Consider the following 72,089-nt stretch of genomic DNA (forward strand, 5'->3'; position numbering starts at 1 on the left):
AAGTGAAACATTCCAAACTTTTCAGCAAAGTTCTTCTTCCCTAATGCAAGTAGATGTTTGACTCTAACTCAAATAGCTTTCGTGCTGTGTATTATTTCCGGTGATAAAGGCAACAATTCTGGAAAGCAGCACTGCATTCCAGGTTTGCTAAAAAGCAGTGTAGGAAGAAGATAGAATATTAAAGAAACAGTGCTTAGGTTGTGCTCCCCTTGGCTCTATATGTTTAGACGTGATGATGAAAACCTAACACAAGTACTGGTATCTCAGGAGCTGAGAGAGAATTCAGAATGTGAGGACCACCAGAATCCAATATCAGTTATTCCCCTAAACAAGGATCTATGTCATTAAAATAATTTACATGTATTAATAAAACTCACATGTGGATAGACACTTTTTCCCAGCAGCGTTCCTCTTTCCTAGTATGTCTAAGTTTAATTTCAAATTATAATGTCTCAAGCCCTAGAGTAAGTACCTCACCAATTATTTTTAAATTTTATTTATTTATTTTTGGCTGCGTTGGGTCTTCGTTGCTGCGTGCGGGCTTTCTCTAGTTGCAGCGAGCGGGGGCTACTCTTCATTGTGGTGTGCGGGCTTCTCACTGCAGTGGCTTCTCTTGTTGCAGAGCACGGGCTCTAGGCACGCGGGCTTCAGTAGTTGTGGCACACGGGCTCAGTAGTTGTGGCTCGCAGGCTCTAGAGTGCAGCCTCAGTAGCTGTGGTGCACGGGCTTAGTTGTTCTGTGGCATGTGGGATCTCCCTGCACCAGGGCTCGAACCTGTGTCCCCTGCATTGGCAGGCGGATTCTGAACCACTGCTCCACCAGGGAAGCCCCACCAATTGTTTTTTATTCAGGTTCCACAATAAAATGGTAAGATGAATAATATCCTGTTTTACAGATGAGAAAAAAATGAGGCTTAGGGTTTTAAAATGAACTACCCAAGGTCACCCAACTGGCAGTCAGAAGAACTAGAATTTTATGTCAGGTCTGCTGGACTCTGGGATATGGTTCTTGATATCTAACCATGGATCCTGAAGTCTTACTCATGCAGCAGTGGTCATCTGAGGAAAGGGTGAGGTGGTAGACAAATCAAGATGAAACAAAGTTCAGCTCGCTTTTCATTCAATCATTAATTCTTTCATTTGCCCTTTCATCATGTATATTTAGCTTCACTTTGTAATTGTCTTTGAGCAGTTGGTCACAGACACATATATTAATCATAGTTCATGGCTTCAAATAACTCAGAAATGCATCCTTTGAATCGCTGGCGTTTTGCTTTTACAGTTCTCTCTCCTTCGCCTCCTCAATTTCTTTATGGCTATTCCTGTTCTTTGCTCCCTGGACTGGACCACTTGCCTCCCTTCTCCGCTAATGATTAACCTCCAGCTGGAGTTCAAGCCTCATCTCCTCCAGAAACCCTGCCCTGAGCACACCTGTCCTCCCCAGATACTTAACAAGAGATGCAGTCCAATGATTAACTGTTCCCGAAATATTCTGTTTGTTTGATTTTTCCAAATGATGTGGACAACAAGATCTATGGATAAAACATTTTTCTCTGTTATTAAAAACAATACTGGACCCATAATAAGTGCTAAATAAATTCAGAGTAATTTTCAGGTAGATGTATTTCTTGAAATTTAGCAGTACCTTATTGGGGCATCACTTAAATTGACCCCTCTCAAGACTAATCCTTTGTTCAAAAAACGGATATAATTGGGCTTCCCTGGTGGCACAGTGGTTGAGAGTCCGCCTGCCGATGCAGGGGACACGGGATCGTGCCCCGGTCCGGGAAGATCCCACATGCCGCGGAGCGGCTGGGCCCATGAGCCATGGCCGCTGAGCCTGCGCGTCCGGAGCCTGTGCTCCGCAACGGGAGAGGCCACAACAGTGAGAGGCCTGCATACCGCAAAAAAAAAAAAAAAAAAAAGGATATAATTGGCCTCCTCCCAGCTATATGGGTCCTCCCTTACCTCCTGGTAAACATCTGGTCTCCAATTTCGTCCAGCACCTCCTAATACCCGATGGAAGGATTCCATTAATTTGCAATCACATTTGTTCCCCATAATAATGAGAATGAACTCCGAAATTCCACTAGAAAACAGGTAGCTAATCGTCTAAACAGTTTTCATTCACGACCACGTAATTTTTCACCTGGATTTTTTAAAATTATAAAACATGATACTCGCCACACAAAACTGTCAATGTACATTTTTTGTTTGTTTGTTTAATTTTGTCAAATGGACGGGGCTCAGCTTTGGAAGAGAATTCCATTTTTTCCATCAGCCAAGATTTTTTTTTCATTGCTAACACTCTGGAACCTTGTATCTTGTTGAGACTTGATGGTGACCTCACAGGTACCTTATTAATAATAAACCAGAAGGGCTCAGCAGAGCTTGGGTTTGGTGTAATAAATCATACTGTAGGTAAGTGCCATGTTTGTAGTTTTGGATTTTAGCGGCATGTCATAACTGAGATTGAGGGGCTGGCAAGTGGTGAGAGTGACTAGGGGTGGGGGCTGGCCTCTCATGGGTCTGACACGTGCTTGTGGTTATTAATTACTTTCACATTTTACACGGCTAATTGCCGTTATTCTTTCCAGTTACAACGTAATTGAATTTTTTAAAAAAATGAAGCCTCAAATGTCAGGTCCAGATATTACGCTGTGCCTCTGCCCAAGGAAGTATATACACAGTTTAGGTTGCTTGAAATGATGGATAATAAGGCAAACTTCAAGGAGACTAATGAGACCCAAGGAAGCAAATATGCAGCATGGGAAATTCAGGAGGGTGTAGAGAAGAAATAAGATAATGGAAAGTTAACATGTGGATTTTTGCTACTCAATTAACCAGCATGAAATTCAGTTCTGTTTATTGGACAACTTCTTTAAGTCACTAAGGAGGATAACTAGCATATTTCCAAGTCTATATGTTTTTAAAGCACCATCTATTTTCCTTGCATTGTGTGCCTAGCACCTTGCTAGCAGATGAAGGTGATGGCATCAGTTTAACACATTTTTAGTCACATAAACATCATTATCTGGGCCACTTAGCATAGTTCAGTGTTTCCTAATAACTTGGATGCAGACCTCTTGAAAAGTCTAAGGGAAATGTGGAATCCTTTCTCATCATATGCATATAAGCATATGTACACTAGAACTTGTGAACAAATTGGAGAGGGGATGTAGGGGATCCTTGGGTCTCTGCTCTGATGGATCCCAGAATAGGAATGCCTGGTGCAGGGGCAAGCTGACTAGTGATGCAACTGCATCACCACCCACCACAGTTGTGGATGTTCGTAATAATGATCCCTAGTCAGTAAGCAAGATTAAACCATGTCTTTTGTCCTTTCTTAAGACAGCATGTACATAGATGGGTGATTCAATGTTTAGTTAAATTTTTCAACCAAAATAACTGTTCTTAATTAAGCTTTATAGAGCAAGCTTTAATAGTAAAAATGCTTTTTATTATAAGGATAGTTCATTCCTTGGTAGTGAGTTGAATAAGGAACTTCTGTAAATGAAAAGACCACCTGCCCAGGATTCCCTTCTGCACTTGGGAGGCTTAGAGCAGGGAGCTCTTCTGCTACCTCTACCAGCTCCTCTGGTCAAGTTAGTAAGCTCCGCATAGTCAGTGCTTTACGCATGTCTGAGAAAGACCAAATTGCCACACTCTACCGTTAACACCTTGAAACAACATACTTTTCTAACACCCACCTCCTCATCACACACACTACCTGAGACTTCACAATTATCAAAGAGGAATTTAATTGGGAGCCCAGCTGTCACCTAATCATACAGTTCTGTTTTTTAAAGATGAGAAAACAGAGCCCCTGAGAAGGATAAGGATTCTTCCAAGTCTCGAGTCAGCATTGGAACTGGAAATGAAAACTATTCGAGTGCTCTCAGAATCAGGCTCCATGCGACCACTGGGAATACAGTTCCCTGGGATTTAGCAAAGCTGTTGTAACTGCTTTCAGGCAGAAAGCAGCCTGAAAACAACATTATTGACCTCTGTTAGAGAGAAGCCCGCTCGTAGTTCTAACAAAAGTTCATGTCTAATTGATGTGTTCTTCAGTGCCTCTCTGTAAGGCAAGATGCCTTTAACAGCGTCTTTGAAATTATACTACTTTGTTCTAGTTTCAAAGTAAATGCTCCGATGGCTGTGTGGGCTCTCTTGGGTTTCCTCTTTCTTTGCTGTGCTGTGAAAACACACGCTGCATATACATAGTTATTATCATTGTTGCTAAGAAGTGAGAGAACATGAGTTTCTAGCCCGTCATCTGCACAGAGCAGAGGCCCTGCATCCTGCTGGAGCGTAATAACAATCTGTGAGTAAACCGGTCATGGTAAAATCTTTCAAAAAAGTGGCAATTTAAGAAAACATGTCCCTCAAGCCCACCAAAGTTGTCATCAAAGTGAGTTAGCTGCCAATTAACTTCTACATCTTGCACAAAGGGCACAGAATTCTAGTATAAAAATAAAACCAGTTAATGCATAACTACTGTCTATGAACAATAAATCAGAAACAAAAAATGAACACACCACTTGGTGCTTTGCCATGTTTATTACCATCTTATGGGAGGCTGCTATTCAGGCTTCTGATTTAGGAAGATTGCTTTCAAAGGAAACGATAATGAGGATATTTTTGTCTACAAATCTGAACTCCACATTTCAGCCAATGAGCCTGTATTCTCATTGTATTCAGTGCCTATGCTCTAGGCACTGAATACAATGAGAATACATGCTAGGCACTGGGTCACAAAAAGCAGGACAATTTGTTAAAAACTGTTAGTACTGCTATACATTCCTGTTACAGATGATAATCAGTGGATTTATACTTTCAATAAATCCTTCCCTTTTTACATTGAGGACTCAGTTAATTAACTTTTGGCAAACTTCTCTGTACCCTAAACAGAAGTGCATAAAGTATGCCACATGTGCCTCAGAAAGAGAGACAATGAGATGATCAAGAAAGGAGGTGATATTTGTGCTGGCTCTTGAAGGATGCTTAAGTTTTTATCACTCCCAGCCATCCTATTAGTGTGTTTTTGTTCTGCTTCACTTACTTGGCTGAGTTCTCACAGAAACAAAGAAATAAACAAAAATAAAAACAATCGCCTTCGTAACCTGCCTCCCGACCTTGAGCTTACTCACTCTGGTGAATTCCTATAGCACTTGTCTCTGCAAAACAGAAGGGTGCATGTATTTCCAGTCTTCCCACCATCCTGGGATCTTGCAGAGTTTCTTGAAGCTTTATGACTGATACTAAGACAAGAATTTCATGTCACACTCTAGAGCTGGTGAGCGAAGTATGCAGTCACTGAGGGTCCAGAGTAACTTTCCTCTGCCCACGCTCATCCACCGAGCTCTCAGCCGACCACTTGCTCACTCACCTTGATGGTGATGCCATGTTTTGATGGAAACTTTCTGGAAAGCCTTTATGCACACCAGCATGCCTACTGTCCACTTCACCGGCAACCGTACCCTGACCTGCATGCCTTTGAAAGTAAGGCACTCTCCTAACATCTCATCTTTCCTCACTTCTACTTCTTATGCTTTGATCATTTTCTTCACTCATATAACTCAGTAAATATTTATTGAGCCTACTGTATTTTAGGTATTACTATGGAAGCTTTGAAACAGCACCAAATTCAAAAAACAAATACCTTTGCCTTCTTTAAGTTTACAGTGTATTGTGGGGAATGAGACAGTAGGGAAGTCTCAGATAGAGTGATATGTACTTTGGAGAAAACTAAATTGTAACAAAGAGAAGGAGGGCTTGAGTACTGTGCAATATTAAAGAGGATGTTCAGGGAATGCTTCATGGAGAAGGAAATATTTGAGCAAAAATCTGAAGGAGGTGTAATTAGACAGCATTTATCAAGCAGCTGTTGTTTCGCTACTCCCTGGGATTGTTAAATAAATAATAAACAAATAATAAACAAATATAGAAATAGGTCTCTTTTCTCTCAGTGATTTCAATCCTATGGAGTTACTATTGTTAGATTTTAAACAGCTTAAGAGGAAAACCTACTTATTATTTTTATCTTGAGCACCCAATGCAGAGTCAGGCATATTCTCTTGCTGAGAAGAGAAGGGAAGAAGAGTTGAAGGCGTGAGCAAATGAATGCTCTTCTGTATTTTCTACATCTTTTAAGTCTCAGCTCCCACCTAAAATAATGGTATGGAGGAGATGGTGACATAAGCTAGGTATTTCATGAGCTCCTCCATCATTCTCAGCCCCCTTAACAGTTATCAGGGACAGATGACTAGTTTTATCCAATAAAACATGAGCAGAAGTGACCTATATCACTTCCAAGCCAAGGCATTTAAGAGACAATGCGTGACCCTCCGATGTTCTCTTCCCCTACTGTGGCAACCTTGAAGACCACGTGCTGAAATGGAAATGTCAAAAATAGAGTACCCTGAATTGCTGCATGGAGAAGAGTCCCATGAACTAGTAGAAGATTTTATGAGAGAAAAATTAATTTTGTTAAGTTAGTAAGATTTTAGAAATTGTTTGTCACCATAACATAAAGTCTTCATTGCATTTACTGATTAGCAAGTCTAGTCTATTCTTTTCAAGCGAGAGTGTGAGCATATAACTGCAGAGAGTGCGTAGCCAGTCTTTTTAGGCATCAGTTATTAAAGTGTAGCAGAACTAGGACTGAGTACACTGGGAGGTCTCAGTAATTACAGTGAGACTCTGGTTCGTTGAAAAGTCATATCTGTGTCAGGTCAGTTCTGGGAAGTTAAAGGACTTTTCCAAAGATACCCAATGTGACTTCTGGAGACCGTAAGGTAGAGAGCCCCCAACTAAGTTTCTTTGAGATTTTAATTGTTATGCTGTCCACCCTGGGTTGTGTGGTAGAGGGGGTCAAGGGGCAGCAGCTTGGACTTGTTCAGGATCCTCAAGTGCCCCTAAGGAGCTGAGTGGACATGAAGTAAAAGAACACCTCCTCCTGGGGAAAGCTCTTGGTGAGTTCACGCACTGAGGCTGAGAGTTCACGCTCGTGATTTTAAGTAACCTACCTGACTGCTCTGTGAACTCCTGGATGATACGAACTTGAATCTATTACTCGCCCACATTCCTCACACCCCTGAGCAAGAGAAGGAACAACATATTATTAAGTATATTTGGTTGATTAATTTATTGGTAAGTTACATAGGCAGTTGAAAAGCAGTGAAATAGAAAAAGGAAAGCAACTCAGACTGGTAAGAACACAGATTTCCTTTTGAGCTTCTTAGATCTCAGAGTCTGAATCTGGAGTTCTAGAATCCTAAATTAATCACTCCTTTAGCTTTCCCTGGTCTACACACTGAAGACCAAACTATCGGTAGGCATATTCATTTGTAACTGAAATCAACTAATGCTGGATGATTTACTCAGAAAACACAGGTGAATTAAGAGCCAGAGTCAGGCTTACAAAACCAAGAACATGTTCAAATCACCTGCAGGACCTGACAGGGTGAGGACACCACCACCACCAGATACCACCCCTGGGCGCTAAGCACTGCAGTTTACACCACCCACACTGCCAGCCCTGGACACCAGAAGCCACCATCAGGATCACTGTCACCCCTGCCCAGGGGGCTCTTCTCTCTGTAACATTTTTCTCTCAAAGCCTGTTTAATATCTCTGTGTGTTTTCTATTGCCAATCTTCTAGGAATAGTATATGCCATTTACTGAACTCATTTGTTTACCTCACCTTCACTTTGCCACCCAAAGCAGTTGGGTTCTTCTCTCCTCACTCCACTGATGCTTCCCTTTGGCTCCAGTCTCAGTGACTTGCTAACCAGTAAATGCAATGAAGACTTTATCCAACTAAACTCTGATAGATCTAATGCTCTTGATTATTCCCTTTTTCATCGGCATCTATTTTCATGCCCATGCCTTAAATACTAGTATCCCAAGAGTTTAATCTGCAATCCACAGTCCTATATGCCATACAATCTTCTGACTTTAATATCACCTACATGGTAATGACAGCTATATCAATATTTCTAGCCCTAACTTGTCTTCTGAGCTTCAGACTTTTGTGTAAATTGCTGATAATCATTTCTAATTGGATATATCACAGGAACTTTAAAGTGAACATATTTTAAATTCTACTTTCCATGCATCCCCAAATGTGATTTTCTTTTCATATTCCTTGATTCAGTGAATAGCACCATTATTCATCTAAGCTCCCAAGCAGAAGCCTGGCAGCCATTTTTTAATTTTTTATTTTGCTCACACCCAAAACAAAATCAAATCTCATGGATTGCAATTTTGTATGTTTTCTTGAGTTTAGTCAGTGATAATAACTAATAACCCCTTAGTTTGGGGTTTTATAGTAGTTTTCTATTACTTATGACATAGTCTCTAGTCTAGTAAACAGTCACCTTTGGCTGTATTCCCAAGCATATTTCCTCCCACTTCCCCTTGCTCCAATTTCTGACACATTTTCTTTACACAGTTGCCAAGATGGTATCATTCAAAATGAAATCACACAATGTTTCTTTCTCACATTTATAACTATTCAGTGATTTCTACGTCTTCAGGCACATATGTATGCCCCATCTTCTCCCGTTGCACTCCAATAATATGGAACCAGTATAGATGCCTGCACACTCCATGTGGTCTCACACTATGGCCATGCTGCTCAGGTGCCTTTAATGTCCTTCTCTTTGCTGTATACTCTTTCTACCCTAAGAAGCTGCTACTCTACTTTCAAGACATAGCTCAATTAGCACTTCCTTTGAGAAACTTTCCTGGGATTCTCCAGAGTGGATATTTATTTTTCTTTGTTAATTGTAGTATCCTCTGTGTATCTTCTGATTACACTGTACTTACTCACCAGTGCCCACCACCTGACTCTTAACTCACTAAGGACAAAGAAGTTGTCCAAAGATAGTACAACCCCACACTCTAGTCATCTTCTAATTTTTATCTTTTCAGAAAATCTGTTCTGGGCACTTCTTATGTACTATGGCCTATGAACATTGAAGCCAATGGCTAGGAGAAGGTCAAGGAACCTGGTCCAGGTAGCCCTTGAATTTTGGCCTGTTTGTATATTTTCCTAAATAGGTAACCTGATACAAATGATAATCGTGAGTTAGAATTCCCACGCCTACCATAAATACACTATAGTAAAAAATCAAACATACAAATTGAATTTGAAAACAGGATACAGGGTTTAGGGGAACCAGGGGCCAGTAAACGTGGGTATCGGAGGATGTTCTATAGTCGTCTTCATTTTCACATCTACTTACTCTTTTTAGTCACGTCATTCTTTTCTCCTGCTGTCAGCTCTTTTTTCCTACTTCTTAGTCCACATGAAGAAACTCACTGTCAAAGATCTTACCTTAGTCCATTTGGGCTGACAAACAGAATACCATAGACTGGCTGCCTTATTAACAACAGAAATGTATTTTTCACAGTTCTTGAGGCTGGAAGGTGCCAGCAGATTCGTTGTCTGCTGAGAGCCCACTTCTGGTTCATAGGCGACCATCTTCTCTCTGTGTCTTTACATGGCAGAAGGGTGAGGAATATCTCTTATAAGGACACAAATTCCATTCATGAGGGCATCACCCTCATGACCTAATCAGCTCCCAAAGGCCCATATCCAAATACATTACATTGGGTGTTACATTTTAAAATATTCATTGGGGTGGCAGGGGGGAGAGGACACAAACATTTAGTCTATAGCAGATCCCAAATTTAAATAACCTGAGTGTCAGCTGCCAGAACAAAATACACTTCGCTTTAATTTTATTTACAAAATCCTGGGGAAGAATTTTGACTGGTAAATTATGAGTCAAGTACCTCCAGTAGGCAAAAAAAAAAAAAAAAATTCAGGAGGCAGAGGTAAGTTGCACTATCATGGCAGGTCAGAGGTCACATTTGGGCATTGAATGGGGAGATTTATTTACCAGATTGAAGAGGGAGGGAGTTGTGCTAGCAGAAGGAGAATAGCTCTCCACTACAATGATAATCCTGCATACCTGTGCGGTATACTTCATAGCTTACAAAGCTATTTTTATAAAAGGAATTCATAGCTATTTTCTAATTTATTTCATGCACAATCCTTGTGATTTAAAGGATATTATTCTCATTTTACAGATGAGGAAACCAAAGCTCAGAGAGAATAAGAAACCTAATGTGATTCAAACAGCTAGTAGAGACTAGAGCCAAGGCATGAATAATTCCCTTCATTCTTTAATACAGATGCCTTCAAATGTTGATTAACTTTTTGGGTATGTTAACAATGTTGTGTACATTGATCTGAAAAATCAGTGGTGACTCTCGACATCAGGGCGAAGCACTCTGCTAGGTGAGACATATATTGCTGAATATAGTGCCACCTTCCCTTCTAAAAGTGAAATCTTGTTGAAGGAGGCAATATTGTTGAAATCTTTGCCTCTGTGAAACTGATTTCTCTGTAACTCGGGTTTAGTCTTGAAGTTAGGCACTCCATGCTTATTCATTTTCATAGAGACAAGTTATACCTCTGGAATCATTTATTTTGTAAGTATTTTTTGAGCATTCCCAATGGACAAGGCTTTATGCTTGACAGATGGGGAAACCATGAGACAGTCCCTGCCATCAAATAATTTATTATCCATTAGGCCAGGGATGGATGCATGTAGCTACTAAAATGTGATAAAGGCCATAAAAGAGGTACAAACAAAACACTGTGGGAATACTGAGAAAGGAAATGTTAACCTAAAACAATAAAGTAGCCAGTTATTTTACCAGAAAAATGGGTTTCCTCAACAGCAGCAAAGAATTACAATTTGGGACATGCACCTATGACAAACCACATTCAAGTTCAGTAAAGCTAAGGATAGGAAACTCTTTTATAGAGGAGAAAGGTAAGTTGGGAGGGGCTGATATAAAAGTCCATTGGAGGAAACTGTGAGTTCCAAGTATAACGGCTTTTCATTGGCTGGGTTGTAACAGCCTCTCATGGGCTGAACTCTCACCGGGCAAGGAGGAAATCTTTCCTCCTCCTGCTGGAGCTAGCAAAGTGTCACTTCTTGCTGGAGATGCAAGGTTTGTCACTTCCTGCTGAGATCTGCATTGTACACGTGTGAGAGCTCCCCTTTCTGGTCTCCTGACTCAGTTGTAGTGAGGTTTCCATTTATTTTCACTGAAACTCACTACCACATTAGAATTGAGGGGCGCACTGCTGTAAAAGTGTCACTTCAGTGGCTCCTAGGAAGATAGTACTGAGTGACTTTGGTGGGAAACAGGCAAGCTTGTATGGAGTGGGCTTAGCAAAGCTTGACTCAAACCTTGGTCCTGACGGTGTCTATCAGCTTAGGTTCTTACAGTCCATCCCCACCAAAGCTGTGTGTTCACTGTCCTGCTGATGGTTCCTCCCACGATCTCTGATCCATCAGCCCTCTCAGAAATGCCCACAAGTACTATTTGCTACCTATACATGTCTATAATCCTATCTCATTCACTAAGAAGAATCACACACATACACCAAGATTTGGCATTTGTTATTACAAATACTAGAATATTAGAACTTACTGCTCTTTGCCCCAGTAAACTTGTGTCTTCGTAAATAGGGATTTTGTTTTCAGCCCAATAAGATATTATCATGGGGTTGTGTGGAAAAAGTTAAAAAAGAGAGATGCACACTTTCCTGAAATAGTCTGGTTTTTAACAGTTTTTCCAGCTTCTCTAGGACAAATGTGGTAATGGGTGGAGGATATCTGAGCCTGGTTTTGGCCAGGCTGATGCTGGGATTAAAGTGTGTTGTTGCAGAAGTATCTTGTGAATATATATATAAATCACTAAATATGCAAAATTATTTCATTTAGTCAGTGAAAAATATATTTAGAGCAGCTACTATTTACTGACTTATGTGGATCAGCACAAAACAAACAGAAAAAAAAAGTCCTTGATTGAGCTTGCCTTGTAATTGAGAAACAGGCATTAAATGTACAATATGATTTGATATATGATACGATATAATTTCAAATAGTAACATCAGAAAAAAATAATGCAAGAGGAGAGGTTGTTTTTAAATAAAGGAAGTGAGGAAAGACCCAGAGGTAACATTTGAGAGGAGATAGGAATAAAGAGAGTGAACGAAAAGAAATCTGAGGGCAAAGAATAGTAGGCAGAAGACCTGTAAAAACACCCTGAAACTGGAATAAGCTTGGTATTGTTGAGAAACAGCAAGAAGGCCACTGGGATGGAAGCAGAATAAATGAAGAGAAAAGTAAAGATGAGGTTTTAGAGATAAGAAAGGTCCAGATCACATGAGCCCTTGGAAGCCCAGGATCAGAAGTTTATAATTTATTCTGAGTACAATGAGAAGCCAAGAGGATCTTTTGAAAGACAATAGTTACTGCTCTGTGAAGAAATAACTGCTGGGTGTGGGTGGGAACAAAAGTGGCGCAGGGAGAGAAGCTTGGTGGTGTTTGCCGTGATCTAATCTTGAACTCAGTAGTTGTATAGGAGGGAAGATGTAGATAAATTTAGGGTATATTTTGAATGTAGTCTTGCAAATGAAATGGAAATGAGGAGTGAGAAAAAGAATTTAAGGATGACACTGATTTGTGACATGAGCAACTGGAGGAATGATGTTATCACTTACTGAAATGGGGAACAAGAAAGGATGAGCCAGCCAGATGTTGGTGGACCAGGGATGATAGATGAGATTCCTGTTGTGAGTGGGTGACACTTGAGACATCTTCATGGAGATGTCAGATTCACAGCTGGATCTCAGGAAAAGTTCAGGGAAAATTTGAGAGTCATCAGAATATAGATGGTATTTAAAGCCAAGAGATTGGATGACACATCTAGGAAGTGAGCATAGAAAAAGAAATTTGAGGCTTGAGCTTCGAGACAGTCAATCACAGATGTATTAACATTTATGAAATCATCCCAGTTTAATCAAGCCTTTCAAAGACCTTTGGGGTATGTGTGCCATATCAGTTTGCCATACTTCACTCTTTTTTGTCCTTCCCTGAACTCCAAGAGACTAATGTCTAAGGAATGCTTCAACCAGAGCCCCTGCCCTCTTGCTTCAGTTTGGATGGAACCATTAGGTGGAATCAGCAAGAGGTTGGAGAATAAGAGGAAAGAGGTTGGGGGTATTTATTTCCCCTGCTCCCTCAGTGCAGGCTTCTTGGCTGTGATAAATGGCTATTCAGAATTGGAGGTAACTTTATAATTACCACACATTTGCTATGATATTAACTAATCCCATTTAGTTCCAAAGTCACATGTGTAAATACTTTCAAAAATCAAAGCATTTGTCCCTGCTTAGAAGATGAAGGGGGAGAAATGACTCAAGGCTACAGTCTTGGCGTGGGTTTCCACCTGCTTTTGGACTCTTCACTGTCTTAAGGGAAAAGAACACTAGGGTCTATGTTTGTTTTATTTTTAATATGGTTGTCTTGGACTCTTCAGTGTCTTAAGGGAAAAGAACACTAGGGTCTATGTTTGTTTTATTTTGAATGTGGTTGTCTAAGAACAAAAGCAATCTAAAGTCATGGACTTGGATGTTCTCTGCTGCCTGTTCTGCTCACACAATCCCCCTGGGCCATGTGGGCCATGTTCCTGTGGCAGGTCGGAAGTGCTGGCTGAACTGACAAAACCAGTTAGAGCAAGGAACAGCCAAAGAGAAGAGGTGGGCAAACAGTCTCCCTCCTGTCTGGTCTCATGTACCTGTCCTGTGACAGGGTGATGCAAACTTGACCATGTGGGAAAGGTTGATAGACATTTCCATGTGTGTTTTACACCAGATCTTGTGCTGACATAGACTTGCAGCTCTCTGATGTCCAGTGATAGTGTTCAAGACTTTCTCTAAAAGTGCTGGAGTGACTAGGGATCAAAGCACTCGGCTGTGAATTTGCCCTAACAGACTCAGGCTGAAGGGGCCTGACTTCCAAGTCAGAAGCTCTTCAAAGCAACACTGACTCCATTCCATTTTCTGACAGCCCCAAGGAGTCCCAGCTGTGCCTGTGATTGATTTTACATAACATGGCTCTCCAGCCACATTCATTTCAGCCAGAAGCTGAAGTCCTTGTTCACCATGGCTGTGTTAAATCCTCAGCACCATAGAAGATGCTGTCTGGATGCAGAAAATAAGTTGAATTTTTGAATTAAACTTATTTCGCAAAATGGATGCTTAGGAGGACTATCTCTGAAATCATAAAAACTAAATATCTTGTCAGTGATGAGTTTGCCCCAGGCCATTTCTCTGAGATGTTACTATCTAGCCAACAAACAAACCAGTCCTGGGTAAATTGAGTGAGGTGGCATTGATCTATGTGTAAAATTTCCTCTTTTTCCCTCTTACAGAAGCTATGACATAGAAAGCACCTGCACCAATCTGGCAGACTTTAGTTCATGCATAATATATATATATATATATATATATATATATATATATATATATATATATATATATCTGTGTTGAATATTCAATTTTGCCAAATAATAAGTATTATTTATTTATTTTCTTATGCTAAGCATGTAATAATATTTTTCAGCTTTATTGAGGCATAATTGACATAAAATTGTAAGATATTTCAGGTGTACATTGTGATGGCTTGATATGCTTATACATTGTAAAAAAGATTCCTCCCATCTAGTTAATTAACAAGTTTATCACCTTACATATTTACCTTTTTCTTTTTTGGTGAGAACATTAAAGTTTGACGCTCTTAAAATTCCAATTATTCAATACAGTGTTATCAGCTATAGTCTCCATGTTATATATTATGTCCTCAGACCTTCTTCATCTTACAGCTGAAAGTTTGTACCCTTTTACCAGCCTCTTCCTAATTCTCTCCCCTGCAAACCCTGGCAGCCACTTTTCTACTGTTTCTATGAGTTTGAATTTTTATTTAAGATTCCAGGCATTATTTGTTTTTCTCTGACTGGCTTATTTTACTTAGCGTAATATCCTCAAGGTCCATCCATGCATATTATTACAAATGGTAGGATTTCCTTCTTTCCCATGGCTGAATTATATATATATATATATATATATATATATATATATATATATATATATATATATATATATATATATATATATATAACTATGTATATGTATACATATATATAATGGATTATATACCATACATATATATACCATGTCTTCTTTATCCATTCATCCATTATTGATGGGCACTTAGGATCTTTGCATGTCATGGCTGCTGTGAATAATGCTGCAGTGAACATCTGAGTGCAGATAGTTCTTTGATATCCTGTTTTAATTTCCTTTGGGTATATATCCAGAAGTGAGATTGCTGGACCATATGGTAGTTATATTTTTTATTTTTTGAGGAACCTCCATACTGTTCTCCATAGTGGCTGCTTCAAGAATATTATTTATTTTTAAGTGTCTATTTGATTATTTGAAGAAATTAATTAAAACACCTGATAGCACATTAAAGAATCAGGATGGAGGGACTGAGAGCTGAGTTTGAGTCCTGCCCCCTCTATTGACTGGCAATGAAAACTGCTTCAAATTATACCCTGAGGAAACCATAATTCAAAAAGAGTCATGTACCACAATGTTCATTGCAGCTCTATTTACAATAGCCAGGACATGGAACCAACCTAAGTGTCCATCGACAGATGAATGGATAAAGAAGATGTGGCACATATATACAATGAAATATTACTCAGCCATAAAAAAATGAAATTGAGTTATTTGTAGTCAGGTGGATGGACCTAGAGTCGGTCATATGGAGTGAAGTAAGTCAGAAAGAGAAAAACAAATACCATATGCTAACACATATATATGGAATGTAAAAAACCAAAAAATGGTTCTGAAGAACCTAGGGGCAGGACAGGAGTAAAGATGCAGACATAGAGAATGGACTTGAGGACATGGGGAGGAGGAAGGGTAAGCTGGGACGAAGTGAGAGAGTGGCATGGGCATATATACACTACCAAACGTAAAATAGATAGCTAGTGGGAAGCAGCCACATAGCACAGGGAGATCAGCTTGGTGCTTTGTGACCACCTAGAGGGGTGGGATAGGGAGGGTGGGAGGGAGACGCAAGAGGGAGGAGATATGGGGATATGTGTATATGTATAGCTGATTCACTTTGTTATAAAGCAGAAACTAACACACCATTGTAAAGCAATTATATTCCAATAAAGATGTTAAAAAAATTATTCACTGTCTTCATCTATCAAAAGATTATAATAACAAAATATATTATTTATATTAATTCATCCTGTAGTGTACTTGAAATGAGATATTCATGGGAAGGCACTTTTTAATACTTTTGGCAAATATTAAGCCTTTACTTATACTTAAAAAAAAAAACTATTATGACAGTAGCATTTTTAGATAAAACGTTAGGCTACGAAATAGCAACGGCATCCTTTGTTGAATATTCAGAACAGACTAGTATGTAAACAGAGGCGAGTTGAAGGGATTTTTTTTTTTTTTTTTTTTTTTTTTTTTTTTGCGGTACGCGGGCCTCTCACTGTTGTGGCCTCTCCCATTGCAGAGCACAGGCTCCGGACGCGCAGGCTCAGCGGCCATGGCTCACGGGCCCAGCCGCTCCGCGGCATGTGGGATCTTCCCGGACCGGGGCACGAACCCGTGTCCCCTGCATCGGCAGGCGGACTCTCAACCACTGCGCCACCAGGGAAGCCCGAGTTGAAGGGATTTAATGTTGATGGACTAGGAAAAATAATCATTTAAGCATTTTTTGGGTGATTGGATAAACAGCATTCGAATTATTCTAAGGTTCGCTAAGACTTGGGGATGGGGGCGGGGCTCTTAGCCCAGCCTCAGCATATAGTAGATTAAGAGCTTCTAGGTCAGCAAAGAGGGAATTCAAAGTTTCTAATTTTTTTAAGCTTGACTTTTAATCTCTGACGGAAATGTTACAAAACTGACAACTTTTGCATCGCCATAGCATTCCAAATAGATGGCAGTGCTCTTATGGGCAGGGGTCGTTTCATCTCTCCTGAAGCAAATAGAACAGTAGAGGGCACAAGGTAGATGTTTGATAACAGCCTGTTGATTGATTTGCTTGCTTCATTTCAGTTCCATTTCTAAATAGAAGGCAAAATGCCATTTGATGCCTGAAATGGCAACATTAAATATTTTTATGGATGTGGAACCATGTATCTTGTGAAATGAGGGCCAAGTAAATTGCTCTCAGGACACACGCCCATGCAGGGCAGGGGCTCTGACCTGCCTTTGTGTGCTCACATTAGCACAGACCCCATTCTCAGGCACCTACATTTATTATAGATGGAAGAAATAACTCTGAGTGCCTCCACCCAAACCTAGAATTGCTGCTGCACTACACAATAACTGTCTAGCTTTCCTTATCCCTTTTCTTCTATTAATAATACATTAAACCTCAGTTATAAAAAAACTGAGAGAAAAAAAGAAAAAGAAAAGATGATAATGATTTCTTGACAGATCTTGAATGAAAGGCTTTAGCACAGCGTTAACTGAGCTTGACACACCATTTTTAATGTGCAAGTCCCTTCTATTTCCCAATCTCTTCAGGCTTAATTGAGAAGTCCCACTTAGGGATGAAGCAAAGAGTTTAATGAACAGCCTTCCTAAAATCATTAATTCGAAATATCTGATGTTGATTATGCGTTTTTGGTGGTAAGTGCTCTCGCTAGTGATGTCTGCATAGAAATGGGCTGAATAACCATGTTTTGTGAATAGAAACCACACTGTTCAAATTGGAATGTTTTATTAATCACAGTTCTTAAAAGATATTGAACATTGGAGGGGGTAGATCAGGAAATAAATAATACATGCTCTTGAAATGGCCCTGAGATGAGTAGCTGTTCTCTTTATAAATATTACAAACCTCACGTAATCCCTTAGGTAAAGACACAATATTCAATACACATAATGATGAACAACAACAAAACAGCATTTTAATTTGAACCAGAGTAGCCCTGGTTATGGTTTGCTCATCCTGTTAATACAATATTCCCTTAGGTCTTATAAACTAGGCTTAAATTGGTAGCCCCCAGTAATAGATGATTATACCAAGATGTAACAGTCAACCCACATAGTAATACATTTGGTCACTATCAGTGACTAAATGGTATGAACTAGAAGAGATAATTCATATTCAAGAAGAGTGAACGAGGGTATCTTTTTAGTATCATGGCTGGTATCACGGCATACAGGTGTTTATAGCTTGTTTAATCATTTACCTACAAAAATAGAACCTGCGTGTTGCTGAAATTTGGAAAAAAGCTTCAATTGAATTTATTCTTTAGTAAGAATTATTGTGGCATACATTAGCACTGTAAAACTAATTGCTCTAATTAGCAAATGTTATCAGTGAAAAACTAACACAGAGCATTTTATTTTCCACAACTGTCATTAATATTTTTTTTAAACTAAGAAAGAAAAGGAAAAGGAGTTTTCAAATAGCCACGTGTATGTCCCTCAGGTTTTCTTGGACCAAAATGATGCCTCGTATTTCTCTTTCCCTGACTTTTGGCTCCACCTTCTGAGATCAGGGACTATAACTGGGGTACCTCAAGTCCCTGGAACCCTGTCTATCCAGCAGCTCTGACAATTCTGGCTGCTATTTTCACTGATTTCCCACTATCTTTATAGCTAATTATCTGTTGACATGGTTCAGGCTTGTCTTTTCTAGTGGAATGAGGCAGGACAGGAAACTATGTCTAATTCATCTGTGTATGACCAGTATCTGAGCCTGGGATAGTGTCTTTTTACAATGTCTTTATACAATAATAGGTTCCCAAAAATGACAAGTTGATTGATTGGTATTTGAATGACAAATCAATTTAAGGACAAGCCAGCAAGGTTTCTTTCTTTGGTTTTTTTTCTTTGTTTTTTTAGTTTTTCTCTGCAAATAAAAAAGCACGCCGGCTTACAGTATGTTTAAGTAGAAATGATGTATTATATATTTCCAGTTCCTGATTTTGTTCAGAATACACAGTAATAGCAGATAGCCCTATACGATTCTCCTATAGAAAAGCATACTTATGAGAACGATTTTGCTTCATTTTACTAAACATTTATTTTTGAGGACCTACTATGATCAAGTCATTGAGGATGCAAAAATATGTACAATAATAAAGCACTGTCCTCAAGGTACATTTTTGGAGAAAACAGATATAGGTTTATGCTAGAAGGAAAAATAGAAACAATATAGAATGAAAAGAGTCTTAAATAAACTCACAATAGACTTGTAGTTACCTGAAATTTAGGATTGTTACACACCTTGTTGAATTTGTAAGCTCTCTGACTACAAGATCTATGTTTTTATTTCCTCTTGTGTCTCAATTCCCAGCAAGTCCTCTGAAGAAAATCATATTATCAGACATTTATCCAAAAAGGATATTCTCTAGAAATTTCTCTTCTGATATTCTTTGTTGTAGTTCTGCAAGCTAGTAAGTGCCTCATATAGCCAACCTGTATGGTGGGATCAACAGATTTATATCCATGTTTTTCTTCTCATCGTGTGACTGGTACCTCAGTGGGAATAACACACAGAGGTCAGGAGGCAGCTGTTCTCTTAGAAATTGTTCAGCTTGTTCAAAAGGAACAAGGTGTTTGGCAAGGGAAGAAGTCAATTCAGCAATTTAATAATACTCTGAATATTTTATATCTTCAAATACTTCATTTTCAAATAAACTGAGAGCTCTAAGGAAGTAAAATATAGTCATGTATTGGATGAATGATTGAAAGGATCAACACTCTATGTTATATATTAAAGCCTAGCACAGGAAGATCAGCTCGGTGCTTTGTGATCACCTAGAGGGGTGGGATGGGGAGGGTGGGAGGGAGACGCAAGAGGGAAGAGATATGGGGATATATGTACATGTATAGCTGATTCACTTTGTTATACAGCAGGAACTAACACACCATTGCAAAGCAATTATACCCCAGTGAATATGTTAAAAAAATAAATGAATAAAAAAATAAAAAAGCCAAGAACAGCAATAGGCATGAAATAATTGCAAGAAATGAAGTGGGCTTTGTTTACTTTCCTGCTATATTTGCGTATCTGTCTTGCTCCTTTATTGGGGTGGGGAAAAGAGGCCCCTATTCTGGAAAGGTGGGGCTGTAAATGCAATTAGAGTAGAATTGCAAACATCACAAATCAAAGTGCTTTTTTTCTGAAACTGGACACGTTTCAGTGTTTAGTAAGGTAAGTCCTGCATTATCATTTCCAAGCACTTCATGTTGAGCTCTGTATGAGTCAACTGCAATCCTTCTTCCATCACATTTGTGTGTATGTATAAGTGTGAGTGTGAGTGTGTGTGACTGAGGGTGAGAAAACCCTTCCCAGGAACTAGGCCAGAAGAAGTGCACAAAGAAGCAGTGGTATCAGGCTTCTGGAAGGTAACGTGTTTTACAGTAAGTTGAAATTCACAGCAGTAACTGACCACCTAACAGATCCCCCCACGATTTGCTCTTTTATAAAGTGAATGCTCACTGGGAGTCAGAAAATGTTCCCCCACATCTTTTGTTGGACTCTTCTTGGATTGTGCTGGAAGAGCATGATCTGGTGTGTATTCTTGGTTTTTCTTGTTACGAGTATTGTGTTGAGAACACAGGAGATCGGGGCATGGCACTCTCCTCCCGCCTCCTCACAACACTCTTTCTCATCTTCATGTAAAGTTTTGGGCAGAGCCCACGCAGTGAAGAATTCAAGGAATAGAACCCCGAGTTTGTTCGGATTCATGAATCCAAATGTTCAGAGACCTTAAAATAAACCATCTCTGCTGACTGCGGCAGTGCAGCCAGCACAGTGATCTTGGGCAGTTTACAAAACCTCTCTGCAGCTCAGTTGACTCATCTGTAAAATGGGGCCAATGAGGTAGCAATCTTAGGGGACTCTTGTGAAGATTAAATGAGTAAGCATATGCTGAGGTCTTCAGACACTCCCTGACGACTATGTAGCATCCGATACATCTAAGTCAGGCTGCTGACACTATTCACTGGGACCCCAATATGGAGTTTGTTGGAGACCTACTGTACCATTAGAAGAATGGAGACAGAGAAACTCCTGAATCCTTGGAGACCAGGAGCTTGATGGTCACTTTCTTAATTCCTCTTCAGTCAGTCTCTTCTCCAGAGCCATTCACTTAATGGGCAACAATGAACCCATCTTCTCCCTGGAGCTTTCCTGCCCACTCCACGCTACACGGAACCCTAATGCAGGTCATCTGCACAGTACAGTTCACCATTTCATTTCTTAGTTGGGCCATGTGTTTCTGCCCTGCTGTCCCACCGGCTGTGAGGCTCTACCAGTCCTTGCTGTTTTATATAACTTGAAATTCCTTATTGTCGTGGCTCACGCATGCAGGGTAGATTAAGGCTTGTTAAGGCAGTACCTGGCGGGAAGTATACGTGTGTGAGTGAGGCAGTGCTCCTTTGGGGGTGTATTACTTCTCCTTACCAGTCGGGGCACCAGAATTCAATGATAATTGCAGGTTGTGTCCTCCTTGCCCTAAAACTTATATTTAGCAATCGCTGAAGCGGTGCTTAGAACTGTGTATAAAGCCAATAAAGATTGAGCAACAATGGCTAAACCCAGTTTATAGAAATATCGCTATGTAGTTTTCTAACTTAAGCATAATTATGTATTTAGCAAACTATAAATTGAAGTTGGAAGTGTGCACAGAGATGTTTCTTCCATTGTTAAGGCACTGCAGAGGCTTTCAAATGACTTTTTTCTGTTCTATTTTTAATATATTATTATTTTTTACCTACGCGCCTCTTCTGATAAAATCTTATGCTGAGAACCAAGTACATAAACAAAAGTGAGTGAGAGAAAAGAGTGTATGCAGAAGAGAGAGTGATGGGTAGCTGGTCCATGTGGGAGCGTTGAGGGGGGTCACAAGGTTAACTCAGTCCTTGCCTATCCGCTCCCTGGGTACTTTCCATGGATATTTAGGGACCAGTGAGACCTACTGACCAGAAAGAGAAGGAGCTCTGGGATGAGGCAGGTTGGAGGTCAAGTCTTAGTTCTGCCACTTACACACAAGAAACTGATGGGCCAATCTTGACATCTGTGAGCCATCAGATAAAGATCGTAATAGTTAATATATTACCTTCAAGAGTTGTGAGAAATTAACAAATACGTGGTTTAAGATAGAACGTGTCCTCCTGCAAGGTAGATACTATTATCCTTTTCTATGTTTCAGGTCACTGGGGGCCTTGTGCCAACCTGTGTTGAATTAGCTGCTTCCTTGGGTAATGTGATAGTCACAGGCTCTAGTGGAGAAAACAGAAATAGACTAGACCCATCATCATTTGTATTTGATACTCACTGTTCCCAGTGCCCTGCCTGCTTTAGTACAGGAAACGCAGAGTTAAGACTCGTAAGTTCTCCGAAGCGAAGGTGTGCCCTCTCCTTGTTATTCTCGGCTCTTACTCAAGCCCCCTGTCCTGAGGGTGCCGCCAAGGTAGTGGAGAAGGGCAGTACCTCTGCTCAGTCATCTTTGTTTTTTAAATTTTTTTTTAACATCTTTATTGGAGTATAATTGCTTTACAATGGTGTGTTAGTTTCTGCTGTATAACAAAGTGAATCAGCTATATATATATACGTATATCCCCATATCTCCTCCCTCTTGCGACTCCCTCCCACCCTCCCTATCCCCGCCTCTAGGTGGTCACAAAGCACCAAGCTGATCTCCCTGTGCTATGCGGCTGCTTCCCATGAGCTATCTATTTTACATTTGGTAGTGTGTATATATATATTTTTTCACTCTCACATCTTCCAGAACATACTCCTAAGTTGATGATGAAAACACACTACAAATAGACTACCCAGGCAAAAGGAGGCAATGGTTTTCCATTATTACTGGTAGCTGGGGCTCCACAAAAAAAGTTGCCTAAATTGGAAGAATTACAATGGTTATTGACATGGTGCTGACACCTGATGATCCCAGGTAGCCCAGGGACTCCTGGCCATGCTGGGTGACACCCAAGCAGGTCACAATTTTGCATCCATCATCATCACTGCCTCTAGACATCCACGTGCACTGCTGATTTCAGGAAGTGAGTAGAACAATGTGCCTTGGCTCTGCTCAAATGGGAATCAGAGCAAAGTTTTTTTTAAATTAATTTATTTTTTGGGGGGGCTGTGTTGGGTCTTCATTTCTGTGCGAGGGCTTTCTCTAGTTGTGGCAAGTGGGGGCCACTCTTCATCGCGGTGCGCAGGCCTTCCACTATCGCAGCCTCTCTTGTTGCAGAGCACAGGCTCCAGACGCACAGGCTCAGTAGTTGTGGCTCACGGGCTTAGTTGCTTTGCGGCATGTGGGATCCTCCCAGACCAGGGCTCGAACCCATGTCCCCTACATTAGCAGGCAGATTCTCAACCACTGCGCCACCAGGGAAGCCCCAGAGCAAAGTTTTTTGCACTCCAAAGCACAGCTCTTTCAAATCAAAACTACAGTGAGGTACCACCTCACACTGGTCAGAATGGCCATCATCAAAAAGTCCACAAATAATAAATTCTAGAGAGGGTGTGGAGAAAAAGGAACCCTCCTACTCTGCTGGTGAAAATGTAAATTGATTCAGCCACTAGGGAGAACAGTATGGAGGTTCCTTAAAAAGCTAAAAATAGAGATGCCATATGATCCAGTAATCCCACTCCTGGGCATATATCTGGAAAAGACAAAAACTCTAAGAGAAGATACATGCACCCCAATGTTCAAAGCAGCACTATCTACAATAGCCAAGACTTGGAAGCAACCCAAGTGTCCATTGACAAATGAATGGATAAAGAAGATGTGGTATATATATTGGGTTGGCCAAAAAGTTCATTCTGGATTTTCCGTAACATCTTACAGAAAAACCAGAATGAACTTTTTGATCAACCAAAAGTATATATAGATACATTTATATCTCTATATCTCTATATAGGTATATATCTATATCTATATATCTATATATAGGTATATAGATATAAAATGGAATACTACTCAGTCTTCAAAAAGAATGAAATAATGCCATTAGCAGTAACATGGATGGATTTAGAGATTATCATACTAAGTGAAGTAAGCCAGACAAAGACAAATATCATATGATATCACTTAATGTGGAATCTAAAAAAAAATGATACAAATGAACTTATTTACAAAACAGATGCAGACTCACAGACATAGAAAACAATCTTATGGTTACTAAAGGGGAAGGCAGGGAGGGATAAATTAGGAGTTTGGGATTAATAGATACACACTACTATATATAAAATAGATAAACAAGGTCCTACTGTATAGTAATATCTTGTAATAACCTATAATAGAAAAGAATCTGACAAAGAATATATACACACATATATTTATATATATATATTTGTATAACAAAGTCACTTTGCAGTACACCCGAAACTAACATAACATTGTAAATCAACTATACTTCAAAAAAATATTTTAAAAAAAAGACAATGTAGTTCTTTCAATGACCATACCCAGCTCCCTCCTTCTGCATACATACAACCAGCTGGAGGAATCTGAATGAGTTCTAGCATGAGGTGATATACTGAAAAAGCAGTCACTGTTATGATATGGACTATGTCACTGTTCAATAATTTTCATAAATGGAGCACATGAGTAGTTTTTATGCTCACTATTGTAGAGTACATGAGCCCTGAGCAGGGCACACATCAAAACACATTTAGGACTTATTCATGGATGAGCCACTTTATAGATGACCCTCATGTGTGCACTGCCTGAAATTAGAAATTCTTCAAGTGAGGTCCCCTTCCCCCTTTCAAAGGTGGACAGCAGGAAAGGGGTGTCCTACAAACTGCACACACCCTTTCTCCTATTTCCTTTTAAAGTCTTAAATGGAAGGCTTCCCCCTTTGGACCTGTTTGCTACCCTGGGGCTCTGCCAGGGTGGAAAGAGAGGGAGATTAGCTCAGAGATGAAAGGATGGACAGAAAGCCATCCTGTGCCCAGTAGTCCACCCTGTTTCCATCGGTCCCTTCTCTTCTGACTGCAATTTTCACCTCACCCAGGTGTGAAAACCTTTCCTGGGGAGAGGAAGTCGCAAGCCTCTCTATCAGCAGCAGGTTGAAGTCACTGTCCTCCTTGTTACTGAGGAAGTGGGTCTGTGGCTTGGCCTCTGATTCTGCTCAGACACTTGAACTATTCATACTCTATTAGACACACATGAAAGAAGGAAATTGGACTTTCTCAGGTTGCAGATGTATCAGCAGGGATGTATGGCTGAAAATTAATTCCCTGACACAGACTGATGAAGCCAGCAGTTTCCTGTAATACTGAGATTTTTAAAACTATTTTTTATAACACATGATCTCAATGTTACGTATTTTCCCTTAGCTCAGAATGCTGTTGATATTTTAACAATGTGACCTGGAGCCCTCCATTTTCACAATGTTCTTGTCAATTAGTCAAAATGTCAAGAAATTGGTCAGTGTGTCTAGTAATGAAGTACTCTAAAGAACTCTACATATTTTGTAGTGATACAGAATATCATTTAATGGTAAAGTGTTCAATGAATTAACACACTATTAAATCTAGAGTTTATTTAGCACTAAAACACTAAAGGCCCCTTTTCTTAGTGTTTTTATTTATCTCTGAAGTTCACAACTTTACACATATTCTTTCTTTTCCTTCCTTCCTTATGTAAGTAATAGCTTAAGCATTGCTAATTACTCAAGATTCATTCATGATGCATTGTTGGAGCTCATTCTTAAGCCAACCTTTCTTATTTTAAAATCTGATCTTTTTTTTCACTTTTTTACCTTGATTTACTAAAGTCTCATATAAAACCTCTGCCATTAAAATTTACACGTCACTTATTATCCATGGCTCCTAGAGTAAGTCCCTTTATTTTTCTGATCCCTTGTCCTCTTACTTGAAAGAAGGCAGTAGCTGATTTATCTCACGTGGTTGTTTTGATGAATACATGGCTGATGGATGTTAGAGAACTTCAAAACCTATGAAATATTACACAGATTTGTAAGACTGTTGCTATTACTGTGTGATTATACTAACCCATATTGTACTTTGGAGCAGAAGCAATAATCTAATCAAGATGATTAAAATATATAACAAGAATAGCATCCAGAGGATGCTCAATATATTGACTGAATGATAAGGTTGAAGGATTTAATGAGAGTTGGCAGGACTCCCTTGACTGTGCATCGAAGCCAAATAATTGGGATCTTTCTACGCTACAAACACTGACATCAGAGAACACTTGTAGAAACGGAGAACGATGCTGAAGAAAAATGGCAGAAACAAAGACTCAGCAAGACCCAAGGGTTACAGACTTCCCCAAAATGCATCCCAAACCAGCTTCACCTCTGCCCCAGCAATGGCTCACGCCTGGGCTAAGTTCTGAGATGAAAGCAGTAGTCGCTTTTGTATTTTAACATACTGAGTAATATTTGAGAGATGAGGCTTGTGGTCACTTATCAGTCAAATCTCTGCATCTTCCTGGGTTTTAAACAGATCACTTTATAAAGTGAGTCTTGAAAAGGATTTGAGTAAACCAGCCAATCTTACTACAAGCATATGAAGGAGTTCATTGCACCCCAGTGAATGGCTTTTTAGTATTGAGTTTGGTGTGTGTGTGTGGGGGGGGGGTTATATGTGTGTTTCCTTTTGGAAAACCAGAGACAGTATAACCAGATGCTAGTGTTTCTGAAAGCGGTTCTCTCTGCAGCTCTATTCCATTCGTTTAAGATAAAATCTGGGATAGCAAGAAATTAAACAATCCTGTAGGTTTTTGAAAGATGGCAGGTGATTTACATTGGGCTTATTGATGGATGGGATCAGGAGAGAAAATGTGGGTAAAAGAAGCACCAACGATAAAGAAGAGAGGACGCAACTGACATCATTCTGACATCATTCTGGTTGTGTTATTTCTAGGTTGAAATGAAACACTGGGAGAACTGCTAGGAAAGGGAAGTGAGTGGTTGCAGTGGAATCCTAAGAAAAATGTCATTTCTTTCAGATAAGAAGGTACTTTTCAGATAATAAGGTACTTACTATCTGTTAGAATATGGAGACTTGCAGTACAATGGCCATTAAAAGCTTTCAGAGTCCCTGACCCCTTCAACCTTCAAGATACATTTACCTTGATCTTTGACTGTGCTGGTGGGAGGTAGGAGGGGTTCAGTGTCCTTGACTGTTCTCCAGGAAGGAGCCATTTGGAAGGTCTCAGAAACATATAGGCAACTCCTTGATTGTTGTTCTCTTCTCTGTTCAGCTTAGTATGGAAATAGATATGATTTATAATAGTGTACTACTATATCTGAACATGAAGCTTTCTTGTTTTTTTTTTTTTTTTTTTTGCGGTACGCGGGCCTCTCACTGCTGTGGCCTCTCCCGTTGCAGAGCACAGGCTCCGGACGCGCAGGCTCAGCGGCCATGGCTCACGGGCCCAGCTGCTCCGTGGCATGTGGGATCTTCCCGGACCGGGCACGAACCCGTGTCCCCTGCATCGGCAGGCGGACTCTCAACCACTGTGCCACCAGGGAAGCCCCAAACATTAAGCTTTCTTGAATCTGTCTATCTCTGCTTTGTGCTAGGCATGTTGCACCATACTTGGATACTTGGAGGTGTATGCTACAATAACAGTATAAGAATAAATCCTGCATCTTGAGCTTGAGGAATTAATGTTATGCTGAGGTGTATTGTAAAAATAAAAAAAGAAATGCTGCAGTATTTATTACACATGTAGTGCACTGTAAATTACCTAAAGGTTAGCAGGTCTGACGGTGGAGACTTCAGTTCAGTAAATATTTATCAAATACCTCTCCTGTCTCTTTCTGGACACTTAGGACACCAAGACAAATCCATCACAGCCCAGTTCTCTGCTTGCCTATAAATCTTTAAAAAAAGATTGGACAAATAGAAAAATGAAAATAAAAGTATAGGTTAGAAGGTGGGCTATTATTTTTATTATGGGGGAATTGGAAATGAGTTAAAGTTAGCTCTAGTGTGAAAACAGCCCACATGCAACATTTTAAACCTAATACCATTGCTTTCCTAAATGAAAGGTCCAAATTTCCCAGTATTTCTACATGATTCCATATGGAAAATTGGGAAAGAGATGGACTGAGTCAGCTTAATCTGATAAGTGACTTGGTTTTCTCTCCAAGCCTCTCAACTCTCAAGTCTTTTTGAAATCTCATTCCTATAGGAAATGTTCCTTTTTCTATCCTTTATTATTCAAAAGACCTTTTGTTCACGAAGGGTGAGAACTGGAAAGAAAGAGTTTGGAAACCTCACTGCTCTACTTGACATGCCAACAAAATACTATTAAGTATTCTTTCTCAGAGAAGTGAAAAATTATGCTTGGTTTGTGTATCAGGAAAGACTTCAGAGAGTAGCTGGAGTTCAAAAAGAAATCTAAATACAGATTAAGAATCTTATGGGGGAGACAGCTGAGGGAGGAAATTCCACTTGCAGAGACCGAGTGGAGACATGAAAATCAAACAGCATGAGACATGATAGGGACAGTGCATAGTTACGTTTTGTGAGATCTTAGCCTATATTGATGAAAAATTATGAAGTCAATCCTGGAGTGTAGGTGTCAACCACATTTTGGAAAGCTTTAAATGCTAAGATGTGTAAAAAATCCAGTAGACAGTGGGAAAGTCATAGAGGCTTTGTTGGAGATAGCAATACAGTTGAAGTTTATATTAGCAAAATTAGTATGGCTGTCAAATGTGAATTATCTAGAATAAGGCAAGTCAGTGTTAGAGAAGCCAATTAATGAGCCATTAAATGAGTCAGGGCAAAATATAACAAAAGTCTGAATTAATTAGATGGCAATGGGCAGGGAGAAGAGTGGGCAAATGAGATCCATATCGTGAAGGTAGAATCTTGCATGACTTGGCATACACAATTTAGAATATAGTGAGTGGTTCTGATGAATATAAGGGAAATTGGAAGGGTGAGTGAATGTGACTCTAAGAATATGTGTCTGGTTGATTAGGAACATGAGAGTGCCACTACTGGAAACTAGATAATCAGGAGGAGAAGCTGGTTGTTCCAGATGGTGGATGCAGAGCCACTTGGAGGTCTAGATGTTTTAGGAAGAGGAATGTATTACCTGCAAAGCCATATTTTAGAGTGATGGATTTAGTGGGAGTAAGAGGATGGACTGAAGGGGGTAAGTGCTTTGAATAGCAGTTTGTTGATCATTATTAGAAGCTTCAAAAGGACCATCACAAAATGGCACGATACATAGTTAGGAACTAGTGGGGCATCACAGTAAACAGTGATGATTTGTGATTGCATAGCTAAATGGACTTTGTGTCTATCAAGTGGTCATGCACTTGATTTTTAAGAAGAGGAATTTTCAGGGGCATAGAGCCTATGTAATTTAAATATGGAAGTCAATTTTCGCCAAAAAGAGCAGTCCTTACTAATCCTTCTGGGAGGCGCACACACATCTACAGGAGAGGAAGGGAGAACTCCACATGTTTTCATTGAGGGCCCCCCTTAGTCAAAGGATAAAGACAAGAAAGACACATATTGATAAAGAACTTTTAATAACTGGAAGGAAAGGATAACACTTTTCAGCTTACAGAACTTGAGTTACCTGACATATATTTTTTAAGAAAGAGAAGGAAATTTAATTGAATGCACAGTTAGACATCTATCAAAATGAATTTTCTTTAAAAACCTCATATAACAATATCCGATTTCTTTCTCAGCATAATGATTTCTTACAAACAAAGCCTGTCAGTATTTCCTAGAAGCAATATTGAAGTGACTTCTTGCTGGAAATTCAGCAAATGAACTTTTTTTGCTCCCAGAATCTGTCTCCTCATTAGGCTTAGTTAGAAAGTCGCCCGGGGCTCCCAGCCCTTCTTCTCTCCGACGGATGCTAAGTGTAGAGGAACTAATGGACACTTTAACTGTTAAGGGGTTTTCGATTCTATCCCTTGCAGCCTGGCAGCTCATTCCAAGTCCTTTCAGAAGAGCTGCAATCATATGCACAAATATGATGATTAAATATGGGCTGAAAGGGAAATACGGTTTTTTTTTCTTCATGGCTAAAGGAAAATCTTGTTAAAAACAGGAAATAACTCCTGAAGGTTTCCAACAGCTGGGACCCTCACCCCTTTAAGAGGTGCCCCCCCAGTGGACTTGTCCCTATAGCAATTTGCTCCTAACAAGGAGAAAGTGGGGAAGGAAGCCTTTTCTCTAGTTCCGGCTCTGCTGATACAGACTCCTACTATGGGCTGTAATATCGTAGTATTTTTTCTTTAAAATACCATCTAATAGCAATTGCTAATAGAATAAAAGTTTTAAAATAGTTTGGATTTCAAATAAAGAAAAATGTATAAGAACCCTGTGAATGTGAAACACGTTCCCATGTAAATGTGTATTATCCAAGAATAGGTAAAATGAGCAGTTTTCCCAATTACTTTAAATTTCTTTGATTTTCCCCTCTCTTCTCTGTGCTTTTCTTGCCCTAATATCAGCACCAATATATTGGTCAGTGATTTTTCTCTGATTGTCTGTATCTCCTTTGTTCTTCCATCTAGCTGGAAGGTTTTTAAGTGATCATTTCTTTTCTTTCACTTCTCAGTTTTCTCCCAACAAGCCTGGCACTGAGGCTCTGCTTTTATAATTTTTGATTGCATTCTTAATCTATAGGTTAAATTTGGTTTGGGGAATATTGGCTCGATGTTTCAGATGCTTTAGATCCAATAATCCACAAATGTCTAGACATTCAAATGAGGTCAGGAAAAAAATCTATTCTTTGAAATTTATTTAGCAATTGCAGACATCGATTTGGCGAATGTGTCTTCCATACGCAACGGAAAGAGAAATTTGTTCTGGTTCTAAATATGAATCAAAAAGGCAAGACCCAGACTGTCCTATCTTTCTAAATGTAAGCTCTTTTTGAAATCTATAAAGATACTCCTCTGAATTTATCTGGTGCTGTAGCGTCAAGACACAATTTATCCAACATGACTGCCATTGCTAGGAGTCAAGAGCTGAAAGCTGAATGTAAAGAGACACTGCCTGGCTAAGGTACTGGAGCTCAGACTTCAGTGCTGATGATGGTGTTTTCTCCAGAATGTTACCTCATGACTTCTTCAAGACAATTGACTATTTTCTTTTCTTGGAAAAAATATATTTTTCATGGTGACTATAGGACTTGATGGTATAAAATCCAGCTCATGTACCTCCCAAGACTGTGTAAAAACCAAGGGCTTTTTTGAATCTGTGGAGGTCTATATTGCAGCTGCTCTGGCAATGGCACGTCTCATTGTTAACTCCGATGGCATGACCTAACGTAATGTGACACGTACTAGAAGAAGTAATGTGTCAAAGTGGATCAAGCAGGCAGTGCTGCACTTGAAAAATATGACATCTCATCTGAAACCAATCCTGCTTTCAGCAAAGATGCCACCTCAAAGGGCACATTGCTTTTGTCCACATCCTTCAAACTTCTGGATAATATGAGGGCCATATAAAGGCCACATCTGTAAGCAGTAAGCAGTATCCAGGTAGTGACAAAAGGCAATCCTGGAGAGCTGATGTGCTCCAGAACTCAGTCAGAGGAGGTGTAATTAGGCAGTGAGCATGAAGATGAGCTATCTCCTCCACGACTAGGTCTCCAGGACTGGCATCTACAAGAAAGCAGTCAGGTTGTTCCTGAAGCGGATCAGGTGGAGTGGATGCTGTTGAGAAAGCATTAATCTGTACCATTGAGACTCCATTACAGAGAGTTTCACAACTTGGTCCAAGTTCATTTCCTACTTTAATTAATAGAGTCCATGTATTTATTATATGTATCAGCCTGGAGGCAGTCAGAAATATAGAAACCACTCTAAGAATTTCAAACAGAAGAAAATTTAGTACAGAAACATAGTTTAAAATTGTTGGAAAGAGTTACAGGGAACTATAGGGAATGGTGGTACTGCCCAGAGATCAGACAGTAGAGGAGTCAACTACGCCCCTCCTCCCAGGGCTAGAGAAGGAAAAGTGAAGAAGTGGAAGCAATTCCTCACCCCCACCCACAAATACTATTGGAGCCCAGCTTTTTTTCATCCTTTATCTGCTATTTCTGTTGCTAGAACCCAAACCCAGGATCCAGCAGACAATGAGTCCAACAAATGTAGTTTCCAGTCTTCCAACCCCTGAAATACAGAGCTGAGGACAGGGAAAGGCTATCGGGTGGCATGGGGATGGAGCTTAGTACAAGAAGACAATGTTTAACATATTATGCTTTAGTTATTTTGATGAAAGTGAAACAAAGCAAGGATATTACTTACGAACTGGAGGTAAATCTCGGGTAAAAATGTGTTTATTGTTAGCTACCTTCATCTATCTGGAATTGGACAATAATACGTGATATGTATTACTACTAGTGGGATGCAGAGGATGCAATATTATCTAAAGGTATGACCTATTTAGCTACAGGGCATATCATATCATTTAACGTCAATCCTATTTGCCAAAGTTTTTGCAAATAATTTTAGCACTATATTTCTTAGAGTTTGGAACGCACGTGCAGTAGTGGGTTAGAACTGATGTTTTGCTATTTACTGTCTCCTCAACTTATAAACAATAAATATTTGATATTTAAAGATTGACCCTAATAACCATGGAAGAGAGATACACGTTTAATACGTTACTATAAATCTTATAGAACACATTTCTCTTTTTAGAGCAGCATAAAGTAGAAAAAACAAATTATGAAAACTTAAAGAATTTACATTTGAGTCTCAAAAAGAATTTTCTAGAGTAAGCTTTTTTTACACAGCACGGAACTGCTTTATTATATTGATCATCATTGGCAAAATGAGGTGCTCCATTTAGCTGGTTTTTTCACATAAGCAGAGACTGTCTTTTTTATTTATTTTTAATCATTGTAATATTTTAAGGGTAACATTTATTGTTTTCCTGCATACAAATTTAATATCTTATGGAGGAGTTGGATCACAATTGCAAACTGAAGTCATTTTTCTACTTCCCTTCCCACTGAAAGTTAACTGAAATGACGGAAATGCTATTAAGAAATAATAATTTTATATAAACACTAGAAAATAAGAAAGGATTCAAAGCATAAACTTTTAGGAGTTGGGATAAATTTTCAGAGGAATCAGAACATAGAAAATTGCCAAATACAAATAATAAGAATTCCCCTTTAATACAAGTTTGAGAAAATCCAAGCTTTATGACCACAAATGCAAAACCAGTAGAGGCCCATAGGATAATAAAATTAATGTATTTGGATTAGCTGAGCAAGCTGGATGCTTCCAGCTCTCCTACTTATATATTGTTTCTTTTTTCCTGTATACTGTGTGTATGCATGTTTTAATTTTATTGAGAAACCAACATTGACACTGAGATTTCTTCTACTTCTTAATGTAAATATTTTTAAGCTGAATTATCCTTTATAATCTGAGTACAATTGTATGTTATCAAATATTTTCTTACATACTTATATTTTAATTTAGTCATTCAGTTGAAAGAGATCAATCTGGGTTAATATTTGGCAGTACATGGTTGAGTAGAGGCATGGATTTGACTGGGTCTTTTTAACTTGTCCAACTTCTAGGATCACTGGCTGGAGGGTGAGCAGATAAGAATAACGTTTACCGAACTTCCAGTGTCCTGTAACCTTGATGTAAACTGTTCTTGCTATATGGTTTTGTTTGTACGCTTCTTTTTGGTTTTTTGCCTGTTTGTTTTTTAATATACAGAAGGGACCCTAAGGAATGTGTATTTAGTTCTTTGCCAGAATTAACGTGTCTAGATCTAAAACTGCCAAAATGCATTACTCCTACAACTCATTAAAGAGCCACCCCTTAATTTCAGCCATCAGCCATGATTTTTACTTGGAATTGTTGTCCCAGAATAAATTTATAAGTTGATGTCTAAGTTAGAGGGTGGAAGGGGGGCGGTATTCAGGAGTGAAATGGCCCTGGATACTTCAGAAATTATTTTTCCCATGTAGTAGGGGTGGAAATATGGAGTTTGATTACTAGCCTACTGGTTCGCAAATTTATCAAATCACATTGAAGGTGAGTGAAAATATGCAAACGTTTTCTGTCTGGACAAACTCTTCTTTCTCAGGACCACATTCATGCCTTGAATGGTTGAATCTCATCCTGGGTCCTGATAAATTTTTAACCAATGATCTAAATTTCAGGATGGTTGAAATCCGGCATCCCTTGTACATTTTCATACTTATTTTAATCAAATAGTGTTATTTAGCCACGTTCTTCATTTCAAAGTCCAAGGGAGGATTATCTGCATTCTGAAGAGACAGAATTTTTCCCCCTTAGAGCAGTGTAGCAATTTAAAGAAATTCGTCGATGATCAAACAGCATGTAAAGTGGTGGATTCAGTATTTAATTCAAGTCTGTATGTTACCGAAGGCCATCCTCTTTATTTCTTCTTTTTAAATTTATTTTCATCATAGCATAAATCAACAAGACAGTTGATTTAAACTAGGGCTTATAAGGTAGAAAGAGTTTTAACACCCAGAATGACAGAATTAGGCATACCAAAGGAAGAGAAAAGTTGGAGAACAACTCAGAAGCAAGAAATTACATAACATTCAGGAAGACGTCTACTTTCCCTGGAGTATAGAACATATGTAGAACATTAGTGGCAAATAAGGCAATGATAGTGAAGGTATTGCACCCCAAACTATTATACCCCAAACTGAAGAAATTACACCTGCTTCTGTAAGAGTTCATCATCATTAAAGTTGGCTTATTTTTGTAACCTAGCAAAGTATGCTGTGTAGCTCGGAATAGAAGAGGGTGTACAAGTGGTAAAGGCAAGTTCAAGCATTTTGTGATTGGAGGTGATCTGTGTGTGGAGTAAAATTAAGCTTGATTCAAGGGAATTTTGAAGAATTAGTCAAATACAGCCTGGAGATTTATATATGAGTGGCTAAAATAATATTTACATTATTATTATCACATTAACCTAAGTAAGAAGTAGGTAGATTCTTATTTTCAGAGTAAAGTGATAAGTTTAATTTTAGATATGCTTAGAATGAGGAGATTATAGGTTACCCAGGAGATGGTGTCCAATAGACAATGTAGGTTTAGAGCCCTTAGACAGCTGAAGGCTGAACTTTAGAGTATTCTAAATAGAGGTGATAAATTGTATCTAGTACATAGTAATTGTTCAAATATTAATTAAACTGAGTTAACTTACACTGAACTGAATTGAATTGAACAGGGTTATCAAGTACAACAGAGGAAAAGCAGTCAAACAATCAGAAGGAAACTAAGGTAGTGAAGTTGTAGTGTTACAGAAGCACAGGAGGAGCAGGAAGGTATCCCATAGGCGAGGCAGGGCAAGGGCTGGAAAGAAGATGCTGGGGGCCTCCCTGGTGGCGCAGTGGTTGAGAGTCCGCCTGCCGATGCAGGGGATACGGGTTCGTGCCCCGGTCTGGGAGGATCCCATATGCCGCGGAGCGGCTGGGCCCGTGAGCCATGGCTGCTGAGCCTGCGCATCCGGAGCCTGTGCTCCGCAACGGGAGAGGCCACAACAGTGAGAGGCCCGCATACCACAAAAAAAAAAAAAAAAAAAAAAAAAAAAAAAAAAAAAAAAAAGAAGATGCTGGAAATGGAGCACAGAGTGGTCCGTACGGTAGCCAGAGTACAAGGAGCTCTGGAATATGTGAGCAATTTTGCGTTTTTAAAAAGTCATATTTATTGAATGTCTCTTAATAGTAACTACAGCAAATATAATAGTGAGAAGCCATTGCATGGATGTAGGTATTGCAGTTCACAAGGTAGGCAACTCTGCCAGGTGCTAAGGTAGTACTGAAGTGAACCTTAGATACTACCTGTCCTTGAGGGGCTTGCATTTTTCTGAGGGAGATCAAACAAGTGGAAGAGCAGAAGTGTCAGAGGAAACAACAATTTTGCCTTTTCTGCAAAGTCAATCACATTTTAGTGACATTTGGTGCTTCCTCATTAATTTCTAAGGAATTAACAAGAGCATAAAATACACCCTTCCTTTGCTAGGCCATAAGCTCCACAAGGTCAGAGACCATGTTGGTTTTGTTCATGATACTTCCTCAGTACCTAGAACAGAACTTGGCACAAGAGCTCCTCAAGAAAACACTGTTGTTTAATTAATTAATTTTATTTTATTATTTATTTTTGGCTGCGTTGGGTCTCGTTGCTGCCCACGGGCTTTCCTCTAGTTGTGGTGAGCAAGGGCTACTCCTTGTTGCGGTGGGCAGGCTTCTCATTGCGGTGGCTTCTCTTGTTGTGGAGCACGGGTTCTAGGCGCGTGGGCTTCGGTAGTTGCAGCACACAGGCTCATGGGCTCTAGAGCGCAGGCTCAGTAGTTGTGGCGCACGGGCTTAGCTGCTCTGCAGCATGTGGGATCTTCCCAGACCAGGGTTTGAACACGCGTCCCCTGCATTGGCAGGCGGACTCCTAACCACTGCGCCAACAGGGAAGTCCCAAGAAAACATTTTTGAAAACAAAAAAAGAATTAACAGATGGATGGAAGGGTGAGTAGGTGAATGGCTGGATGAATAGATGAGTGCATCCCTGACCCATCTTCATATGTAAATATACTGCTTTACGTCGCCACCTTTCTTTTCTCAGTTGTATTTACGCGTTTTTCTACTATTATTTCAGCCCTTACTTGAACCACGACAAAACAGGTGATGAAGTACTCAGCAGCATTGCTGTTTGAATTCGGCCACATTGTATCTCTCAGCCTATGTCCTTGATTTGTTCCTTCAACATCATAGCAGGGACGGAGGTGCCTTAAAAATACAATAAAATATACTGTCAGATTTTTTTGAAAGATAGAAAAATGCAATTTTCTTCACTTTCTCAAAATGATATAGCTTTTGAAAATATTAGACTTCTGACCAACTTCCAAATTCAGAACTAAAGAGTTGCCTTTCAAGTACTTCCTACATGAACATAAAGTGATTTGATATTGTCACCTGGTTTGAATAAATGGGAAGTTATTTGCTGTTAGTCTGAGAGGTTCTGAAGGACTCTTTTTGGAGAGTTGATCAGATTTTGCTACACTCTGAAGTCCTTGGGATCCCTGCAACCACCCAAGTACACCAACTTTTTTGAGGGGGAGGTGAGAAAACTTGTTCTGATTAAACTGAGACTATTCTTGACTTTCTAAACCTCCAGAGGACTTAGGAACAAATGCACACTGCACGTGTTTCTTTCTGAAATGTTCTCCACCTTAGTTTTGCCATGAGAGTGAAAGTACAGTTCTGCGATATATGAAGACATCTGTGGGTTCTGTAGACACAGGAAATGTGTGACATAAATCTCAGGAAGGCATCTTATCTCATAAATTTCCTGGTCGATTCCTGCTATTGTGTGAGGCTGGCCTCTTCATCTCTATTAAAATCAGTCTGGAAGCGTTTGGAGATGACTTCATGAGAAATTAATACTCCTGCAGATTGGACCACAGAGGTCAAAGGTATTGGTGTGCCTTAAAATTATATTGTAAATTGCATGGCTAGATTTGTATATAGAGTATTTGTTTGGGGCACTGATGGGCTTCAGGAGAGAAAGGACACTGAGCTCACACTTGGGGATTTTTTAGCGAAGTCTAGGGAAGTATATGTTAAGGGCCAGAAAATTTGATATAGGATTGACGTGTCAGAATTTTTTTTCTGATAACTTCCGTGGGCTGGAGAGGGGAGAGAAAGATCTATGCAGGATGCTGGTGAAAGGAAGCAAGAAGGCCTTGTATATTTTAGATGAATAGAGGAAGGGCCGTGGTACTCTAGTGGTAGAATACTCTGCGTTGGGGCAAAGATCCAAGATGGATGAGAAGGCACTAGAGGAGCCACGTCTAATCTAGCAAGAGTACCCAGGAGAAGTACCACAAAGGAGGCAGGGGCCTCTGGATGTGTCCATACACAAGGAATTTTCTGCTTACTTTTTACAATAAGGCAGGTTTTCTGCTAAGTGGAAATGCTTTTAGACTTGATCTCTACACATTTAAAAGCCATTCTGTGTCCTTGATATGGAAAAGCATTATGATAAAAGTAATGTTTTAAATTAAATCTGCAATACTTATTGATAACAGCTAGCTTTTTTTTAGCACTTAGTTTATGCTAGGAACTGTTCCTTTATATTTATGAACTAATTTAAACCTCAGAACAATTTGATGAGATTGCTACTATTACCTCTGTTTTTCAAATGCGTAAACTGAGAATTCGAAAACTTAAATAACTTCCCCAAAGAACACACACGTAATAGAAGGCAGAGTAGGGAAACCAAATCTGGACATTTGGACTCCAGAGTCTGCTGAATTGCTGTGCTATGATTTCTGTTTTCTTAATAGCTGTTTGTCATGTATTTTTAAAATACAGCAAAGTTTTTACAACAAAATAACTTTTAATAGTTTCATATTATTGTTTGGTAGGAATATATCAAAAGACATTTACTCAGTTCTCTTTTTGGTAAACAGTTTGTTTTCCATTTTTGAAAAATGCTATGATAAACAAAGCTGTGTGAATTTTTATTTGCAGACACACCCCCAGGAAAAATTAGTGCTTAGCAGTGAAATGACTGGATCAAAGGGTATGCGTATTTTTAAGGATTTTGACATATGCTATTGTAAATCACTCTCCAGAAAGATTTTTCCCAGTTTGCATTGCACCATCAGAGACTGAGACGATCAATATCCCTACACTCTCACCAGAAGTTATTATTATCTTTTCTTTGACAGTTTGATAATCTCAGTATAACTCAACATGGTTTTAATTTGAATTTTTGCTTGCTAATCAAAAAAGTTGACTATTTCCATACATTTAACACTGATTTAATTTCTTTTGTGAATTAAATGATCCCATTGTTGCTTAATTTATGTGCAATAATGTTCCGTAGAGTACAATTATCACTCCTTTTATTATATTATTGAAAATATTTTCCCTAGAGATCTAATTTTATACTTTTTAGATGTAAGTAAGCTTTAAAATTTACACAAATATATCAATAGTTTTTTTTAAAATCAGCATTTAGTTTGATCCTTAGAAAAGCTTTCCCTACCTTCAGTATTACATAATTTTTCCTCTTATTTTGTATTGGTCTTTATGGCTTTAAAAAAAAATTGTCTGTGATTTTTTTCAGTGAATGATCTGAAGTAGGTAGATAGCTTTTTGTTTTTCCTCAGATAATTAGCCACTTGTCTCGAGTTTATCAAGTTACTTTTCAGCCAGTAGTGTCATTATAATCATAATTTTATTCATACAATTAACATGAATTATTATACTATTAACATAATATTAATAGATTGAGTAATGTCATAGAACTTCATGAATCTATGTGCTAATATGAATCAGCTCTTTTCCTTGAGATCTTCATCTTTTTTGTTTTATTAGAAAATAACCTGTTTTTAGTTATACAAATGATACAGACTTATTGCAATCAAACACACAGTAGGAAAAAAAACAGGTAATAATTGCTATTAGGTGTTTAGGTTAGATCCTTTCATCTCTGTTGGTGGTTGTTTTTGACATGCATTTTTCAAGATATTATACACTTGATTTGTAATCTATTATTAAATTCAATAACAGCAGAAAATTTTCTCTACTTAAATATACATCTATAACATCAAGTGTAATAACTAGTTTGGCACCAAAAAAGATACTGTGCTGAAGTTTATGCAACGAATCCCAGATTGTCTTATATTCAGTTACTTTTCAGTGTTGCTTACAAACAATAATATAACAATCATATATCAAAATCTTTGTGGAAAGATATGTTTGATTGTAAGAAGCTAAAACATAGGTTTTCTGGGGAGTTCTAACATTCTTCCCCTTCATTCTGTATAACATACCGCAACCAGAGTCCTCTTTCTGAAGCATTGTTTTAAATTAAGGAATAATTTAATATGCAGTGAGGTGCCTACACCTTAAGTGTACTGCTTTTGAGATTCTACTTACATACCAGCCCATGTAATCACCACACAGGAGGCTCCGTCGTGCCTGTGCCACTCAGGCTCTATCTACTCTCAGGTTTGTCTCTCAGCTTCCCTGCCCATGACCACCCCCCATTTTTCTTAGCCAGAGGCCTGGAGTTCGGGGGCTGCACCTGCAGCCCTTCTGCTCCACCCTCAGTCTGGAAACCCAGAAGGTTCATTACAGGCTTCTCTTAGCTGCCCTCACTCCCATCACTCACTCTAGGGAAGGAGGATCCTTCAGCACCACTCTTCTACCTTTGGCATACTCCTCAATTGCTCCATGAAGGCATGTAGAAATTTGCTGGCAATGTGACAGACACCTGCTCAGTGGTTTGCCTTTTTGGGATTCTAACTGTCAACCCTTGTCAGCTCTTAGATAGTTAGTTCAAAGCCTCATGGATGTTCTGCTGGTTTATCCCTTCTTAGCAGATTCCTCCTCCTCCCGTATTGGCAAGCATGAGAGAAATGGTCTCAACTTTCTTATAAGAAGAAATTGACTTTCTGTTTAGTCCATTTCAGTTTCTTTGTGTCCTTAGCCCTCGAGGGTTTTTCAAAAACTATGATATTATAGCTCCTCGAGCTTGTTTTGATGTTTGGAGTGAGCTCTATAGTTTCTTACAATTTTCTACATTAGAACGAAGTGCAGGACTCCTAGTGTTTTCAATCTTGGGATATATGTTTCTGTAGCTATGGTTATAGCTTCTTTCTCATTTATAGTGCTAGGAACAGTATATTCTCTCTCTCATTTCACGGATGATGCTTGCTAGATTTGTTCTGTTTTATGGGTGTTTTAAAAATTTTAGTTATTGACTAAATCGATTCTACTATGACTTCTTTTTCTAATTGTACTGATCATGTTTCTATTTTTTCTTAAACTCGTTTCTTCTAGTGTTTGTTATAAGATTTACTGTGTTGCTCTTTTATAACCTTACTTAAGCTTAAATATTTTATAAGCTTTAAAAATAAAAGTATGTAAATCTATAAAATTTTCCCTAGTTACATCTTTGTTTTTATCTCATAAGTTTTTGTAGAAGTTTTTCACAGTGCTTATTGATAAACAGATTTTTATCAGGGTTTTTATTTTTTTTTTTGATGAAACCATTATTTAGCAGTTTCTTTTTTCCCCCCTAGTGATCTGTTACTGGGCTATCTGATAGTAAATAACTATTAGTATTTCATTGTGTGTAAGGTACTGTTTGAGGTTTATTTAAGTATTCTTTATTGAGTAGAATATGATCAGTGTTATTTATAAGTATTTCAAAGGCAATTTTGTTTATAAGACATAGAGTTGAACATTTACCAATTAAATCAAGTCCAGTCATTGGTTCCAATTCTCTATATCTTTATTTTTATTTACCACATTTCTCAACAAAAGGAAATTATTATAAATATTAACCTGTTGACTAGGTGACTTACAGACCAGAAAAAAATGGAGAGCTAACATTTAGACCTCTGTCTTAAAATAGGATAGATTACAGTCCTATATAAGAGAGGTGGCAGTGAAACAGTGACTCAAGCAATCAGTAAATCATCAAACTCAAAAGACAAAATAGTGGGCTTCCCTGGTGGCACAGTGGTTGAGAGTCAGCCTGCTGATGCAGGCGACACGGGTTCGTGCCCCGGTCCAGGAAGATCCCACATGCCGCGGAGAGGCTGGGCCCGTGAGCCATGGCTGCTGAGCCTGCGAGTCCGGAGCCTGTGCTTCACAACGGGAGAGGCCACAACAGTGAGAGGCCCTCGTACAGCAAAAAAAAAAAAAAAAATATATATATATATATATATATATAAATTTTATATTGATATAATGTTTTGCCCTACCAAAGTTATCTTGTATGCATTTTATCCTGTATTTAGAACAACTAAACTTTTGGGTAATACAATCCCTAATTCAAAGATGCAGAAGCCTATAGAAACTAAGCTGTTACCCTGACATCACACAACTTTTAAGTAGCAGAGCTAAAGCTTGAACTACACTGTAATGAATATTAATTGTCTTCCCACAACATTGGAATTGTCTATATAATTAAAAGGTCTTGTTACTAAATTAATAGAAAAAAAACCAAATCAAAATTGTGCAAAACGCCAGAGGTTTGTTTAATTCAGTAGCTCACCCAGGGCTCAGGTTATTTCCATTTTTCCCCTTCACATTCTCAGCAAAAGGTGACTTTTGTTCTCAGGCTTAACCTTCTTAACCTCAAGAGACCTGTCATGGCTATAAGTATCACATTCTCATACAATAATGTCTAAAGAGTCTCCTTCTCCACTAAAAGGAAACAGTTTCCCTTACTTGTGTCACTTTTTAAGAATGAAGAAAACTTTCCTAAGATACTCCTCAGCAAATATCCCCTCAGAACTCACTTCCAGAATTGTATCACATGCCTAGTCATAACCAATTATAACAAGAAAAATGAAATTACTGAAATTAGTTTATACCTATCAAGATTGAGACCTGAGAAGGTGACCTCTGATATTGAAAAAGAAAAAAAAATCATTTCTATTGTCAAAACTAAGGCAAGGGGGTGGCTTTGGGTAGGTGACCGTGTCTGGGATACAGATATAGATATTGGGGATAAGAGCGAGAGAGGGTGAGTCAAAAACTATTACAAACCATACTTTCTGTGAAATGGGGAAAATAGATTATTATTGAGAGAAACAGGAAAAGAACACAGATGTCACTCTTGGTGGAAAGATGATAGCTCTAGTTTGGCTCAAGTTGGTCAAAGAGATGGGATTATTTTTTTTTTGGTGGGATAATGCTTCATTTATTTTTATTTATTTTTTTATTAGTTTCTGCTTTATAAGACAGTGAATCAGTCATACATATACCTCTGTTCCCATATCCCTTCCCTCTTGCATCTCCCTCCCTCCCACACTCCCTATCCCACCCCTCCAGGTGGTCACAAAGCACTGAGCTGATCTCCCCGTGCTATGCGGCTGCTTCCCACTATCTATCTACCTTACGTTTGGTAGTGTATATATGTCCATGCCTCTCTCTCGCTTTGTCACAGCTTACCCTTCCCCCTCCCCATATCCTCAAGTCCATTCTCAAGTAGGTCTGTGTCTTTATTCCTGTTTTACCCCTAGGTTCTTCATGACATTTTTTTAAATTCCATATATATGTGTTAGCATACGGTATTTGTCTTTCTCTTTCTGACTGCACTCTGTATGACAGACTCTAGGTCTATCCACCTCATTACAAATAGCTCAATTTCGTTTCTTTTTATGGCTGAGTCATATTCCATTGTATATATGTGCCACATCTTCTTTATCCATTCATCCGATGATGGACACTTAGGTTGTTTCCATCTCTGGGCTATTGTGAACAGAGCTGCAATGAACATTTTGGTACATGTCTCTTTTTGAATTATGGTTTTCTCAGAGTATATGCCTAGTAGTGGGATTGCTGGGTCATATGGTAGTTCTATTTGTAGTTTTTTAAGGAACCTCCATACTGTTCTCCATAGTGGCTGTACCAATTCACATTCCCACCAACAGTGCAAGAGGGTTCCCTTTTCTCCACACCCTCTCCAGCATTTATTGTTTCTAGATTTTTTGATGATGGCCATTCTGACTGGTGTGAGATGATATCTCATTGTAGTTTTGATTTGCATTTCTCTAATGATTAATGATGTTGAGCATTCTTTCATGTGTTTGTTGGCAATCTGTATATCTTCTTTGGAGAAATATCTGTTTAGGTCTTCTGCCCGTTTTTGGATTGGGTTGTTTGTTTTTTTGCTATTGAGCTGCATGAACTGCTTATAAATTTTGGAGATTAATCCCTTGTCAGTTGCTTCGTTTGCAAATATTTCTCCCATTCTGAGGGTTGTCTTTTGGTCTTATGGTTTCCTTTGCTGTGAAAAAGCTTTTAAGTTTCATTAGGTCCCATTTGTTTATTTTTGTCTTTATTTCCATTTCTCTAGGAGGTGGGTCAAAAGGATCTTGCTGTGATTTATGTCATAGAGTGTTCTGCCTATGTTTTCCTCTAAGAGTTTGATAGTTTCTGGCCTTCCATTTAGGTCTTTAATCCATTTTGAGCTTATTTTTGTGTATGGTGTTAGGGAGTGATATAATCTCACACTTTTACATGTACCTGTCCAGTTTTCCCAGCACCACTTATTGAAGAGGCTGTCCTTTCTCCACTGTATATTCTTCCCTCCTTTATCAAAGATAAGGTGACCATATGTGCATGGGTATATCTCTGGGCATTCTATCCTGTTCCATTGATCTATCTTTCTGTTTTTCTGCCAGTACCACACTGTCTTGATTACTGTAGCTTTGTAGTATAGTCTGAAGTCAGGGAGCCTGATTCCTCCAGCTCTGTTTTTCGTTCTCAAGATTGCTTTGGCTATTCGGGGGTCTTTTGTTTTTCCAAACAAATTGTGAAATTTTTTATTCTAGTTCTGTGAAAAATGCCAGTGGTAGTTTGATAGGGATTGCATTGAATCTGTAGATTGCTTTGGGTAGTAGAGTCATTTTCACAATATTGATTCTTCCAATCCAGGAACATGGTATATCTCTCCATCTATTTGTATCATCTTTAATTTCTTTCATCAGTGTCTTATAATTTTCTGCATACAGGTCTTTTGTCTCCTTAGGTAGGTTTATTCCTAGATATTTTATTCTTTTTGTTGCAATGGTAAATGGGAGTGTTTTCTTGATTTCACTTTCAGATTTTTCATCATTAGTGTATAGGAATGCCAAGAGATTTCTGTGCATTAATTTTGTATCCTGCTATTTTACCAAATTCATTGATTAGCTCTAGTAGTTTTCTGGTAGCATCTTTAGGATTCTCTATGTATAGTATCATGTCATCTGCAAATAGTGACAGCTTTACTTCTTCTTTTCCAATTTGGATTCCTTTTATGTCCTTTTCTTCTCTGATTGCTGTGGCTAAAACTTCCAAAACTATGTTGAATAAGAGTGGTGAGAGTGGGCAGCCTTGTCTTGTTCCTGATCTTAGTGGAAATGCTTTCAGTTTTTCACCACGGAGGACAATGTTGGCTGTGGGTTTGTCATATACGCCCTTTATTATGTTGAGGAAAGTTCCCTCTATGCCTACTTTCTGCAGGGCTTTTATCATAAATGGGTGTTGAATTTTGTCGAAAGCTTTCTCTGCATCTATTGAGATGATCATATGGTTTTTCTCCTTCAATTTGTTAATATGGTGTATCACGTTGATTGATTTGCATATATTGAAGAATCCTTGCATTCCTGGAATAAACCCCACTTGATCATGGTGTATGATCCTTTTAATGTGCTGTTGGATTCTGTTTGCTAGTATTTTGTTGAGGATTTTTGCATCTATGTTCATCAGTGATATTGGCCTGTAGTTTTCTTTCTTTGTGACATCCTTGTCTGGCTTTGGTATCAAGGTGGTGGTGGCCTCGTAGAATGAGTTTGGGAGTGTTGCTCACTCTGCTATATGTTGGAAGAGTTTGGGAAGGATAGGTGTTAGCTCTTCTCTAAATGTTTGATAGAATTCACCTGTGAAGCCATCTGGTCCTGGGCTTTTGTTTGTTGGAAGATTTTTAATCACAGTTTCAATTTCAGTGCTTGTGATTGGTCTGTTCATATTTTCTATTTCTTCCTGATTCAGTCTTGGCAGGTTGTGCATTTCTAAGAATTTGTCCATTTCTTCCAGGTTGTCCATTTTATTGGCATAGAGTTGCTTGTAGTAATCTCTCATGATCTTTTGTATTTCTGCAGTGTCAGTTGTTACTTCTCCTTTTTCATTTCTAATTCTATTGATTTTGAGTTTTCTCCGTTTTTTTCTTGATGAGTCTGGCTAATGCTTTATCAATTTCGTTTATCTTCTCAAAGAACCAGCTTTTAGTTTTATTGATATTTGCTATCATTTCCTTCATTTCTTTTTCATTTATTTCTGATCTGATTTCTATGATTTCTTTCCTTCTGCTAACTTTGGGGTTTTTTTGTTCTTCTTTCTCTAATTGCTTTAAGGTGCAAGGTCAGGTTGTTTACTCGAAATGTTTCCTGTTTCTTAAGGTGGGATTGTATTGCTCTAAACTTCCCCCTTAGAACTACTTTTGCTGCATCCCATAGGTTTTGGGTCATCATGTCTCCATTGTCATTTGTTTCTAGGTATTTTCTGATTTCCTCTTTGATTTTTTCAGTGATCACTTTGTTATTAAGTAGTGTATTGTTTAGCCTTCATGTGTTTGTATCTTTTACAGACCTTTTCTTGTAATTGATGTATAGTCTCATAGCATTGTGGTCGGAAAAGATACTTGATACCATTTCAATTTTCTTAAATTTACCAAGGCTTGATTTGTGACCCAAGATATGATCTATCCTGGAGAATGTTCCATGAGCACTTGAGAAAAATGTGTATTCTGTTGTTTTTGGATGGAATGTCCTATAAATATCAATTAAGTCCATCTTGTTTAATGTATCATTTAAAGCTTGTGTTTCCTTATTTATTTTCATTTTGGATGATCTGTCCATTTGTGAAAGTGGGGTGTTGAGGTCCCCTACTGTGAATGTGTTACTGTCGATTTCCCCTTTTATGGCTGTTAGTATTTTCCTTATGTATTGAGGTGCTACTATGTTGGGTGCATAAATATTTACAGTTGTTATATCTTCTTCTTGGATCGATCCCTTGATCATTATGTAGTGTCCTTCTTTGTCTCTTCTAATAGTCTTTATTTTAAAGTCTATTTTGTCTGATATAAGAATTGCTACTCCAGCTTTCTTTTGATTTCCATTTGCATGGAATATCTTTTTCCATCCCCTTAGTTTCAATCTGTATGTGTCTCTAGGTCTGAATTGGGCCTCTTATAGACAGCATATATATGGGTCTTGTATTTGTATCCATTCAGCCAATCTGTGTATTTTGGTGGGAGCATGTAGTCCATTTACATTTAAGGTAATTATCGATATGTATGTTCTTATTGCCATTTTCTTAATTGTTTTGGGTTCGTTATTGTAGGTCTTTTCCTTCTGTTGTGCTTCTTGCCTAGAGAAGTTCCTTTAGCATTTGTTGTAAAGCTGGTTTGGTGGTGCTGAACTCTCTCAGCTTTTGCTTGTCTGTAAAGGTTTTAATTTCTCCATCAAATCTGAATGAGATCCTTGCTGGGTAGAGTAATCTTGGTTGCAGTTTTTTCTGCTTCATCACTTTAAATATGTCCTGCCACTCCCTTCTGGCTTGCAGAGTTTCTGCTGAAAGATCAGCTGTTAACCTTATGGGGATTCCCTAGTGTGTTATTTGTTGTTTTTCCCTTGCTGCTTTTAATATGTTTTCTTTGTGTTTCATTTTTGACAGTTTGGTTAATATGTGTCCTGGCGTATTTCTCCTTGGATTTATTCTGTATGGGACTCTCTGTGTCTCCTGGACTTAACTATTTCCTTTCCCATATTAGGGAAGTTCTCAACTATAATCTCTTCAAATATTTTCTCAGTCCCTTCCTTTTTCTCTTCTTCTTCTGGGACCCCCTATTTGATTGTTGGTGCGTTTAATGTTGTCCCAGAGGTCTCTGAGACTGTCCTCAGTTCTTTTCATTCTTTTTACTTTATTCTGCTCAGCAGTAGTTATTTCCACTATTTTATCTTCCACGTCACTTATCCATTCTTCTGCCTCAGTTATTGTGCTATTGATCCCATCTAGGGTATTTTTCATTTCATTTATTGTGTTTTTAATCTTTGCTTGATTCATCTTTAGTTCTTCTAGGTCTTTGTTAACTGTTTCTTGCATTTTGTCTATTCTATTTCCAAGATTTTGGATCTTTACTATCATTATTCTGAATTCTTTTTCAGGTAGACTGCCTATTTCCTCTTCATTTGTTAGGTCTGGTGGGTTTTTATCTTGCTCCTTCTCCTGCTGTGTGTTTTTCTGTCTTCTCATTTTGCTTATCTTACTGTGTTTGGGGTCTCCTTTTTGCAGGCTGCAGGTTCGTAGTTCCTGTTGTTTTTGGTGTTTGTCCCCAGTGGCTAAGGTTGGTTCAGTGGGTTGTGTAGGCTTCCTGGTGGAGGGACTAGCGTCTGTGTTCTGGTGAATAAGGCTCAATCTTGTCTTTCTGGTGGATAGGTCCACGTCTGGTGGTGTGTTTTGGGGTGTCTGTGGCCTTATTATATTTTTAGGCAGCCTCTCTGCTAATTGGTGGCATTGTGTTCCTGTCTTGCTAGTTGTTTGGCATAGGGTGGCCAGCAACTGTAGCTTGCTTGCTGGTCGTTGAGTGAAGCTGGGTGCTGGTGTTGAGATGGAGATCTCTGGGAGATTTTCACCGTTTGATATTATGTGGAGCTGGGAGGTCTCTTGTGGACCAGTGTCCTGAAGTTGGCTCTCCCACCTCAGAGGAACAGCACTGACTCCTGCTGCAGCACGAAGAACCTTTCATCCACACGGCTCCTCAAGTTGGGATGATTCGTTGTCTATTCATGTATTCCACCGATGCAGGGTACATCAAGTTGATTGTGGAGCTTTAATCCGCTGCTCCTGAGGCTGCTGGGAGAGATTTCCCTTTCTCTTCTTTGTTCTCACAGCTCCCGGGTCTCAGCTTTGGATTTGGCCTCGCCTCTGCGTGTAGGTCGCCGGAGGGCGTCTGTTCTTCGCTCAGACAGGATGGGGTTAAAGGAGCAGCCGCTTCGGGGACTCTGGCTCACTCAGGCTGCAGGGGAGGGAGGGGTATGGAGTGCGGGGCGAGCCTGAGGTGGCAGAGGCCGGCGTGACGTTGCACCAGCCCAAGGCACGCTGTGTGTTCTCCCGTGGAAGCCCTCCCCGGATCCCGGGACCCCGGCAGTGATGGGCTGCACAGGCTCCCCAGAAGGGGGGCGTGGACAGTGACCTGCGCTTGCACAGAGGCCTCTTGGCAGCGGCAGCAGCCCCAGCGTCCCACGCCCGTCTCTGGGCTCCGCGCTTTCAGCCACGACTCGCGCTTGTCTCTGGAGCCCCTTTAAGCAGCGCTCTTAATCCCCTCTCCTCGCGCACCAGGAAACAAAGAGGGAAGAAAAAAAGTCTCTTGCCTCTTCCGCAGGTCCAGACTTTTTCTTGGACTCCCTCCTGGCTAGATGTGGCGCATTAGCCCCTTCAGGCTGTGTTCACACCGCCAGCCCCAGTCCTCTCCCTGCGCTCTGACCAAAGCCCGAGCCTCAGCTCCCAGCCCCGCCCGCCCCGGCGGGCAAGCAGACAAGCCTCTCGGGCTGATGAGTGCTGGTCGGCACCGATCCTCTCTGTGTGGGAATCTCTCCACTTTCCCCTCCGCACCCCTGTTGCTGTGCTCTCCTCCGCGACTCGGAAGCTTCCCCCTCCGCCACCTGCAGTCTCCGCCCGCGAAGGGGCTTCCTAGTGTGTGGAAACCTTTTCTCCTTCATGGCTCCCTCCCACTGGTGCAGGTCCCGTTCCTATCCTTTTGTCTCTGTTTATTCTTGTTTCTTTTGCCTTACCCACGTACGTGGGGAGTTTCTTGCCTTTTGGGGGGTCTGCGGTCTTCTGTCAGCATTCAGTAGGTGTTCTGTAGGAGTTGTTCCACGCGTAGATGAATTTCTGATGTATCTGTGGGGAGGAAGGTGATCTCCGCGTCTTACTCTTCCGCCATCTTCCCCCTTCCTCGAGATGGGATTTTCAAAGGAATTTCAGGCACATAGTTACAAAGGTTTGAAGCACGAAAGAGCAGCCAGAGTACAGACTGGGTCCTGAAAACTTCTTCATAAATATGGTAGTCATTGTCATGGAAGTGAGTACAATTACTGGAAAAGAACAAAGACTGAGCATTAGGAACCATTTCTAATTAGTACAAAGAGATGCATAAATGGAGAAGGTACAAGTGGAAACAAAATAAATATTTTTTAAAAAGCCAATGTTACTCCATTGCAAATATAGACTCTTAAACTCCACACTGAATTATTAACATCCTTCATCCTTTTTCTTCTAAGTAAATAGCATTTAAAAAATCGTAAATGTTCCATCAGGTGGCCGAACCATTATTTACTTAATCATTCCTTTGTGGTAGATATTTACTTACTTACAGTTATTATTCTTTTTATCTGCTCCTCTAATCTAGTCTCAGCATTCCACTTCAGAATCTGAGCAAGAGGTATATATACTCCCAGAGCAAGAAAGTAAAGATATTTTAGCATGATAATTGGCTTGTAAGCAATGTTTAATGGAGAAAGAAAATGCTTGAAATTCCTTTGGTATGTTGTGAAATAAGCTTAATTATAAGATCTTATATAACCCCTAACTTAGATCAAGATGATATATTTACCCTCACCAATGCTAAACCACAAGGATGGATTCAGGAAGGAGAACATGACGTAAAGAAAGTAAAAGAGAATCCTATCTGTCTTGTCCTCAATTATTGTGGAACAATAAAAAGGCCACAGAAGAAGTGCCTGATTAGATGGGTGTCCCAATATTTCTTTATCAAACTTAAACCTAAAGGGATCAAAATGTGTCATATTAGTTTTTTTAAATGGGGACTCAGAACACAACTATTCTACATTTGGTCATGTATAAACATGAAGGGGGGGCCTTCATAATTAATGGATGATGTTTTGTGTCCAAAAGTGAGGATTCTAGTTTATTTTCCTAAGCTTCTCTTAATTCTTAGGTGTCCTGGACACTGTGTGACAGAGTTAAGGTGACCTTACAACATAAGCTGGAAATGAACTACTACGGTAGGTTGCCTGATGGAGGAAATGACATAGAATCAGAAATAGAACCTGAATGAGAGCTGTGAAGCCACTAGGTTAGCAAAGAGAGATTCATTAGGCTTTCATTGAAATGAGAAGTAATTGATTTGTGTATTATCAGCTAAATGTATCAATAGAGGCCAGCAGAATCCAATGGATAATTTGGTAGCTTGTGTTCAAAGTGGCCACGATGTATTTCTTTACCCCGTAGGTGCATGGCATTCCTCTATCGAGCTCTATCGAGAAGTAGCATCTACGACTCTTTCCTTTGAATCTGAATTTCTCTATGGGACCTCCTTCACCAATAGAATGTGGTACAAGTAATGTTTGCGATTTCTGAGGCTAAATCATTAAAAGCCCAAAGGCATCCATGAAGTTCTCTGGGAATACCAGGCATGAGAAGCCCAAGGCACATGGAGAGGTCAAGTGTGGGCTCTCCACCTGATAAACATAAAGTGAACTCTCATCCATGGATAGCATCAGCTGTCAGCCATCTTGAATATCCAGCCCAGATCAGTCTTTAGATGATTCCAACACTATAGCTGCAACCCTGAGATCTGAAGATAGAACGACCCAGCTGAGCCCAATCCATCCACAGAACTGTGAAAGTAAGTTAACTTTCAATTTTTGTTCTAAGTCAGTGTGTTTTGGGGTGGTGTGTAATGCAGCAAGCAGTCCAACCACATCCCAATAGATACCTCTGAAGCCAACCTCACAGTGGATCTGGAAAAGGGCATTTTGATCTGAGGATTCTTTCACCATGTAGGCAAGAGGCTATGTAAACCACTGTCCTAAATGCATTTTCAAGTAGATCAGGAGTATGGAATAGGCAAAGAAAGATGAACCTTTTTTCCCCAAATGCTAAATATTATCTAAAATAATTTTTAAATTACTATATTAGGCTAAATATTAAAACATATTGAATATACTCAGTAGAGGCTTATTAGGGAGACTAGATCATGCACAAGCAAATAAAAAACAAACATGTGTTTTACACAGATTACATTGTAATTAAATAGAGCCATGAACAGCCCATCACAGGCTGTTTTCTAAAATAAAGTTTTATTGGAACACAGTCATGTCGATATATTTACATAATGACTGTAACTGTTTTTGAGCTAAAACAGTTGCAGCAAAGACTATATGGCCGGGGGACCTTCAAGATGGTGGAGGAGTAAGATGTGGAGATCACTTTCATCCCCACAAATACATCAAAAATACATCTACATGTGGAACAACTCCTACAGAAAACCTACTGAACACTGGCAGAAGACCTCAGACTTCCCAAAAGGCAAGAAACTCCCCACGTACCTGAGTAGGGCAAAAGAAAAAACAGAGACAAAAGAATAGGGACAGGACCTGTACCTCTGGGAGGGAGCTGTGAAGGAGGAAAAGGTTCCACAAACTAGAAGCCCCTTCACTGCCGGAGAGAGGGGATGGGTGGAGGGGAAGCTTCCGAGTCGTGGAGGAGAGCGCAGCAACAGGGGTGCGGAGGGCAAAGCAGAGAGATTCCCGCACACAGGATCGGTGCTGATCAGCACTCACCAGCCTGAGAGGCTTGTCTGCTCACCCACCGGGGCAGGTGCGGGCTGGGAGCTGAGGCTCCAGCTTCGCTTTGGAGGTCAGATCCCAGGGAGAAGACTGTGGTTGGCTGCGTGAACACATCCTGAAGGGGCTAGTGTGCCACAGGTGGCCGGGAGTGAGTCTGGGAAAAAGTCTGGAACTGCCCAACACGCAAGAGACCCTTGTTTCGGGGTGTGAGAGGAGAGGGGATTCAGAGCATGACCTAAACGAGCTCCAGAGACGGGCGTGAAATGCTAAGGCTGCTGCTGCCGCCACCAAGAAGCTGCACACAGGTCACTGTCCACACCTCCCCTCCCAGGAACCTGTGCAGACCGCCACTGCCAGGGTCTCATGATCCAGAAACAACTTCCCCGGGAGAACACACGGTGTGCCTAAGGCTATTGCAACATCATGCTGGCCTCTGCGGCCACAGGCTCACCCCACATTCTGTACCCCTCCCTCCCCTGGCCTGAATAAGCCAGAACCCACTAATCAGCTGCTACTTTAACCTCATCCTGTCTGAGCAGGGAACAGACACCCTCAGGAGACCTACATGCAGAGGCGGGGCCAAATCCAAAGCTGAACCACAGGAGCTGTGCGAACAAAGAAGAGAAAGGGAAATCTCTCCCAGCAGCCTCAGGAGCAGCGGATTAAATCTCACAATCAACTTGATGTACCCTGCATCTGTGGACTACCTGAATAGACAACAAATCATCCCAAAATTGAGGCACTGGACTTTGGGAGCAACTGTAGACTTGGGGTTTGCTTTCTGCATCTAATTTGTTTCTGATTTAATGTTTATCTTAATTTAGTATTCAGAGCTTATTATAACTGGTAGATTTGTTTATCAATTTGGTTGCTCTCTTCCTTTTTTTTTAATATATATATATTTTTTCTCTTTCTGTGTGTATGTTTATGCTTCTTTGATTTTGTCTGTATAGGTTTGGTTTTACCATTTGTCCTAGGGTTCTCTCTGTCCTTTTTTTTTTTTTTTTTTTTTTCCGGTATGCAGGCGTCTCACTGCTGTAGACTCTCCCATTGCGGAGCACAGGCCCCGGACAGGCAGGCTCAGCAGCCATGGCTCACGGGCCCAGCTGCTCCGCGGCATGTGGGATCCTCCCGGACCGGGGCACGAACCCATGTCCCCTGCATCGGCAGACGGACTCCCAACCACTGCACCACCAGGGAAGCCCCCATTTTTTTTTTAAGTATAGTTTTTAGTGCTTGTTATCTGTTTCTTGGTTTGGTTCCTTTCTTCTTTCTTTTTATTTATTTAATTTTCTTTTAATTTTTAATATTTTTTTATTTTTTACTTTAAGTACTTTATTTATTCAATTTTATTCTAATTGTATCCCTTCTTTCTTTCTTTCCCTCCTTTCTCTTCTGAGCTGTGTGGCTGACAGGGTCTTAGTGCTCCAGCCAGGTGTCAGGCCTGAGCCTCTGAGGTGGGAGAGTCAAGTTCAGGACATTGCTCCACCAGAGACCTCCTGGGCCCATGTAATATCAAACAGCGAAAGCTCTCCCAGAGATCTCCATCTCAACACTAAGACCCAGCTCCACTCAATGACCAACAAGCTACAGTGCTGGACACCCTATGCCAAACAGCTAGCAAGACAGGGACACAACCTCACCCATTAGCAGAGAGGCTGCTTAAAATCATAATAAGGTCACAGACACCCCAAAACACACCACTGGATGCAGTTCTGCCCACCAGGAAGACAATATCCAACCTCATCCACCAGAACACAGGCACCAGTCCCCTCCACCAGGAGGCCTACACAAGCCACTGAACCAACCTTACCCACTGGGGGCAGACACCAAAAACAATGGGAACTACGAACATGCAGCCTGTGAAACGGAAAGCCCAAACACAGTAAGTTAAACAAAATGAGAAGACAGAGAGACACACAGCAGATGAAGGAGCAAGATAAAGACCCACCAGACCAAACAAATGAAGATGAAATAGGCAGTCTACCTGAAAAAGAATCCAGAGTAATGATAGTAAAGATGATCCAGAATCTTGGCAATAGAATGGAGAATATACAAAAACGTTTAACAAGGAACTAGAACTAAAGAGCAAACAAACATTGATGAACAACAGAATAAATGAAATTAAAAATTCTATAGAAGAAATCAAGAGCAGAATAACTGAGGCAGAAGAACGGATAAGTGACCTGGAAGATAAAATAGTGGAAATAACTACCACAGAGCAGAATAAAGAAAAAAGAATGAAAAGAATTGAGGAGAGTCTCAGAGACCTCTGGGACAACACTAACTGCACCAACATTCTAATTTTAGGGGTCTGAGAAAAAAGAAAGGGACTGAGAAAATATTTAAAGAGATTATAGTTGAAAACTTCCCTAATATGGGAAAGGAAATAGTCAATCAAGTCCAGGAAGTGCAAAGAGTCCCGTACAGGATAAATCCAAGGAGAAACATGCCAAGACACATATTAATCAAACTATCAAAAATTAAATACAAAGAAAAAATATTTAAAGCAGCAAGGGAAAAACAACACATAACATACAAGGGAATCCCCATCAGGTTAACAGCTGATCATTCAGCAGAAACTCTGCAAGCCAGAAGGGAGTGGCAGGACATATCTAAACTGATGAAAGGGAAAGACTTACAACCCAGCAACGATCCCATTCAGATTTGAAGGAGAAATTAAAACCTTCACAGACATGCAAAAGCTAAGAGAATTCAGCACCACCAAACCACCTTTACAACAAATGCTAAAGGAACTTATCTATGCAGGAAACACAAGAGAAGGAAAAGACATACAATAACAAACCCAAAACAATTAGGAAAATGGTAATAGGAACATACATATTGATAATTATCATAAATGTAAATGTTTTAAATGCTCCAACCAAAATATATAGAGTGGCTGCATGGATACAAAAACAAGACCCATATATATGCTGTCTAAAAGAGACCCACTTCAAACCTAGGGACACATACAGACTGAAAGTGAGGGGATGGGAAAAGATATTCCATGCAAATCGAGATCAAAACCAATGCTAATATCAGACAAAATAGACTCAAAATAAAGATTACAAGAGAGAAAAACAAGTACACTACATAATGATCAATGAATCAATCAAAAAGAAGGTATAGGGCCTCCCTGGTGGCGCAGTGGTTGAGAGTCCGCCTGCCGATGCAGGGGACACGGGTTTGTGCCCCGGTCCAGGAAGATCCCACATGCCGCGGAGCGGCTGGGCCGGTGAGCCATTGAGCCTGTGCTCCGCAACGGGAGAGGCCACAACAGTGAGAGGCCTGTGTACCGCAAAAAAAAAAGGTGTAACAATTGTAAATATTAATGCACCCAACGTAGCAGCACATCAATACATAAGGCACATGCTAACAGCCACAAAAGGGGAAACAGACAGCAATACAATCATAGTAGGGGACTTTAACACCCCACTTTCACCAATGGACAGATCATACAAAATAAAAATAAATAAGGAACAAAAGCTTTAAATGATACATTAAACAAGGTGGACTTAATTGATATTTATAGGACATTCCAACCAAAAACAAGAGAATACACTTTCTCCTCAAGTGCTCATGGAACATTCATTCTCCAGGATAGATCATATCTTAGGTCACAAATCAAGCCTTGGTATATTTAAGAAAACTGAAATCATATTAAGCATCTTTTCTGACCACAATGCTATGAGAGTAGATATCAATTACAGGAAAATATCTAAAAAATACAAATACATGGAGGCTAAACAATCTGCTATTAAATAACCAAGAGATGACTGAAGAAATCAAAGAGGAAATTAAAAAATACCTAGAAACAAATGAGAAGGAAAACACGACAACCCAAAACTAATGGGATGCAGCAAAAGCAGTTCTAAGAGGGAAGTTTACAGCAATACAATCCTACCTCAAAAACAAGAAACATCTCAAATAAACAACCTAACCTTACACCTAAAGCAGTTAGAGAAGAACAAAAAAAACCCCAAAGTTAGCAGAATGAAATAAATCATAAATATCAGATCAGAAATAAATGAAAAAGGAATGAAGAAAATGATAGCAATGATCAATAAAACTAAAAGCTGGTTCTTTGAGAAGGTAAACAAAATTGGTAAACCATTAGCCAGACTCATCAAGAAAAAAAGAGAGAAGACTCTAATACAATTAGAAATGAAAAACGAGAAGTAGGACACAGAGATCACCTTCCTCCCCACACATACACCAGAAATACAGCTACATGTGGAACAACTCCTACAAAACACCTACTGAACGCTGGCAGAAGACCTCAGACCCCCCAAAAGGCAAGAAACTCCCCACGTACCTGGGTAGGGCAAAAGAAAAAAGAATAAACAGAGACAAAAGGATAGGGACGGGACCTGCACCAGTGGGAGGGAGCCGTGAAGGAGGAAAGGTTTCCACACACTAGGAAGCCCCTTCGCGGGCGGAGACTGCAGGTGGCGGAGGGGGAAGCTTCCGAGTCGCGGAGGAGAGCACAGCAACAGGGGTGCGGAGGGGAAAGTGGAGAGATTCCCGCACAGAGGATCGGTGCCGACCAGCACTCATCAGCCCGAGAGGCTTGTCTGCTTGCCCGCCGGGGTGGGCGGGGCTGGGAGCTGAGACTCGGGCTTCGGTCAGAGCGCAGGGAGAGGACTGGGGCTGGCGGCGTGAACACAGCCTGAAGGGGCTAATGCGCCACATCTAGCCGGGAGGGAGTCCAGGAAAAAGTCTGGACCTGCGGAAGAGGCAAGAGACTTTTTCTTTCCTCTTTGTTTCCTGGTGCGCGAGGAGAGGGGATTGAGAGCACTGCTTAAAGGAGCCCCAGAGACGGGCACGAGCTGCGGCTAAAAGCGCGGACCCCAGAGATGGGCGTGGGACGCTGGGGCTGCTGCTGCCGCTGCCAACAGGCCTCTGTGCGAGCGCAGGTCACTGTCTACGCCCCGCTTCCGGGGAGCCTGTGCAGCCCGCCACTGCCGGGATCCGGGAATCCAGGAACGGCTTCCACGGGAGAACGCACGACGTGCCTCGGGATGGTGCAACGTCACGCCGGCCTCTGCCACCTCAGGCTCGCCCCGCACTCCATACCCCTCCCTCCCCTGCAGCCTGAGTGAGCCAGAGTCCCCGAAGCGGCTGCTCCTTTAACCCCATCCTGTCTGAGCGAAGAACAGACGCCCTCCGGCGACCAACACGCAGAGGCGAGGCCAAATCCAAAGCTGAGACCCGGGAGCTGTGAGAACAAAGAAGAGAAAGGGAAATCTCTCCCAGCAGCCTCAGGAGCAGCGGATTAAAGCTCCACAATCAACTTGATGTACCCTGCATCGGTGGAATACATGAATAGACAACGAATCATCCCAACTTGAGGAGCCGTGTGGATGAAAGGTTCTTCGTGCTGCAGCAGGAGTCAGTGCTGTTCCTCTGAGGTGGGAGAGCCAACTTCAGGACACTGGTCCACAAGAGACCTCCCAGCTCCACATAATATCAAACGGTGAAAATCTCCCAGAGATCTCCATCTCAACACCAGCACCCAGCTTCACTCAACGACCAGCAAGCTACAGTGCTGGACACCCTATGCCAAGCAACTAGCAAGACAGGAACACAATGCCACCCATTAGCAGAGAGGCTGCCTAAAATCATAAAAGTCCACAGACACCCCAAAACATACCACCAGATGTGGACCGGTCCACCAGAAAGACAAGATCCAGCCTCATCCACCAGAACACAGGAACTAGTCGCCTCCACCAGGAAGCCTACACAACCCACTGAACCAACCTTAGCCACTGGGGACAGACACCAAAAATAACAGGAACTACAAACCTGCAGCCTGCAAAAGGGAGACCCCAAACATAGTAAGATAAGCAAAATAAGAACACAAAAAAACAGCAGGAGAAGGAGCAAGATAAAAACACACCAGACCTAACAAATGAGGAGGAAATAGGCAGTCTACCTGAAAAAGAATTCAGAATAATGATAGTAAAATGATCCAAAATCTTGGAAATAGAATAGACAATGTGCAAGAAACAGTTAACAAGGACCTAGAAGAACTAAAGATGAATCAAGCATCGATTAAACACACAATAAATGAAATGAAAAATACTCTAGATGGGATCAGTAGCAGAATAACTGAGGCAGAAGAACGGATAAGTGACGTGGAAGATAAAATAGTGGAAATAACTACTGCAGAGCAGAATAAAGAAAAAAGAATGAAAAGAACTGAGGACAGTCTCAGAGACCTCTGGGACAACATTAAACGCACCAACATTCGAATTATAGGGGTTCCAGAAGAAGAAGAGAAAAAGGGACTGAGAAAATATTTGAAGAGATTATAGTTGAAAACTTCCCTAATATGGGAAAGGAAATAGTTAATCAAGTCCTGGAGGCACAGAGAGTCCCATACAGGATAAATCCAAGGAGAAATACACCAAGAAACATATTAATCAAACTGTCAAAAATTAAATACAAAGAAAACATATTAAAAGCAGCAAGAGAAAAACAACAAATAACACACAAAGGTATCCCCATAAGGTTAACAGCTGATCTTTCAGCAGAAAGTCTGCAAACCAGAAGGTAGTGGCAAGACATATTTAAAGTGATGAAGGGGAAAAACCTGCAACCAAGATTACCCAGCAAGGATCTCATTCAGATTCGATGGAGAAATTAAAACCTTTACAGACAAGCAAAAGCTGAGAGAGTTCAGCACCACCAAACCAGCTTTACAACAAATGCTAAAGGAACTTCTCTAGGCAAGAAACACAACAGAAGGAATATACCTACAATAACGAACCCAAAGCAATTAAGGAAATGGGAATAGGAACATGCATATCAATAATTACCTTAAATGTAAATGGACTAAATGCTCCCACCAAAAGACACAGGGTGGCTGAATGGATACAAAAACAAGACCCATATATATGCTGTCTACAAGAGACCCACTTCAGACCTAGAGACACATACAGATTGAAAGTAAGGGGATGGAAAAAGATATTCCATGCAAATGGAAATCAAAAGAAAGCTGGAGTAGCAATTCTTATATCAGACAAAATAGACTTTAAAATAAAGACTATTAGAAGAGACAAAGAAGGACACTACATAACGATAAAGGGATCGATCCAAGAAGAAGATATAACAATTGTAAATATTTATGCACCCAACATAGGAGCACCTCAATACATAAGGCAAATACTAACAGCCATAAAAGGGGAAATCGACAGTAACACAATCATAGTAGGGGACTTTAACACCCCACTTTCACCAATGGACAGATCATCCAAAATGAAAATAAATAAGGAAACACAAGCTTTAAATGATACATTAAACAAGATGGACTTAGTTGATATTTATAGGACATTTCCATCCAAAAACAACAGAATACACATTTTTCTCAAGTGCTCATGGAACATTCTCCAGGATAGATCATATCTTGGGTCACAAATCAAGCCTTGGTAAATTTAAGAAAATTGAAATGGTATCAAGTATCTTTTCCGACCACAATGCTATGAGAGTAGACATCAATTACAGGAAAAGATCTGTAAAAAATACAAACACATGGAGGCTAAACAATACACTACTCAATAACGAAGTGATCACTGAAGAAATCAAAGAGGAAATTAAAAAATACCTAGAAACAAATGACAATGGAGACACGACGACCCAAAACCTATGGGATGCAGCAAAAGCAGTTCTAAGGGGGAAGTTTATAGCAATACAATCCCACCTTAAGAAACAGGAAACATTTCGAGTAAACAACCTGACCCTGCACTAAAGCAATTAGAGAAAGAAGAACAAAAAACCCCCAAAGTTAGCAGAAGGAAAGAAATCATAAAGATCAGATCAGAAATAAATGAAAAAGAAATGAAGGAAACGATAGCAAAGATCAACCAAACTAAAAGCTGGTTCTTTGAGAAGATAAACAAAATTGACAAACCATTAGCCTGACTCATCAAGAAAAGAAGGGAGAAGACTCAAATCAATAGAATTAGAAATGAAAAAGGAGAAGTAACAACTGACACTGCAGAAATACAAAAGATCATGAGAGATTACTATAAGCAACTCTATGCCAATAAAATGGACAACCTGGAAGAAATGGACAAATTCTTAGAAATGCACAACCTGCCAAGACTGACTCAGGAAGAAATAGAAAATATGAATAGACCAATCACAAGCACTGAAATTGAAACTGTGATTAAAAATCTTCCAACAAACAAAAGCCCAGGATCAGATGGCTTCACAGGCGAATTCTATCAAACATTTAGAGAAGAGCTAACACCCATCCTTCTCAAACTCTTCCAAACAATATCAGAGGAAGGAACCACTCCCAAACTCATTCTACGAGGCCACCATCACCTTGATACCAAAACCAGGCAAGGATGTCACAAAGAAAGAAAACTACAGGCCAATATCACTGATGAACATAGATGCAAAAATCCTCAACAAAATACTAGCAAACAGAATCCAACAGCACATTAAAAGGATCATACACCATGATCAAGTGGGGTTTATTCCAGGAATGCAAGGATTCTTCAATATACGCAAATCAATCAATGTGATACACCATATTAACAAGTTGAAGGAGAAAAACCATATGATCTTCTCAATAGATGCAGAGAAAGCTTTCAACAAAATTCAACACCCATTTATGATAAAAACCCTGCAGAAAGTAGGCATAGAGGGAACTTTCCTCAACATAATAAAGGCCATATATGACAAACCCACAGCCAACATTGTCCTCAATGGTGAAAAACTGAAAGCATTTCCACTAAGATCAGGAACAAGACAAGGCTGCCCACTCTCACCACTCTTATTCAACATAGTTTTGGAAGTTTTAGCCACAGCAATCAGAGAAGAAAAGGAAATAAAAGGAATCCAAATTGGAAAAGAAGAAGTAAAGCTGTCACTGTTTGCAGATGACATGATACTATACATAGAGAATCCTAAAGATGCTACCGAAAAACTACTAGAGCTAATCAATGAATTTGGTAAAATAGCAGGATGCAAAATTAATGTACAGAAATCTCTGGCATTCCTGTACACTAATGATGAAAAATCTGAAAATGAAATCAAGAAAATGCTCCCATTTACCATTGCAACAAAAAGAATAAAATATCTAGGAATAAACCTACCTAAGGAGACAAAAGACCTGTATGCAGAAAATTATAAGACACTGATGAAAGAAATTAAAGATGATACAAATAGATGGAGAGATATACCATGCTCCTGGATTGGAAGAATCAATATTGTGAAAATGACTCTACTACCCAAAGCAATCTACAGATTCAATGCAATCCCTATCAAACTACCACTGGCATTTTTCACAGAAATAGAACAAAAAATTTCAAAATTTGTTTGGAAAAACAAAAGACCCCGAATAGCCAAAGCAATCTTGAGAACGAAAAACGGAGCTGGAGGAATCAGGCTCCCTGACTTCAGACTATACTACAAAGCTACAGTAATTAAGACAGTGTGGTACTGGCATAAAAACAGAAAGATAGATCAGTGGATCAGGATAGAAAGCCCAGAGATAAACCCACGCACATATGGCCAACTTATCTTTGATAAAGGAGGCAGGAATGTACAGTGGAGAAAGGACAGCCTCTTCAATAAGTGGTGCTGGGAAAACTGGACAGGGACATGTAAAAGTTTGAGATTAGATCATTCCCTAACACCATACACAAAAATAAGCTCAATATGGATTAAAGACCTAAATGTAAGGCCAGAAACTATCAAACTCTTAGAGGAAAACATAGGTAGAACACTCTATGACATAAATCACAGCAAGATCCTCTTGGACCCACCTCCTAGAGAAATGGAAATAAAAACAAAGATAAACAAATGGGACCTAATGAAACTTCAAAGCTTTTGCACAGCAAAGGAAACCATAAACAAGACCAAAAGACAACCCTCAGAATGGGAGAAAATATTTGCAAATGAAGCAACTGACAAAGGATTAATCTCCAAAATTTATAAACAGCTCATGCAGTTCAATAGCAAAAAAACAAACAACCCAATCCAAAAATGGGCAGAAGACTTAAATAGGCATTTCTCCAAAGAAGATATACAGACTGCCAACAAACACATGAAAGAATGCTCAACATCATTAATCATTAGAGAAATGCAAATCAAAACTACAATGAGATATCATCTCACACCAGTCAGAATGGCCATCATCAAGAAATCTAGAAACAATAAATGCTGGAGAGGGTGTGGAGAAAAGGGAACACTTGCACTGCTGGTGGTAATGTGAATTGGTACAGCCACTATGGAGAACAGTATGGAGGTTCCTTAAAAAACTAAAAATAGAACTACCATATGACCCAGCAGTCCCACTACTAGGCATATACCCTGAGAAAACCATAATTCAAAAAGAGACATGTACCAAAATGTTCATTGCAGCTCTATTCACAGTAGCCCGGAGCTGGAAACAACCTAAGTGTCCATCATCGGATGAATGGATAAAGAAGATGTGGCACATATATACAATGGAATATGACTCAGCCATAAAAAGAAACGAAACTGAGCTATTTGTAATGAGGTGGATAGACCTAGAGTCTGTCATACAGAGTGAAGTAAGTCAGAAAGAGAAAGACAAATACCGTATGCTAACACATATATATGGAATTTAAAAAAAAATGTCATGAAGAACCTAGGGGTAAAACGGGAATAAAGACACAGACCTACTTGAGAATGGACTTGAGGATATGGGGAGGGGGAAGGGTAAGCTGTGACAAAGCGAAAGAGAGGCATGGACATATATACACTACCAAACATAAGGTAGATAGATAGTGGGAAGCAGCTGCAGAGCACAGGGAGATCAGCTCGGTGCTTTGTGACCGCCTGGAGGGGTGGGATGGGGAGGGTGGGAGGGAGGGAGATGCATGAGGGAAGGGATGTGGGAACAGATGTATATGTATGACTGATTCACTTTGTTATAAAGCAGAAACTAAAAAAAAAAAAAAAAAAAAAGCAATACCATTTCAAAAAAAAAAACACCTTTATAGACAAGCAAAAGCTGAGAGAGTTCAGCACCACCAAACCAGCTTTACAACAAATGCTAAAGGAACTACTCTAGGCAAGAAACACAACAGAAGGAAAAGACCTACAATAACGAACCCAAAACAATTAAGAAAATGGCAATAGGAACATACATATCAATAATTCCTTAAATGTAAATGGACTAAATGCTCCCACCAAAAGACACAGATTGGCTGAATGGTTACAAAAACAAGACCCATATATATGCTTTCTACAAGAAACCCACTTCAGACCTAGAGACACATACAGACTGAAAGTAAGGGGATGGAAAAAGATATTCCATGCAAATGGAAAACAAAAGCTGGTGTAGCAATTCTCATATCAGACAATATAGACTTTAAAATAAAGACTACTAGAAGAGACAAAGAAGGACACTACATAATGATAAAGGGATCGATCCAAGAAGAAGATATAACAACTGTAAATATTTATGCACCCAACATAGGAACACCTCAATACATAAGGCAAATACTAACAGCCATGAAAGGGGAAATCGACAGTAACACATTCACAGTAGGGGACTTTAACACCCCACTTTCACCAATGGACAGATCATCAAAAATGAAAATAAATAAGGAAACACAACCTTTAAATGATACATTAAACAAGATGGACTTGATATTTATGTTTTGATATTTATGTTTTTGATATTTATGTTTTAATATTTATTTAACATAAATATCAATATTTATCAATATAAACATCGATATTTATGTTTTTATCCAAAAACAACAGAATACACATTTTTCTCAAGTGCTCATGGAACATTCTCCAGGATAGATCATATCTTGGGTCACAAATCAAGCTTTGGTAAATTTAAGAAAATTGAAATGGTAACAAGTACCTTTTCCGACCACAACACTATGAGACTAGATATCAATTACAGGAAAAGATCTGTAAAAAATACAAACACATGGAGGCTGAACAATACACTACTTAATAACGAAGTGATCACTGAAGAAATCAAAGAGGAAATCAAAAAATACCTAGAAACAAATGACAATGGAGACACGACGACCCAAAACCTATGGGATGCAGCAAAAGGGAAGTTTATAGCAATACAATCCCACCTTAAGAAACAGGAAACATCTCGAATAAACATCCTGACCTTGCACCTAAAGCAATTAGAGAAAGAAGAACAAAAAAACCCCAAAGTTAGCAGAAGGAAAGAAATCATAGAAATCAGATCAGAAATAAATGAAAAAGAAATGAAGGAAATGATAGCAAAGATCAATAAAACTAAAAGCTGGTTCTTTGAGAAGATAAACGAAATTGATAAAGCATTAGCCAGACTCATCAAGAAAAAAAGGGAGAAGACTCAAATCAACAGAATTAGAAATGAAAAAGGAGAAGTAACAACTGACACTGCAGAAATACAAAAGATTATGCCAATAAAATGGACAACCTGGAAGAAATGGACAAATTCTTAGAAATGCACAACCTGCCAAGACTGAATCAGGAAGAAATAGAAAATATGAACAGACCAATCACAATCACTGAAATTGAAACTGTGATTAAAAGTCTTCCAACAAACAAAAGCCCAGGACCAGATGGCTTCACAGGCGAATTCTATCGAACATTTAGAGAAGAGCTAACACCTATCCTTCTCAAAGTCTTCCAAAATATAGCAGAGTGAGCAATACTCCCAAACTCATTCTATGAGGCCACCATCACTCTGATACCAAAACCAGACAAATATGTCACAAAAAAAATTACAGGCCAGTATAACTGATGAACATACATGCAAAAATCCTCAACAAAATACTAGCAAGCAGAATCCAACAGCACATTAAAAGGATCATAGACCATAATCAAGTGGGGTTCATCCCAGGAATGCAAGGATTCTTCAATATAAGCAAATCAATCATTGTGATAAACCATATTAACAAATTGAAGGATAAATACCATATTATCATCTCACAAGATGCAGAAAAAGCTTTTGAAAAAATTCAACACCCATTTATTATAAAAACCCTCCAGAAAGTAGGCATAGAGGGAACTTACCTCAACATAATAAAGGCCATATATGACAATCCCACAGCCAACATCATTCTCAATGGTGAAAAACTGGAACATTTCCACTAAGATCAGGAACAAGACAAACTTGCCCACTCTCACCACTATTATTCAACATAGTTTTGGAAGTTTTAGCCATAGCAGTCAGAGAAGAAAAAGAAATAAAAGAAATCCAAATCGAAAAAGAAGACTGTCACTGTTTGCAGATAACAAGATTCTATACATAGAGAATCCTAAAGATGCTACCAGAAAACTACTAGAGCTAATCAATGAATCTGGTAAATTAGCAGGATACAAAATTAATGCACAGAAATCTCTTGCATTCCTATACACTAATGATGAAGAATCAGAAGGAGGAATTAGGGAAACACTCCCATTTACCATTGCAACAAGAAGAATAAAATACTTAGGAATAAACATACCTAAGGAGACAAAAGACCTGTATGCAGAAAACTATGAGACACCGATGAAAGAAATTAAAGACGGTAGGGCTTCTCTGATGGCGCAGTGGTTAGGAGTCCGCCTGCCAATGCAGGAGACACATGTTCGAGCCGTGGTCTGGGAAGATCCCACATGCCACAGAGCAAGCAGCTAAGCCCATGTGCCACAACTACTGAGCCTGATCTCTGGAGCCCGCAAGTCACAACTACTGAGCCCACGTGGCACAACTACTGAAGCCTGTGCACCTAGAGCCCATGCTCTGCAACGGGGGGGGAGGGGGCATGGCGGTGAGGGGCCCACGCACCACGGCGAGGGGTAGCCCCCGCTCGCCACAACTGGAGAGGGGCCGCATACAGCAATGAAGACCCAACACAGCCAAAAATAAATAAAATGTAATAAATAAAAATTTTAAAAATAAATAAATAAAGATGATACCAACAGATGGAGAGATGTACCATGTTCTTGGATTGGAAGAATCAACACTGTGAAATTGATTATACAACCAAAAGCAATCTACAGATTCAATGCAATCCCTATCAAACTACCAATGGCATTTTTCAGAGAACTAGAACAAAAAAATTTCACAATTTGTATGGAAGCACAAAAAACTCCGAATAGCCAAAGCAATCTTGAGAATGAAAAACAGAGTTGGAAGAATCAGGCTCCCTGACTTCAGACTATACTACAAAGCTACAGTAATCAAAACAGTATGGTACTGGCACAAAAACAGAAATATAGATCAGTGGAACAGGATAGAAAGCCCAGAGATAAACCCATGCACATATGGTCACCTTATCTTTGATAAAGGAGGCAAGAATATACACTGTAGAAAAGACAGCCTCTGCAATAAGTGGTGCTGGGAAAACTGGACAGCTACATGCAAAAGAATGAAAGAAGAACACTCCCTAATACCATATACAAAAATAAACCCAAAATGGATAAAAGACCTAAATGTAAGACCAGACACTATAAAACTCTTAGAGAAAAACATAAGAAGAACACTCTTTGACATAAATTGCAGCAAGATCCTTTTTGATCCACCTCCTAGAGAAATGGAAGTAAAAACAAAAATAAACAAAAATGGACCTAATGAACCTTAAAACGTTTTGCACAGCAAAGGAAACCATAAACAAGATGAAAAGACAACCCTCAGAATGGGAGAAAATATTTGCAAATGAAGCAACGGACAAAGGATTAACCTCCAAAATATACAAGCAGCTCATGCAGCTCATTATCAAAAAAACAACCCAATCAAAAAATGGGCAGAAGACCTAAATAGACATTTCTCCAAAGAAGATATACAGATTGCCAAGAAACACATGAACGGATGCTCAACATCACTGATCATTAGAGAAATGCAAATCAAAAGAAACAATAAATGCTGGAGAGGGTGTGGAGAAAAGGGAACCCTCTTGTACTGTTGGTGGGAACGTAAATTGATACAGCCACTATGAAGAACAGGATGGAAGTTCCTTAAAAAAACTAAAAATAGAACTACCATACGACCCAGCAATCCCACTACTGGGCATATACCCTGAGAAAAGCATAATTCAAAAAGAGTCATGTACCACAATGTTCATTACATCTCTATTTACAATAGCCAGGACATGGAAGCAACCTAAGCGTCCATCGACAGATGAATGGATAAAGAAGATGGAGCACATATATACAATTGAATATTACTCAGCCATAAAAAGAAACGAAATTGAGTTATTTGTAGTGAGGTGGATGGACCTAGAATCTGTCATAGTAGTGAAGTAAGTCAGAAAGTGATAAACAAATACTGTATGCTAACACATATATATGGAATTTACAAAAATGGTTCTGAAGAACCTAGGGGCAGGACAGGAATAAAGATGTAGACATAGAGAATGGACTTGAGGACACGGGGAGGGGGAAGGGTAAGCTGGGTCGAAGTGAGAGAGTGGCATGGACATATATACACTACCAAATGTAAAATAGATAGCTAGTGGGAAGCAGCCACATAGCACAGGGAGATCAGCTTGGTGCTTTGTGTCCACCTAGAGGGGTGGGATAGGAAGGGTGGGAGGGAGACGAAGAGGGAGGAGAAATGGCGTATATGTATATGTATAGCTGATTCACTATGTTATAAAGCAGAAACGAACACACCATCATAAAGCAATTATACTCCAATAAAGATGTAAAAAAAAAAAGACTATATGGCCTATAAAGCCTGAGGTCTTTATTCCCTGGCGTTTTAAAACAAAAGTGTACTGACCCCTATATAAAGTTAAAATTGGAATCACGATTCATAGTTTTAAATAATTTTTTGCTATTATACTTTCAGGGTAAATTCCTAGAAGTGGAATTGCTAAGTCACAGAGTTTGTACAACATTAAAGACTTTCATATATTTTGGCCCCAGTTTATCTCCAGAAAAACTGTTGGTTAATATTCAGTCATCTTAATACAAGATGACTAAATTCCCTGTATCCAATCTCATAAAATTGATCTCATAAAATTGAAATTTTGAGTCTTTTATTTAGGAAAAAAAATCTTTGTACACAATACTTTTTATCTGTATTTATGATTATTATTTAAGATATTTTCCTATGAGCAAAATTACAGGGTCAAAGTGTAGTGTATTAAAAGTGTATTAAATCCTTTGCTATATATTGCCAAATTAATTTCCAGAAAAGTTGTATCAGTTTACACTCTTTATATTATATGAAATTGACATGTTTATTTTACTTAACAAATGAATGTCAGATAAATTGACATTTCACTTCATAGTATCAATTACGTTGTTCATGTGTTGGGCAAAAATTTTATTCCATAATTTTTTTTTTATTGGAGTATAACTGCTTTACAATGTGTGTTAGTGTATGCTGTACAATGAAGTGAATCAGCTATATGTATACACCCCACCCATCTAGGTCATCACAGAGCACCAAACTGAGCTCCCTGTGTTTAATTCACTCTTTATTCCTCAAGAAATGTAAGCATTTCCTATAAACGTATTAACCATTTTGATAAACGTAAAAGGCCTCTTATGGTTTTCCAGCTTTTCTTTGCTCTTCTGATTTTATTTATATAACATATTCAGGGATACATTTTAAAAAATATTCATATGAGTCTGTTGCTGGACTTCTTATTCCATATCTGTGTTGATCTACTTCTATACTAGTACTCTTCAAAAATAATTATTATGGATTATGATATGTTGTGGCATCTGGAAAGGCTTAGATGTATTTATTGTTCTTCTTTAAGTTTTGATTATTCATATGCATTTTCTCTTTTAGATTATTTTAGAACACACTGTCAAAGCCCATAAAAATCCTTTTGAGATTTCTGTTGAAATTGACATGGTATGTTTGAAATTCCATCCAATTTTCTACTGAGATGTTTGTCACTAAAATTATTTTGAATGTTAAACAATTTTTAGTATTTATGAGAATTACAATTACCTTTTAATTTTTATAATTGTTTTTTGCACAAAGATTATTTTTATTTTGATTCTTTAGTTGTACTGATCTTTTAAGTTGGTTTTTCTCCCCTACTTGACATATTTTAAATGGCATTCTCTATTGTGTACATGGTTAAATTGAAATCTTACCTCAAGAGAAGAAAAATATGGTAAATTTTCTGTGTTGTAAATATAAACTGTAAGTATAAACTATGATGTAAATATTAACTTAAATGTAAAGTATATTAGAAGCTGTTGAGATTTTAAAATAGGGAGGCTAGCTAGGATATAAATAGAGCCTTCATTATGAGGAATTCAAACAGTGCACATAAATAATTTTGATTGTCAGGATAGAATTGTTTTAGGTTCAGACTTCATGGCACTCAGGCCTCATTGGTAGTTGACCCTGGAGGGGTGAGGTGCATGAGTTCATGGTGTTTCTGACTAATTTACATATCAATCTAGTAGAATCCTTAGAATGGCAGCAGGCCTTTTTTTTTTTTTTTTTTTTTACAACTTTATTGGAGTATAATTGCTTCACAATGTTGTATTAGTTTCTGCTTTATAACAAAGTGAATCAGTTATACATATACATCTGTTCCCATATCCCTTCCCTCTTGTGTCTAGGCCTTCTTTCTTGGTCTTACTATTCCTTAGTCTGATTTTAGACCTATTTCACTTCAGTAGCCAGAAGGAATGGGCTAGGCTGTGGGACTCGCTCATGACTATGAGAGTAGGATGCTGTGAAACTCAGCCAACCTGAGTACTGCTAGTGGAAAATAATAGCAATAATGGGGTCCTCAGTAGATACTATAGGGATTAAGCCACAACCAGTGAGTGTTCATCTTAATTCATCTTAAAATGGGGCAGCCAGTGAAGATGATATCAAGATCCCTAAAAACTTCAGTGAAGACAATCCAAAGTCAAGCACAAGTTAATATTAGACTCTATACTAAGCAAAGCACAGTGAAACAGATTCCTATGCTATACAGCTTGAGATGCAAGGGCTTATGCCCACTGACCCAGGGGTTGCTAACTTTGTTGCTTTTTCATACTGCCATCCCTGTCATGAATGAAAAGCAGCCATCTTTGATGACAATCTTGACACTATATTATAGTCCCCAAATATGAAACACAACTTTGCCAGAATCATTCACTCTCTACCGTAACTCTTAGATTCCAATACACTCAGTCCCAAGCACTGAAAAGGCTTATTGGAGAAAAGTGGAACATCACTACTTTTCCCAATTTTTGGTCTAAATTAGTGTCCTAGCCTGGTTCCAAGCTGGAAGTTTAATGCTCTGTATTTTGGAAATGTCAGAACCTGTTTAAAGAGTGTCCCCACAGGATCCGGACCTACACACAGGCATTCAAGCTGCCATCTCCTTTGTTCCAAAGTCTCCCATGATAACTTTCTTCTCATCTTCTCTAACTTTCTAACTCAGTTTTCAGTTTGCCCATGTCCTCATTCTCTTAACTTTCTCTGAGATTCTGATTCCAAGCTATTTTGGCTCTAGTTTTGCTGTCTTCCCAGGCATAACTAACCCACCATGAAGATCATGGTTTTTAACCAGCTCATAAACTCAATAGCGGAAGTGTGGACATGAAACAATCTCACTTTTCTCCAATAGCTGTTCCCAACTATGCTATGAAAATATTGCCTTCCTACTGGCAAATATATGTCCTAACAATATTTGGGGAAGACTCCATAACTGTCTTGCCACTTAGTTATTAAAAGTCAGTCTAATTGAGTTTAAAACTAAAATTTCATATCTACATCAAAGCTGTCTCTTTTCCATTGCTAGCCACAGCTGTGACTCAGGAGATCTGAAGTAGGAAAAGGTTGTGGCCTGACTCTGGTATACATCCATTCAACAATATTTATTGAGTAATTACTCTGTGCAAAGATTAGATCTAAGCAATCAGAATTCATCAGTCACCCTCCCAGCAGGGTCTGCTATATAATTTGTAGGGCCCAGTGCAAAATGAAAATGCAAGACTCTGGTCAGGTCCCCTTGTCTCATGAACCCACTGTACCAACTCATCACAGACAGGTGGACCAAGGGCTTTAAACCTCTGCTCAGGAATGCACCAGTTCCTGGACTGGAGATAGATGAGAGGGCACCACTTCATCTCCCAATGAATACACCTTGCATCGCCAGCACAAGGCAGAAACGTGGGCTGCTTGAATTACTTTGACACTCTACTGGGTTTGCGTCTGGACCCTCCTGGCACCAAGGCGCCCCCATCAGGCAGCAGGGCAATGTCAGAATGCAGGCCTTCTATTTCATTGGAAAGGCCCCTCCATCTTTTGGCTTTAAGCATATTTAATTCTTTAAGAGTGTGTGTCGGTGCAAAATAATTTAAAGTTGCCTTTTTTCATGCTAGAGATGGAATGCTGCTTTTAAAAGTGCTGGTTACCAATTAATCAACATTATGTGGGAATAATCTGTGGGAGGTGGTCAAAGCGAAGTAGAAATAATATCTCCTGAATGGATGCCCTTAGTATCATCACAGAAATGACATCTCATATAAGGTTATCACAAGTAGCACATTTACAGAATAAATTATAAATAAGATTAAATGAAATAGGACAATAGTGAGGATTATGACACCAAGGAAAGAAAAATGTTGGTAGGAAAGTGAAAAATTATAAATGGTTGCACATAAAAATTGCAGGTTAGGACAGGGAAACTATTGGAATATAGACAAGAAGATTAGAAGATGGATGGAGAAATAAATCCCAGGCAGGGACAGAGAGAGAGCTCTGCAATTGAACAGTGTCAGTCTTACTTCCTTCTGGAAGGAGTTGGTCTCCCCAAACCTGACAGGCACACTGCACCAAAGGGGACACAGCCAGAGTTGTGGGACACCTCAGTTTGTTTCCATCCTCCCAGCAGGATCTTTCAAGCTCTGTTAACTGCATGTCTAAAGGAGTATTTTCTCTTGCAACCTACAAAGAGGGTTCAAACTCTGTAAGTGTTAACTTAAAAAAAATCTTGTTTGTACTATTTCAGTCTATAATCTAGATTAATTTAATGCCCAATTACTAGAATATAGATGTGTGATCTGAATGGGGGAAGTATCAACCTTAGTATCACTGCTTGC

The sequence above is a fragment of the Hyperoodon ampullatus genome (assembly GCF_949752795.1).
Source record: "Hyperoodon ampullatus genome assembly, chromosome: 15".
NCBI lineage: Eukaryota > Metazoa > Chordata > Mammalia > Artiodactyla > Ziphiidae > Hyperoodon > Hyperoodon ampullatus.